The following is a 72089-nucleotide window of genomic DNA, read 5'->3' as shown; positions in this document are numbered from 1 at the left end:
GGAAGGATATTGGTGGCCAACACTTCATGCTGATACAGAAGAGTACGTATGGAATTGTAAAATTTGTCAACAAAGGAAACCCATTCCTCATGTGACTCTATTTTATATTTCAACAACACCCAATTGGAGTTCGTACATTGTGAAGTATTTGACGTAGGGTCATATGGACGATAAGATGCCTAGGCATAGAAAGAGAGCCATAGAGGTAGAAGCAGTGAGTTTTCAGATTATTGAAGGCCAGCTGTACAAAAGGGGCAAAGATGGAAACCTACTACGGACTTGTGTTTGTGAGAGTGACTACCTTAGCGTATTGACTCATGCACATTCAGGAGTTGGGGGTGGACATTTCTGTGGAGAAACAACTGCCAAACTTATACTATGGTCAGGACTATGGTGGCCTACGCTTTTTCATGATGCAACAGAGTATGTCAAACGATATGGGTAGAAGGAAAAGCCACAGTAAAAAACGATGCTAGGACCACTGCAAAGTTTTTATACGAACATGTGTTTACACGCTACGGTTTACCTATTGAGATTGTGAGTGACCAAGGTGTGCATTTTATCAATGAAGTCATTACCTTTCTTTTGGAAGACTTTATGGTCATCCATAAGAGGTCAGTGCCTTATCACCCGCAAACAAATGGTCAAGCTGAGAGCACAAACAAGACTCTTTGCACTGCGCTTACAAAGATTGTTGAGGGACATAGAACAGATTGGGAACAGAAACTTCACTCAGTTCTATGGGCTTACCGAATTGCTTACAAAACGTCCATAGGCACGACACCTTTCAATCTAGTTTTTGGATTGGACACTATCCTTCCAATAGAATTTATTGTACCTACACTTCGAGTTGCAAAACAACTTGAGTGGATGGATCATGAATTCTCTACACGGATCGATGAATTGGAGAGGCTAGATGAAGACAGGCTATTGGCAGTCATTGGCATGTATGCTAAAAAATGACGCCAAAAGCGTTGGCATGATACACATGTAAAGAAAGGTCGCTTCAAGAGAGGAGATCTAGTGTTGCTTTACACATTGAAGAAACAAAAACGCAAGCTGAAAATGCGAGGACTTGGTCCATTTGTGATCAATGAGCTTAGTGCGAGTGGTACAGTAAGGCTGGAAACCTTAGACGGAGAGCCAATGACTAACTTCATCAATGGTAGCCGCTTGAAGCGCTATGAATAACCTCTAACAGATGATATGCTGATACGCATACATGCTAGTCAGACACGTAAAAAGGCTCAAGCTTTGTTACAAAGTCAAGCAAAAGAAGAAGCTAAGGCTAGAGTAGCACTAGCACGAGAGCGCCGCAAGGCAGCTATCATGGCCATCAACTTGAATGATGATGAAGACTTTGTAGATCCCTTTCATATTGAAGTAAGGATCCCTACTCAAAGAGCAATCTTTGCAGCGTCTGCACTTATAGATTCGGGAGTCGACTGCAATGTTTTGTCTTATGAAGCGTGGACATCATTAGGCCAACCTTTGCTCACCAATGCATCATTGAACTTCCAGAATTTCTTTGGTGATGAAACCCCAGCCCTAGGCAAGTGCTGTATTAATATGTCCATTCAGGATCAATCTATGCACGTGACTTTTTATGTTGCTAAAGAGCCAAGCAGTGGTAGATGTTGTTCTAGGCAGATCATGGATTAGAACCACCAGATGCGGTATGGACTGGAACTCACGACAATACGCCTTGTTGGTAAATTCTACTCACCTTACAGGATCAAGTGCTTTGGCACTCCCATCTTTTCAAAAGGTGGAGACCATCACTACTGTGATAGAGACAACCTCAAAAGATCCAATGATTTGGGTGAATAATGACAATGACAATACTCAAGGATGGCATGTGCCAACATCTCTCTTATATGCACAAGGCTACGGAAGGGGAGAAGCACTTAGAATTCAAATCTGGTTACCTAAAGCAGCTTGCAAGCCAAGACCCAATGCTGCCAAGGAACATCCAAGGAATACAAAGCTAAAGAGGAGGTTCACCAGAGCCAACAGTTTCACCTCCAACAAGACCACTCAACAACGGTGGATCCCAAAGAAGATTTTGCAAGCACAAGGCTACTACGAGGGTGCTACTACCTTGTGGCTACCAAATAAGAATGCAGGGACTACTACAGCAAAACATAATTATGTTCCTGAATCTACTCAAGAACAAAAGTAGTCAATACCACCTCACTTACAGAAACCAAATCGATACTGGAAACCACGCCTTACCAAGCCTGAAAGAGTCCAGGTGGAAACACAAGCTGACGCGTCGATCGGACATCATCAGAAGGTCTCGAACAGGAAGGGATACTCCAAACTGACATGGGAAGAAAAAGGCAAGTGGGTACCTTTACTCACTTCTATCTCAGAGGCAACACATCAGAAGGAGGATATTGCAACCGAATCAAGTTCAGAGTCTATTCCTCAAAACACAAGCAATGTCAAAGTTTATCTTACAAAGCCGACAACTTTCAATCAGGCTCCTACACAAGTAGACTTCCTGACTATCAAGGAAAGAGTGTTCTTCCTACAACTCCAACTATTTGGAATGTCGTCGGTATTCTACTCTTTCTCTAATCAAATTACATTACCAGCCACCATAAGTCTACAGGCATAGGTGTTAGAGTTGGGCACTCTGAAGACCCAAGAAAATTTTGAAATCCCAATGGGATGGCAAGATCACAGCTGCCATATGGTTGCCAAAGCTCAAAAGTGTTCAAACATCTCCATTCACACCTCCTCCTATTTGTCCCAATGCATTTCCTATGCCTATCGCTAAAATCTCACCTCCGACTAAACTTCAATCTCTTGCACGTACTCTGAAATGGGTACCAAAAAGAGTCCAACAAAAAGGAACCTGTGCCATACGTCAACACCCCAAAAACAATTTGCATAATGTTACATCCAAAAGCAAACTCATTTTTGAAAGAGCTATCATGCTACAAAAGCTACTTTTTCGCAATTCATCTATCGAATCTATTAGCTCTATTTCCGTCATGCCTGTACATACTAGCATTCTTCGTTCAACTATCATGCTACAAAAGCTACTTTTTGGCAATTCATCTATCGAATCTATTAGCTCTATTTTCGTCATGCCTGTACATACTAGCATTCTTCGTTCAACTTGCATTAAATAAAAAAATTTGAACACTTCCTTATGTGTTGTGTAGAATAACCAAATGGAGACTTGGCTGGACACATGCAATCCATCTTTGGACCTAGATAGCACTCACCCTGACCATCAAGGGGGCTACAGCATTGCACCTTTTCATATGCACTCCCGGTATTTTTATGCCCCAATGGGTGAGGATTGCTGTGGAAGACCATTTGTGGAGTTATACTACCAGCAACATCATCCGTTTCCACACTACGACTGTGCTCGTATGGTATTGGGGAATGCTTCCCATATATGTTGGCAGTGCCGCACATATTTCCGTCGCTATGGCATTGGTATGATGCAGCAGATCATGGGGGTCACACCTCAACGACATAATCTCTGGGCAATTATGATGCCGTAACGTGGACCCAACCAACAAAGACTCCCGGCATTGGTATGATGCAGCAGATCATGGGGGTCACACCTCAACGACATAATCTCTGGGCAATTATGATGCCGTAACGTGGACCCAACCAACAAAGACTCCCGGAAGAGGAAAGAGCTTAAACATAGCGCGAGGACACCCTTTGTTTGCTAACCCCTCCCATTTTGCAGGTTCTTCTTCCCCATGAATCTACATGTCAGTTTTGGCTCAATGTGAGTGAGTCTTTAGAACGGTTTCAAAACCATGGGTGCCTCTTTAGCCTTCGTACTGTGCCCATACCATATGTTAGTGAAGATGCACTTCTTCCCTTGCCATCTTCTCCATGGGTAGGATTACGTTCTGGGTTATCTTTACATCCTGAAGCTATTGATGTCCACCCACCTGAGAATGCAAACATACATCCACCCCCAGTGCACTTGTACTCTCTTAATAAGAACTAGAAGCCAGGGCACTTTTTCCCATTGGGTTTTTCCCCTCGGCCAAATCCGGTGTTTAGCACCAATGTTTCTTATTTTTTATCTTTTTAATTTTCTTTCTCTTTAGTTTGTTTTGTCGGAATAAAACAGATACAAGCACCAAACTACATCTTCCGCTTCAGTACCGCAACAACTGACAGTCATACAATCAAGTGCAAACAATCCTTCACCAACCAGCGCTTTAACATAAACAGGTGAACTCATGCCAATCTCTAATGTTTTCTGTATTTTTCTTGTTGCTTGACTGTTTATAAATTTCACTTTACCAAGCATGGCAATATGCATCTTCTTTGGTCTAGAGTATGGATAGCATTCTAGTGGCTTTAGACTTGATAGTGTAAGTTTGACCGTAATTGTTTTTACCCATTTAGCAATACAAAGTAATTAGTGTTTTGTGCTAAAGGTAGAGTTTCAGACCTAGGACAAAGAGACTAAATTAATCATAGGACGGTCAGTGGATATCTTGCCCTTACTAGGACATTGCTTAGGGACAATCTAATAAACATTCCATAACAAAAATTGGCATGACAAAAATAAAAGAAAAAGGTATATGTTTGTGGCCTATTGCCTTGTTATTCATGGTAGGCGAGGGAGATCTATACCTTTCCCAGACCAATGCCTTGTATAGTAAGGAATAGCCATACCGTGGGTGCGCAAACATACTCTTGAAGAGAGCCCTGACCAAAAAAGAAAAAGAGAGAGAAAAGAAAACAGAAGAAAGGACAGAAAGGCACCAAGAGAAATGCTTGTCTAATCCAGGATGGTCGCCATTGTGCTTAAAATATTAAACCAAAACACTAAGCAATATCAAAAGTCTGCCACTACATAATTATGTTAGATTTATTAGTGTTGAACCGACATCTTTGACTTAGCATAGGCTCAGTATACCACTTAATAGTCCCTCGATTAATTGTTATCTTTTGCCTTCTAGGAAAAGAACAATACAGTTGGCATACAACATTCTTTACTTTAGTTAGCTCTGCAGGTAGTAATTATTAAGGCTTGAACTAACCTATTCAATCTCTACACTGCTTCAATGTTTCCTTCCTCTAGCTAATTGGACGTTTATTGTTGCCATGTCTTATTCAGTAAAATTGCTTGTTTTGTTATTGTCTGTCAGTACTTTTGCTTTCAAAAGAACACACAAACCACCTATCGTTTTGCTTGCAGGTACACACTGGAGATGATACTCTTCCTTGGCATCTACGCGCTCGAGGACGTGCGCAAAATAGGAAGGGGGGAATGTGACGAGTGGTGATCAATGCAAGGATGCAACACAAAGATGGAAGCAGGAAAACAAGAGACTTGACATTCTTATTTAGGGCTCTTGTAGAGAGTTCCAAGTTGTAGGTGAGCGTGGAAGTGGGCTGGAGAATAATCCCACATGGGAAGTTTTGGGAGTTTTAGGAGTTTTAGTATAAATAGTGGCTCATTTGAGAGCTCACAGACACATTGGACTGAACTTATGCTTGAGCTCTCTTGAGACTAGCTCTCCCTCTTGTTCATAGAGGTGCAAGCTCTTCTCTCTCCCCATCTACACTATTTTATGAGCAATGCTCTTCTAATTCAATGCAATGAGATGATGTTTTTCTCTCTTCTCATCTCTATTCTCTAGTGTGCATGCTTCTTTGTTGATGCTTGTGGATTCTCTATTAGGCTTTGTGTGGTAGTGGATTTAAGCTTAAGTTTCTCCATAGCTTGTAGCTTATCCATGGGCAAGGCATTGCTTGAGTAGTGAATGAGAATGCATGTTTATTTCAAGTTCCATTAAGCTTCAAGGTTTGTGTGCATGCTAGGGAAGTAAGCGCTTGAGAATGAAGTGTGCTTTGAGCTTGTGTGCTTATGAGTGAGCTTGTGTGTGCATTAGCTTAGCTTTCTTCTTGTATTGGATGCATGAATGAGTGGGATGATGAGTGAATGAGCTATGGCAAGATTGAGCTTGTGTGTGTAAAGTCTATGTCAAGGTAGTGGTGTGCATAGCATTCTCTCCAGAAAGGGATAAGCTTCCATGCACCTAACCGGGTTGAATCCCCTAGCGATGAAAGGAGTGTTTATCATTCCATTGGTGAGCTAGGAGCGTAGTCTACTTGCCCGTATTGCATACGTAGGGAGACGACCGTCTTTCCAGATGCAAATCAATCTATTGACTTGGACCAAGGCATTTAAAGAATTAGAGAGGTCAAGATTCATAATACCATGTGGGGAATGTGATGCACATGTATTAACAAGAGAGTGCCAAGCATAGTTAGGGGCCAAATGAGTAAGTGCAAGAAACCCATCAAGTAGTCAGGCAAAGGAGTTCCAGCACTAAGCTTCTATAGCTTGTGTGAATGGAATGGAGGACAACAGTAGTAGTTCATGTGGTTTTGTAGTAATAGTAGCATAGGACCACATGTGGAAAATCTACACAATGATACAAAATGCACTAGTGAGGCTGCCTTCCATGTGGCCAGTACAAAAGGAAACTAATATAATGGAGGTAGAGATAAGATAGCCGCACTAGAGAGGGATATAAGAATGAGGTACATCAGAAAGAGATAGCAAGACAAAGCACAATAGACAATGCAATAGATACACAATGGAGAGAATTTAAAATTCTGATTATTCCAAAGCGGTACAAGTGATGGTGCTGTCCACCCATGCGCTCTTAAGTAGAGCTTAGATGGCGATCTAGACAGACTCTGGATGGAGTATGTACGAGGTATAGAAGGGGGTGGATACTCACAAGCATTGGATACCTTAGCTCATGGGCAACCATGTCCATATATAGTATTGTAGACGGTGTGGTAGACACGTATACAACCAGGGCAGTTACACTGTATAGACACAGTCACCGCCCGCGTATCAAGAGTGCAGCCACCGACCACTAATGATGGACCTGGTATCCAAAGGAATATTCTTGGGAATATTCCTCATACCATCGCCTCCAAGGGTAGTAATAATGACCCCATCGGCGTCTAAGCCAGGGTTCCCACTAAGGATATATGCACCATGGCTACTCCTCATAATGGGGACCTAACAAATGTGCATTATACATAAAAGTGAGATACATGTTGTGAGAGGTGGGCATTGAGTGTATACTAACAAAGGGAAACTTTCATGTTAGAGATGGAAGATAGTGCAAGGGAGCAAGATGCTGGATAGGAACAAACATCAAGGTATAGGAGCGGGGTTTAAGAGACTACAACAAAGAGGATTGATCATGCCTTGTCATTATTGTGTACCAATGTGGTTTTATCCTTAGCTAGGAGCTTGGAAAAAAGGTGGAAGAAAAAGAAGAGTAAGAGGAACATGTTTAGATGTACTATTGTATTGTGGATAAATAAGACACCTTACTTCAAGTGTGAGAGAGAGAGAATTGGAGTCTACATACTTAAAGAAACTTGTTGGTTTCGTTTTTTTTTGCCTCATGAAGAGTTGGTTCAAGCATAGATTATGCTCAATGTGAAGAAGGGATGCTATGTGATGGGATGTGTGATTCCCATGGTTCTTTGCATGGGAATCACACATCCCATCACATAGCATCTCATGAAGGTGCAAACTTGTCCAAGCACGGGATAAGTAGTTATGGTCTAAGGATGCATCCCACCTTGAGCACACCAAAAAGAGGGATGTGCTAGTGGTAAGAAGGATGACATCAAAACCAAAAAGAGGGATGTGCTAGTGGTAAGAAGGATGACATCAAAACCGACATGAGAGAGCAGATGCATCTCTCTTTTTGAGCACACCAAAACCGACATGAAAGAAGGATGCAAATTTAAAGGATGAGGGGAACCACACCCCATTGGATGAATGATGCAAGGTTTTTACAAGCCCAAGTGATGGGAAACTTTTGTGTGGAAAAATGGTAGGCAGCAGAAAGGTTATGGTATGCCAAGATAGAAGAGCATGGAGGATTGTGCTACAATAGAGAAGTCCTCTTATCATCTTGCATCGTCATTCATAGCTCAAGCTTCACCACTTGTAGAACAGGCGGAGCATAGAAACATTAACAGGAAGCCCACAAAGCTAGTGGTGAGCGGGATTCTTGAGCATGCGAATCATCTTTGGAGGATGTCTAGATCCTTGCCTTGGTGGAGACCACCGTTGGGAAGGATATGGATGAGAAAATTGCCCTTGAAACAACGATTGTTTTTATGGGGGTGTATTATGGGTGTTTTCCCTATGGGGATTCTTTGGCACATAAACACATTGCTTCAACCTCATGTAGGTGATGCTCTCACCCATATGAGACGCTGCCCCGTCTTCTACGGTACTTCTCCCACATGAACAACAAAAAAAGCAGCTGATTCCAGACATGGTAGATAGTCCATAATGCCCAGAATCTTGTCGAATCCAAGAAGATTGTATAAGCTGGTAAAGGAGGAGAGAGTCAACCAAAAAGCCAAAACTACCTCCCAAAAAGCCTACTTGGAAAATGCGCCCGTAGGCCACGTGACAATCTGTCTAGGAGGGCTTTTTTTCATAGATCACTTTACCAGTCTCTCAGAGATTCTTAAGTTCTTGGAGACCATAGCTTGAGGTGTTTTCCCACTGATTTTGATGTGAGTCCTGGATGTCCCACACTGGGATAGCTATGAGTGTACATTACATTACTTTTATAATGAAGGAGTGGTTTTACTAAATAAAAAAAGTGTGTGTGCTTGGGTGGAATCCTACAAAGGATTATCAAGCCCTTATCAAACATCAACACCGAGTATGAGTTGAGGTAGTTAACTTTCCTGTGAATTTTAGCACAGTGCTGTTCTATGGGAGACTGATAAACCCACCCCTCTGTCTATTACCGTGGAGATAGATGTACACATGGGGAAAAACATGCTTTGACTTAAAATGGGAAGTGCATGCTTCACATGCCATCAGCTTGAGCATCTGGCTTTGAATTGTCCCACTCTCACATTGCAGCCTCCAACTGATTTTGTCCCCCCCCTCCTGCTTCGATGGTGAATGAACCAGTAGTTCAACCCTTGTTGCCAACGTACGTGTGCAAACAAGCAGCAAAACCATGCAACATCCCCAACAACAAGTACGCTAACACTGTTGCAAGAGACAAAAATCTATTGGATTCGGAGGGTTGGTAGACCCCGAATCCAAGAAAAGTAATCAATGTTGAACCACGACCATTGCATTTACGCACTTGGACGTATTCATCTGCATCTACATCTGAGAATAAAGTATACACCCTTGTAAATGTTGATGATGGGTTGATGTGCTTAAGGGCGGAATGATGAAATTGCAAAATATGCAGGCTGATATTGATATAGCCTATACTTGAAATTGCTTCGTTTCTCCTCACAATGAATGCACCAATAAAATGTATGACATATAATGTACAAACCCAAGAACTTGGGGATGAACATAATGTATAGGGATTGAATAAAATGTATGACATATAATGTATAGGAGTTGTATGTACATCAAGGGGTTGTATGACATATATAATGTATAGGGATTGAATAACCCAAGAAATTGGAGATTGATTTGCAACTATATGTATAGAATGAAACCGGATATAGTATGTTTGAAGAAACATAATTAGCACGATGTAGCTGGCCAAACTGGTTTTTTCCACGACTGTAACATATTATGCACGTTTGAATACTTTTTTTGGAGTTTGTATACTGGTTAGATATGTATTACAACCAATAGTGGCCTATAATGATCCATATGGTCGTCCATTGTGCAATGTATGTCCGATGGTCATCTATTGTGCAGTGTATGTTCAATGGCCAAGTTTATGAATTTGCATCAGTTTATGCTTCCTCAGCTTTAGCCCAAAGAGTTATGCTTTAGCACAAACTTTTGCAGTATCTATGGCTGACAAATGCATTTCTATGTGGGGACTTTAATATTTGGCCACTGCGTGAAGACAATACTCACGGCCGCCGGTCACTCACTTTTGATTATAGCTGAAAGTGTATCATGGATAAATGTAATGCTTCATCTGAATGCAATACATCTCTAGAAAGAAACTTGTCTAGACAAAAAAGGCTACACATTGCATCACAATGCCTTTACAGAAGACCGTGCCAGATTGGGCCATGGGTACAATTTTAATGCTAATCGCACTGATCATCTACATATCGTATGTGGATTGATTATTCTCTGGGGCTCTCGAATCATGCTCTTTTATGAATGAGTCTATTTAGATGTTCCAATTGATGATGTACATCACTTCAACAGAAATGCACGAGGACATAAATTGGTATCATATTTTTTAATTCGCATGAAAGGAGCAATAACTCACTACGAAAAATGGTATTTAGGGAAAGAAAGACAGAGTTATTGGAGTGAAAAATAAATTACGGGCTATTGAAGAGCTAAGCCATACTCGTGTCTTATCCCCTCGAGAAAAAATACAAATGCATTATGCCAGGCATGAACTGGACAAAATGATAGAGCGCTACAAAAATAGCAAGTTCGATCATGCTTGAAACCTCTTTTGAACAAGGGTTGTTCTTCGAGATTCTTCTTCAAATGTTTGCATACAACAAGGCAAAAGCAATGCATTTCAAGACTTCAAATGCCAAACGGTGAGTGGACACAAAATCTTATACAATCGAAGAAAGAATGTATTACTCATTTTCAGCATTCTTTTGCAACAACTTCTCAATTGACAGATAGCACTTCTTTTGCTCGTGAGTGATGAGATGCTTCCTCATGTGAAAGAAATCATGGATTCACAAGAAGCGGAAGATCTTAGATCATTTTCTAGAATTAGAACTCAACACTGCAATTCAGTCATTGGGTCAATGGAAATCCCCGAGTTTGGATGGTTTAATTGTGGAAGTCTTTCTTCAATTCTTGGAAATATTGGAACAGTCACTCTTGCTTATAATCAATTAATTATGGTTACAAGACATTATGCCATCCTCTTGGCAAGAGGGGTTAGTCAAACTGGTGCCAAAAAAACAAATGTGTCCAAATATCTCTCTCATTGGCACCCTATTACATTGATGTATGTGATCTATGAATTAATCACTAAAATGATCACCTCAACACGGCTTTGTCCCTAGATGACAAATCACAGATAATATATGTAATGCACATGTGGGAATAGAATACATTCAGTTTTTCTTGCCACCTTTAATATGGCCAAAAACACAAATTGACAATTTATGTCACACAATGAAGTATTGTGGAAGACAGCATCGTAAAAAAGCAATGAGCCATGTAAGTTATGAGAGTCTATTCGCCCAAAATTCATGGTAGACTAAATGTTCTTAATATTCATTATCATGTATTGGCAAGAAAAGCAACGTTGCTACATGCTTTTCTTGCACAAGAACAGCCTTGGACATTCATGGTAGCAAAAATATGTACAAAGTTTTAAACATACTCGTTTAGCAAATGGCAACTACAATATTGGGATTTATTATTTGGATATGTGCATGGCAAGATTCATGGCTATCCATACACAAGCAAATTGGTTGCTGACTAGAAAAAAGTGCTCCAATATTTGCATTGGTCTAGAAAGCCTTCTAAGGTAGGGAATTCATTGAGACACGAAAATATACATTGGAGTAAGACTTTTGCTGCCTCATTAATGATTACGACACCTCGACCTTCTTATTTCTTGTCTATTGAAGGAATATGTACTGCTCAAGATGTCATATCCCCTAAGGGGCATGTGTTATCTTTCCCACGCGCTCAAAGAAGATTGGGTTTAGGTTGCATTACAAAATTTCATGGCAAACAACTAAAACCCAACTGCAACCCTTTGAGAATGTGTTATCTAACCCTCAATACAGTAAATATAGCCTATTCCCAGGCCCTATGTGGCTGCCTTTCCTCTCTATATCAAATCTGCATGTTTTGCTTTCCTCTTCTGGTGGCCTCAAGGTTGGAGGTATAGTCGACATAAGCTTCTGCGTTTTTTGCTACAAGAGGATTTTCGGGTGTTGTCCAGCCTCTTAGGGCTGCGTTTTGGTGGGAGGAAGGGACCTACATCAGCGTTCTCTGATTTGGACAGTTTTTTTATGAGGTTTGGTCCTATTGATTGGATCAATGATGATAGCTTCAGATTTGGCTCCCGTACCACTTTCTTGTTATTTCCTAGGTTAGGCAGACAAGTTGGATGGTGGTAACTTTCAGTCATGGAAGTTGCAGGTTACTTCTATTCTCAAGGAGTATGGTTTGGTGGAGTTTCTCTCGTACAAGAATTGGTGCTTGTCGGACCTTGCCTCTACGGAGGATGTGTGTCGGTTGAGGAAAACTAACAGACAGATCTATGGCTTTCTCCTCCTGAATTGTCACGATTCGGTTCTTCGACACTTCATCTATGCTCCTAATGATGCTTCTACTTTCTATGTGTGGCAGTTGCTTTGTGACCTGTATGGTGATGCTAGTGATCGGCAAATGGTTTCTACTTCTGGGTGCTATGCAGCCAGTGATCTTGTGGATACTTCTTTTGGAGATGTTCCTGCAGCGAAGGATAGTGGGCCAGTTTTGCTCACTGCATCTGAGGAGTTTGTTTCTCCTGTTGCCTTGCCTTCAGTTTCTATGCATACTTCTCCTTGCCAGGATGATTTCTCTGGTAATGTTTTTGAGAAAGACAGTGGGCTATCTTTGCTCACAGCCTCTGAGGGAGATTTGTCTCCTATTGCTTCGCCTCCGACTCTTTCTTCGTCAACTAGTGATCATGATGTATTGCTGGTCCCTTTGCCTTCTATGGAGGAGCCTGCTTCTACACTATGTGATGCTATTGAGGAGGCTACTACTACTTCAGTTACCACTACTGTGAATGTTCCTATTTCCCTTACTCTGTGTGAGGATTCTGGATTGTGGTCACGTGTGTCCGTGATCGTGCCTGGGGCACAATAGTACTTCCAAGGCTTGAAGGATTGGGATTTGGATTTGGTTGGGCTTGTGCAGTCCCAACATCAGTTTTCAGAGGGGGCAGTTGAGTTCTTACATCTGCCGATGCCGACCTTCGAGGAGGGTGCTATTGTACAGCATTTGGCTACTCTTGGGTACAGAGTTGGAGCAGATGGACTCTATTTCTTTTGAAGGTATTATCTGCTAGGGATTTATGTGGCACTGTGTTTTCATTTGGGTTTGGCACCAATATTTGGAGCAGCACGACGCAGCCTACATGGTTGTTTTCTTCTAGAGAGGCAGTGTACCTGGCAGGTTGTTCTGTTGCTTTGCTGTGGAGATTGCTTGTGGAGCTTTCCTGGTACCTGTTGTTGCTGCATTCTTTTGTCTTTGACAGAGGACGACTTTTGGTTTCTCGGAGTTTGTTCAGCATCCGGTGCTGAGAGGGGGTGTTAGCTCATTCATCCCCAGTTTCTGCCCACTTTTGGTGTCCTTTTGGTCCCTTTTGCCTGGCCCTTGATTGTGGGCTGGCCACCCCTATTTTAAATATTTTTCTAGGATTTTTCCCAACCCGTATGGTTTTTTTTCCAGTCGGCCAACTATTCAGCTCCAGTCGGCCAGCTCTCCCCACCTATAAATAGGTGGGCCTGGCCTCTCACTTTTGTAAGTTGTCTTGTACATCTTTTGCTCCCTCACTTATGAGACTACTTGTGTCTCTTGCTTGGGACTGTTTTGCTTCAGTATATTCAGCATAGTTGCTCCATATCTCTCTCTCTCTATTGCACTCTCTATTCAGCACACTCTAGTGCTCCTTTGCTTCCGCTCTATGCACTCTTTCAGTTATGGGATATGAATAAGTTGGCAAAATGGTGGAAACAAACTTTGCAGAAAGTGTGGAAAAATGAATTGCCATTAAAACGACGAGTATGTTCTTCAGGAGATTTATTCCCTCTTGGTACAACTTAAGCAAAAAGAAAGATTATGGCGCTGTGCTAACTTGATTCTGGACTTTCTTATGATTTTCCCTACGGTCTCTTAGAATGGATCCACTCTATCATTGATGAAAGCACCAAAGGACTTGCTTCTACAGCTCCTTGGCAACTGCAGAAAGAATGCTCCCTCATATAAAGACCACAAATAAGCATAATGGAGAGAAAAATCTTTATCAAACCAGCATGGATGATTGAGGTCACGATGCTAGCTTGAAACAAGTGACCACGAGTTGCTGCCTGCAATTGAGAGAGAGAGAGGGGTTCAAGTTTATTCTCAGTTAGACAAAAGTACCATCTGTCTTCATGAAAGTCGTTTTACAGAGCTTCAATACATGGACCTCAGTGCCATGATTAGAGCTAAGTGATAGAAACAAAAGGCGTCCTCCCCCGATTGACATCATTGTCCAGGTTATCTTCCATTTCTTCCACGTCTACATCTTCATCATCACCTTTGTACTGCAATATGAAACACTAAACAATTAGTCTAACAATTGAAATTTGTTGTGATAAAAAGAACAAGAGCAACTGCAGAGAACTTGAAAAGGTAGCACGGCAATTATCATTAGAGAGTGTCTCAACTTCCTATCAAGGGGCTGTCCCGTGGTGGCTGCCTGTCTGCCTTGTGAGTAAAGAAAAACATCAATCGCAGAGAACTTGAAAAGGTAGCACGGCAATTATCATTAGAAAGTGTCTCTAGTTCCTATCAAGAGGCTGGCCCCTGTGGCTGCCTTTCTGGCACTCGCCCGCCACACAGCACTACAAATGTAGTCTCCCAGTTGGCTGTCATCACAAAATGTTTTCACCCTTCTGGCTCTCCATTGCACACCTGGCAACACTGATCTACACAGAATCTATCCCAAAAAAAAAAACCGCATGGCTGTTCAACTGGCTTTTGTGGTACTAAGAGAGAAAGCAGAGTCTCACATCCTCCTTTTTCAAAATGAACTTTGCTCTTGTGAAGTAAAATGGTGTTCATGTGGCAAGGGTCACATGTGGCTCTTCTCTTTAGCACATGAGGTCTCTGTGGAAACGGTCACATGTGGTCTATGTGGTCACACATGGTCTAAGTGGCAAGGGGCCATGTGGCTTTACTCTTGGTGGCTGAGGTCCATGTGGCTCTCCTCTTGGTGGCAATGGAAACCCCATAAAACAAAAGGAATTGCTAATAGTGGGTGCTCTGAGATTGTAAATGTGATACCTGTGCATACTGGTTTGATGAAATGGTTGGCACCACTCGTGGAAGATCACCCATGGATTCCCAACAGCCAACACCACCATTGAGGCTGGCTTTTCCTGGCAGACTTTCTGACCTTTCTGGCTGGGTGTTCACCTCAGGCTTTATGTGAGCCAATCCCTGTTTGTCATCATCGTTCTCCACAATGTCATCCTCAGCATGAGCTGCGAGTCCTGTCGACGGAAGGTTGGCATTCAAGTCCCAGTTCTTTACCTGCATAACAGAGAGAAACGTCACTAGACAAGCATAACCAAGCCTTTCTTCATGATCTTACATTTCAAGCACCCCTGATCTAACATGTGGCGCAAACAAAAGATAAGATTTTGAGGACATCTCCACCTTACTATAATGCCCAACTACTCACTTTGTTTAATATTTCTTCCGAACGTGATGGACCTATTTTTTCCATCTTCTCAATGGTGGCCACCGATGTGCTAAAGGAAGCATTCAACTGATCCTCTTCACCAGCACTAGTGTCATTATTACCCATCCCATTTTCTGTCGGGTCAAGCACGTTTGGTGTCCTTGATTTGCCTCGAAAAGCAGAAGCCTTTGTTTTAGGATTCCCTGATCACCATTATTATGTGAGCTTATTTCCATAATCATCACTGTAACATGGTAATTTAAAGCAAGGAAAGACATCATCAACAAATTGATACTTGGGGTTTACCTTGTGTGTGACTATCATCTTTCACCACAACCGCGGTCATCTGATGGCCATGTATCTCAGTAGCATTATTTACCAGTGGATTACCTTCTCCGTCACTAACAATGTTCATGTCTGAGTCTTCTCCAAGTAAGGGAAACCTTGCGGCATCACATGGTGGCGAGTCGTCCACCAATTTGTGCAACCGTCCCTGCGTCCTGGATGAATACCATTAAGGAGACTGTAACACTGATTACAATGCACTACACACCCCTTTTCACTACCATTAATTTAGCCCTGAACTTTGCAGTCATTGAGATGCCTACATGGTTAGGAAGATTTTTACTTTTTCACCTCCTCCTGGGCCCTCAAACACCGTAGGTAAAGCTTCACAAACTTCTTCAGCTTAGAATTGAGCCTGTACAAGTAAAGGAAAAGGCATGCTTTTACACACAGGATTTCATATGCCAAATTCAAGGCAAACATCACAACCACATACAATACAATGTTGTCTGGAGGCATGAGTAACAGTCTGAAAGAACATGATTGAAATGGCACCTATGAGAGTGCCCAACAAAATCATGCTTTTTCAGCATCCATGGGTATCCCTGAGATTGGAAAAGAGTGGAAAATGTAACCCTTATAAGAGGTCCCTAGTCTGCATGTTTTTGGTCCATATCAATGCAAAGAACATAGTTTCTATCATGTTTTTCTACTTCACGCCCCATGCCGCCTCCAGCCTTTTGCGCTAGACTCCCCACCTTCTCCTACTGCTTACACTGCCCAACTGCACCCCCCTTTTCTGCCTGCGTCACCCCCCCCCCTTTCCACAATACCAAAAAAAAAACTGTTTTTGCAGCCTGTTTTTGCGTGCCCTTCGAGTCTCCTAGCCCTTGTAGCCCTTGCTTCTTTTCCTCTGTATCCATTCTAGGCTTAAGCCCCCCCTCCTTTTTTTCCTCTTTCCCGGTACTGTCTCTGGCTCTTTGTTTCTTCTCCTTCAATCCAGACCGCCTTCCTCCCTGTACTCCCCATCTGCATGCTGCTCTTCTAGAGTTAGTTCGAGAGCTCTCTAGTGTTTCTCCTTTCAAAGGACTCCTATGTTTATGCATAAAAAATCATTTATGATGAAAATCACACTTTTAATATAAAAAAATGTATCTTTTATGCATATGTTTATGCATAAAAATCATTTATGATGAAAATCATACTTTTAATATAAGAAATTACCTTTTATACATATGTTTATGCATAAAAATCATTTATGATAAAAATCACACTTTTAATATTTAAAAAAAAATATCTTTTATGCATATATTTATGCATAAAAATCATTTATGGTGAAAATCACACTTTTAATATAAAAAAATATCTTTTATGCATATGTTTATGCATAAAAATCATTTATGATGAAAATCACACTTTTAAAAAAAATATCTTTTATGCATATATTTATGCATAAAAATCATTTATGATGAAAATTACACTTTTAATATAAAAAAATATATCTTTTATGTATATGTTTATGCATAAAAATCATTTATGATAAAAATCACACTTTTAATATAAAAAAATATATCTTTTATGCATATGTTTATGCATAAAAATCATTTATGATAAAAGTAACACTTTTATAATTAAAATATTCTTTTATGCATACTTTTATGCATAGAAATCAATAATGATAAAAATAACACTTTTATAATTAAAAAAAATATTCTTTTATGCATACTTTGGGAGGAGCCGCTCCTCCTTCCCCGACCAAGGCCGCCTTCAACTGTCAATGACAGAAGCAGACCCCCCATGCCTCCAGTTTAAAAAAAGCCTTCAAAGAAACGCCAGTTTCAAACATGAAACGTTTCAAAAGCGTTTCCCCAAGATCTTTCATGGTAGAAACGCGTTTCTTGGCAACTATGCGCCCTATGCTTACTTCCACATGTCAAACTCAAGACTCTGACCCATTGGCAAGGGCAACCGGCATAGTCACAGGGAATGGGCATTTTTAGGCTTGGGAATGTTGGGGATGGCATCATCTTCCCGTTCGCATTCCCGTCCCATGTCACTCTATAGTCACACGGAATGGCCATTCTCAATCTTTTCCGTCCTCGTTCCCGGTCCCTATTTCGCGTCCCATGTGACTATGGCAACCGGTTTCCCAGTCACAATGTATTTCCCATGTCTGTCCAAGGATTGGGTGCTCCATCAGCCAAGTTCTTGAGGCCTCTTGGATATCATCGGCGACCTTCACTTGGAAGCCTCCTATTATGGTCCCAAAGATCATAATAACATGGTTAGTGTGTATTTTGAGGCTAGGGTTATACCTAGGGCGGCCCAAGATGTCCCACATAGGGAATAAGTGACTTGTGGGCGCTTATTGATGACAAGGGTTAATGTAAAAAGCTATAATTAGCTATATTTATTAATAACTGTACTTTCCCGCCTATACAAGTGAGTTATTGCCTCATAAGTGCACATCCCCACTTGGGAAGAAGGGGATCAAGACCCAAGCGAGGCCTTGCCCATGGCCATGGCTCTAGCCACACACCTGAATGGGTAAGCTCTAGTACTATGGGACGCCGGGGTTTGGACGTTGAATATGGTCACAACGTTGGTCTAGCCTTGTAGCTCGGGGTTTCTCCAGATGGAGCTATGGTTGGCTGGTGAATCGCTGGCACCAAACTATGTTTGTTTGTGTGAGTGTTTGTCTTGCAATGGCAGATTAAGGGGCTGTTTCAATTGGAATCAAAGCCACTCAGGCAGTTTATGCATAGAAACTTCACCTTTAGGTAATGTGCTGCTCTTTAGCTAGAAGAACATTGTTTGTCTCATGCATTAAGTTTGGTGCACTTTGGTCTCGTATAAACCCCTTCTTTGTCATGGGGAACAAAGTGCGCGCTGTGATCAGTTGCATTTGTACATGAGCTATACCTCTTGATACATGAGCTGCCATAATTTGTTGCCATGTGCTGTGTATCCGTTTGTACCTTTTTACACAGGCTGTTGTTGGTGCTATGTACCATGGCCATACTTTCCAGGCACGGGAATCGAAGCTGCTGCTATCATTTGTATGTGTCAGAGGAGCCTACTACCCTGCAAGAGTCCCAACGTGAAGACCTGTTGTAAAGAAGATCAATACTCACACATGTAGAAGTTCTAAGCCAAGTGATATTTTGGCAATTTTCATTTGAAGTACGAGTATTGTATTTGGATAATCCAGCTTGTCCTGTCAAGGAAAGCCCTCGTAGTTTGTATTGGAAAATACTCCTTGGATAATAAAATATCCCAAGGGGAGGGGGATTGGCTCATTCCAGACAAGTCTTTTGGAGCAACCAGACAAGCGAGAGAAGATCGAGGATAGAAAGTAGCATATTCAGCCTAAACAGCAACAATTACACAAATCAGCCTAAACTTCCTATTGCAGTAAATTTTGGCAATTTGGAGAGCTATACAAGAGGGTTTTGCTTTGTTAATGATTAGCTCAGTATGCAGTTGAGTTATCAGCAGATCTAGCAGGATTCTTTGTGAATATTTCAGCTTTATTTGGTTAGATAATATACAATAGGTAAGGTTGAAAGAATCAAGACTTCCATCACCATCTCTTCCTCTTCTGTGTCTATTTCAGTTTTAAGCTTCAATGTAATTGAAGAACCACCTTCCTTTAGTGCCACCTTGACAGCAATATATATACCTAGATGAATCCAGGAACATGCCCAAATTCACCTTTTAGGAACGTGCATGTTATATACTCATGGTAGTCAACCCACAAGACTATATAACTATTAACTCCATTATGCATAGTATGGACTAGATACTACGACATCCCCACTAACGTCATACCCTATGTCTAGGCATGCGATGTCCTTATCACCCCTCCATTGTGAGTCAATCCTGTGAGGCTTTTACCAACATAAGTGATGCCGTACTATTTAATCCTCCATCCCTGCCTTTCAGTGATTCACCCATGGTTTGCTAGGTGAACATGCTCAAGAGTCAAAACACCAACTAGAAAGCTTATGTGTGCCCTATTGTAACACAAGAAAATCAAGCTCCCACAACTTTCTATGCATAGTTTTATCCACCAATGAAGAATTGTCTTACACAAGCAAGTCAACCTCTAATGGCTATCAGAATACCTTCGTTGAGAGATGAAGATATTACAATCCCCAAGAACAGTACATGAGCCCAAGATTTACCATCTCAAACTCATAGCTAAGTATATGTTGTTCTCAGTGGGATCTTCTTCTATTGATCACCTGTTCAAATGAGATCGTCCACATCAAGGACAATGATCACATGCTTGCCTTTATTACAAAAAGTACATGAATTTTCATCTTAGGTCTTGAAAGGATAATGAGTACTAATCATTCCTTGGTACCATGCTTGTGGGGCATATTTTAGCCTATGGAGCAGTACAACCTGCACACCTCCCTTTCTAAACTGCAGACTGCAAAACCCGACAGTTACTCTAAGGTATACCTTCTCCCAAGGTTTCCTCGAGGAAGGCCAACTTCACATACATCCGTTGTATAGAACTGCCTTCCTATCCTGCCAATGCTAAGATGAGGTGGATTGTGGTCATCTCAGCCTGAAAGTCAAATCTTCAAGACTACGGCAACAAACCTAGCCTTTTATTTCTCGAAGTACCATTGGATATGTACTTGACTTAATATAACAAAATGGTGCCAAAACCTTGCATTTTTTAGGGAGATCGATGCAGCTGCAATTGTGGTACATTAGGACACAATCATACTTTGTCTGCATGGCTTCCAACCAATTGTGGTTCTTCGGCGCCTCCGCAAGAGTAGTGAGCTTCTCAATCTTCAACGTTTTTGGCATAAGTGCATAATTCACATCTTCTGCTCCTCTATCCTCCTTGACCTGCGAACAATAGTTAAGGGTGCATCCTTGATTTCCTCTTCAGAGTTCAACTCATGCCGACACGGTGCATGTTGCCCACTTGTGAGTCTGAGAGGCACCCTGTGTTGCAATCGCTATTGGTGGTTGAGTTTCTTAGGTAAAGATATCCTCCGTATGTGGGAGGCTCCTCCATACCATGTCATTGCACTTGAAATACCACAAAACAATACACAATGACTTCTTTGTCTAAAAGTCCTAAAGTGAATTTGTGGCTCTTTGGATCTAACTGGTTTCTTTTTTTATGCACAGTCAATGGCCAAGGTAATAAGAACACTTGCAACTCGATTCTTTGAGCATCTCACATATGTACATAACATTCACCCTCAAGGACTTTCAAGCGTGCAATTGAAGGTTTCTTAGACAAGTAGGACTGTTATGGAGTCATGCCTTCTGCTGCTCTTGTCCAACTCCTAAACGATGTGCATTAGTACTCCACAAGATAACAAAGCCAACATGTCTACATAGCAAAAAGACCTCAGATTCAAGTGCTGAATGAGAAAACGCTCGAAGACATGGAAAAGAAGCCATTATGATGCCTTCTCGTTGATTGTCACTCAATGTACAATAGCCACTTGGTGTGCTCACTGCAGTGAGGCCATAGAGGGCACTACCACGCCACCCGTCAAGTACATCCAGAGCATATGGATGGATACCATACACACCCTCCGTGGCCAGTGGGAGAAGATATGAGGCGGCTCTGAGCAATGCAGAAATGCCAAGAGGCTTTTCTGCGGATATGGAGCAGCGGTTCTTTTTCTCAAGGTCAGAGACAGCGAGGTTACTTGGCAACAGGCCACCTGTTTGGCTATTCACAACACCCCCCCCCCATTGTATGAGATAGCCTTCCTCTAAGAGCAGCCAGCCAGCGAGGAAGAGCCCCTCTCTGTCCCTATATGTTTTTTCTTCTAGTCTCCCTTGATTGAGACCGAGTCATGTATAGAGCCCTTTCGGCTGCATTTTGGCAACTAATGGGAGGATTTTTTCTCGGGAAAAAAAAAGGTACAATAGCCACTCCAGCAAGGGCCTGCCACCAACTATTAGTGCTGTTGCAAATGCAACCACCCTAATTATTTTACTAATACAAAAGATATGCATCAAATTGGATTAGAAACCACATACCGTTTGTAGTCTTCATGTTCCTTACGCAGCTTGAAACCAAGCTCCAAATTCTTAGAAGACAAATCACTGATATCTTTTGTCTTTTCTTCAAGGAGAGACTGGAAATATGGTGAGAGAGAGGGAAAAAAAAAGAGCTCATTAAAAACACAAGAAAGCATATAATCTTTAACCGCTACCTACTATCATCCAATAAAGAAACCAAAGACAAATACAAGGACCCTTGCCCAAGTGGCTATCACACCACCCTACACAGAAGGGGCTGTGAATTCCAACCCTAACATCTAAATATATGATACATAACCACAATTTAAATTTTAAAAAACAGGCCTTAATTCACCTCAAATCGGAGTAAATGGTCTCTCAAGGATTCAATCTCCGCATCAACATCATGAAGCTGCGACAAAGCAATCTAAAATATGCTCATAATAAAGAAATATATGTAAGCTTCGCCTAATCTTGGCCTAAGTGCAAGAAGAAGAGGACAAAGAGTAGAGATTTTGAAAGTCATAAACACTTAAAGTTTTGTTAATATTGTTGTCACTTAATTATGCTCCCCCCCAAACCCCCACCCCTTTGTACACACAAGGCCCACGTAGTCAGTGGGCCCTGTTTCTTTAGATAGACTTGAATGTTTTATTTCCATGTTCTATGATTCTAGTTTATACGTGGATAATATGTACTTCCATGTTCTATGATTCTAGTTTATACATGGATAATATGTGCTACATTTTGGTCTCATAGACCCTTTGGGGCTTCAGTACACATCAATACAATCTCTCTCTCTCGCTCTCTCTCTCTCTCTTTTGGGTCCTTCATCGACATTAATATTTCTTTCTTTCTTTCTCTCTCCCCCCCCCCCCCCCCCCCCCCCCCCCCCCCCCCGCAATGACACACTCCGCCCAGTGGAATGAGCTGAGTGGGAAGCTGAATGAAGTAAATATGACCTTACAAATTGAAAAAGGCCATAAAGAGATCTGGCTAGCAGCTCACCTCCTAAATGGAACCATCCCCAAGCCTGAGGTCTAGATTGCCTGAGCGAGTCCTGCCTGATATTAGAAGCCTGCATCTCATACCACAGACCCACACCCTAAGGGTGTCCTTGCCCGCTCGAGGGGTTCCACTTCCTTGGGAGACATTGGCTAATCCAGAACCCATGCTTCTAGGTTAGCTTTTAGTCCTAACACTCAGCCCAGATGACCTTGGGTTAGCTTCTCATCCCAACCTTAGGTCATCAAACCTCAAGTTAGCACTAGAGCAAGCCTAGTTCGGGACAATACATTATCTCCCCCTTCATGTCCACACCTAGACATTACCTCATTGATCCAATCATTCATCGTAGCATCTACTAATTCCCCTAGTCATCCTATGTTTAGTCCATGACCTAATCAAGACTAGCTTTCTAGGAATTTCCAAACAAGCTAGTGAATGTCTGCTATGTAATCCAAATCCATGGATTGTCCCAAGTACGTCTAGAAAAAGTGAATGATTACTAAGGTAGCCCATAAACCCAATTTCCTTTGTCTATACACTCGAAATCAGATCCAACATTTTCCAAGTCCCTGCTCAACTTAGATGACTAGGAACCACTCGGAAACGTAAGTACACAAGTTGTTACCATCAAGGACACTCTTCTGAAGTTTACAATCCCTTAACTCTACCTCCGACATAGTTCAACACACCCTACTAAACATCCTGTGGCTTTCAGAAAACCCATGCTGAATCAACCTGGAGTCTTTAGGATTACCACAAACCTTCAAAATTGTGTCATCCAGCTTGAGACTTTGAGTTCTCTTTGTCCTTTAAAACCCTATTTAGAACTTGAATACGAAGAATGTGATTCTTCTAAGTTCTAACAGTATCCTGACCATGCTGAATCAACCTGGAGTCTTTAGGATTACCACAAACCTTCAAAAATTGTGTCATCCAGCTTGAGACTTTGAGTTCCCTTTGTCCTTTAATAACCTCTTTAGAACTTGAATATGAAGAATGTGATTCTTCTAAGTTCTAACAATATCCTGACCGTTAAGGTCTGACAAGGGTCCGCCGACAGGCTTCACTGTATACTATGGCCTTCTCATATTTTCACAAAACAATGAGGGTATAACCTTCAGTTTGGAGCTACCTACATTCATAATGCCTTTCTTTCGTGTGAATCTATTGAGAAAGTATGTGAGGCCTAAGCCTCATGGACCACTACTTCAAAACCCACCATTGGAGGAACATCAGCACACGTGAAATCTTCTCTCCCAGGAATCATGTTATTCAGGATGAGGACTTGACCAAGAGTTTCTAGTTCAAGGACAATAAATTCCCACGACAAATCGAAAATGCGTAAACCCCTGTAGCTCCCCCGTTAGCTAGAACTTTTACTAGCCTATGAAGAAGTGCTTTAGCTGAGGTCAACTAGTTAGAAAGGAGGGGCGAAGGGGATATGATATTGTGAGAACATTACCTCCTCTTCAAGCAGCCCTTTTGGATCAGGAGAAGGTGACTTTGTGGCCTTTTTAGGACTTCCATCAACCCACGTAGTTCTATCTTCTGGCTCTCCGGAAACGTCACTAAGATTAGCATCAAGTTCATCAAGGTGCAGTCTCTTTTTATCCCTGCGGTCAAAGCATAATCATCATGAAGAAGGTACAAGAGTAGACAAAAGTTAACAAGATTCAATTTGCATCCCAGAATGTAGGATAAATAGGGAAACACCACATCAGCAACGATGGCACAAGCAAGGGGGATGAGAGGAGAAGGAGGGAGAGAGAATGGAAAGGAAGTGTTAGAGCAAAGGAAAAGAGAGACAGGAGAGCAGATGGGAGGGAAGATTTAAGCCTGAAACAAGCTACTTTATCTAAATTGAACTTAAAATCTACAGTGAAAAAGCGGGAATGGCTAGTGTTGTAACTTGTTGGGGGAAACGGCTGAAACTGCAGGCGGGAAGAAGCAGCCCAAACGCAGGGAAGCACCGTTTTGGAAATGAGAAAAGGGGGAACAGCTGAAACACGTTTTGGACAAAAGGATCCCCCAAAACACATGTTTCAACTTGGACCACCCCCCTTTCGATTCATTTCCGATAACTATGCAGTGAACAAAGCGAAGACATAAATGCTCATTAAACACATCTACACTACATTGTCAATCTCTTAACATCTTAGCAAGATAATAACCGCCCTATGGTTCAAGGGTACAGAGGTCCAGCCATTTCAGTTACGGAATCACAACCATACCAACTTCATAAGGAAAACAGATGTGGCAAAACCTTTTATGTTGCCCTGAATTGGGAGGAGAAACAGATGTACTAGATCGACCTCTTATTGGAGATCTTGAATGACCGCGACCACCTACAATGTAGACCAATAAATGCTATCAAACCATCAGTGTTTAACCATTTTGCTAGCTATCAAAAGAACAAATTGGAATGCAATAGAGGCATCAAACCGCTAAATATGCATGCAAATAATGTATATGTCAATACTAGAACATATCATACCAAATAGTTCCACCATTTCTTTCTTCTTTTTCTTAAGAGTGTTATACATACATACATATATAGATATATATATATATACACTTATCCTTGAATTTAGACTTATTTATTTACAGGTCGCGGGTTAGGAGTTGCTTTAGGAATGCTTAACTGGCCATTGATAAGCTGGAAGACAGGAGCAGCTGAAGAACCAGGGTTAGGGCAGGTATGGAGCTGTGGGGCACAGGCATGTGAGGGAGCCCAAGTGGGTAGTAACCTGGTCAACTCCATCTAGAAGTTTCTGAGTTCATAGACGACAACAGTGTCACATGGAACATTGACATCAGATGAAACCTTTTAACAAATCATTTTCCACTGAAGAAGAGTCTATAGGAGCGCTCCTTCATGTCCTCCTATGGTGGAAGCTGTCTCTTTTATGTAGTCTCTGAGGAGGGGTAATCTTGCTGATCCAGCTTTCTCACAGAGCAGTGTCATCGTCTGTTACTAAAACCAATGTGCGTCAGACTAAGGGCAGTAAGTCGACACATGCATAATGCTAAGGATTAGAAGGATCACATTTCACATCTGCAAGACTGCCCCATACATGATGATGAGTAGTCCGGACATGGAGGAGATCATTCTAGTTGACAAGTGGTTGAGCATGCTACATCAAGGGCACACTCAAGAAGACATGCTGTATAAGTGATGTGTCGGCCTAATGAAGGGGTTCTTTCTTTTAGATTTGCAATTACTTTTTTATAAGAGTCTCATAGTAAGTTCTAATCTTTTGTGCCGAAACCCCTGCTTCTGATTTTTTTATTACAAATTGGTCACCAAGATGCTCGTTAATAGAATAAAGGGTGTCCTACATGCAGATTTACATCCAGTGCAGTATGGATTTACCCCTAGAAGACAAATAACTAACAATATAGCATACATAGGCATTGAATATGCCAAGTATACACAGCATGATGTTCTCATCATGCGGGTAGACATAGCCAAGGCCTTTGACAGAGTGCATTGGGACTTTATAGCTCAGGTAATGGACAGAATGGGCTTCAGGCCTAGAATGAAAAATGCCATTTTTTGGCTTTACCAAGAGGGAACAACTAAATGCATTTTGAGCGGAGAACTTTCAGCCTCTTGGTGTCTTGGGAAATCTATTCGGCAGGGTTGTCCACTTAGTGTGCTACTATATGCCATCGCGACTCACCCAATGCTCCTCACAAGATGGGCAGCTTCATGGTCTTTCCATGGTAGATGGTGCACAATTTGTGGCGCAGGCATGTGCTGATGACTCTTTCTTTTTTCCCAAGAATACGGGGGCTAATGTAAGGGCTCTCATGAAAGCATTGTCCCTCTATGGTTTGGTTGTAGGATCGCATGTGAATTTTGAAAAATCCAAGTTGCTCCCTTATGATTGGCATTAGATTTTGTGGCCGGGTTAGATCCTACCACCTTTTTTTTCTTTTCTTTCCCCCCCCCCCCCCCCCCCGAGAAAAGATCCTTTCATTAGTTATAGAAAAACGCCCGTAGGGCTACAAAAGATCCTCTCTTGCTCATAAGGAAACAGAGCAAAGATCCAAGCTAGGCAGCTAGGGAGACTCTCCCTAGGTGCAAAAAAGTACAAATATTCGTACACAGACGGAGAGGCTATATCATACAATAGGAGGGGGGGAAAGCCAAACAGGTGGCCTGTAGTGCCAGCGGGGGGAGCCCGCGTGTAGGGTATAGAAGGGGCAGCTGCGCCAAGTGGTGTGAAAGGCCTGGCGCCGCAAGATCGCCTCATCCGAGTCGCCCCGGATGTGGTCATACTGTCCTCGCAGGGTGTGGATCAACTCCTGCCAAATCCCCCGAACAGTCTCTGCTAGTGGCTCCAGTCTCCCCTCACAAGCCCTGAAACACCGGGCTCTCCGGGTGAACCATATGGTGAGGCTGCTGAGGAGCTCCCATCGTAGATCCCTCTCCTGTGTCCAGCCGGCGGACGAGAAATCCGATGAAGGAACCAGGCGAGGCTGGCCCCTAATGAATCTGATGGCCTGGCTGTCCTGCTCCGTCTCATAGCCCATAGCAGGCCCTGACGAAATTGACCAAGCAGCGGCACCCCACGTATACATACCCTCTGGAGAGAGGGGGGCCAGAATGCGCAGCATCCGCAACCAAATCTGCTGCGCTTGGGGACAATCCCATAGGCAATGTCTCTGTGTCTCCATAAGGTGGCCGCATCGGACGCAGGCCGCCGGAAGACCGCTGTAGACAAGCCAGGTGCCAACTGCAGAGCGCCTGTGGGCGACCAGCCACCACTGGAAAGTCAAGATCTTGCGTGCTTGTCGACTAGCCCAGAGCCTGGTCCAAAAATCCTCCAGGAACTCCTGTGAGAGTCCCTGTAGCCGCCAATGCTCCGATGCAGCTGGAGAGACCATCCTCCTCGCCGTCAAAAAACGTCGCCCCAACCGAACAGTATACTGGAAAAAGGTGATCTCTGTGGCCTCGGGGGATGCATAAGGATCATGCCACTCGTACTCACCAGGGTCCCACTCGAGCCGGGCCAAGGGGCGCGCTGCAACACTTCCGAGAAGCGGCGGCCACTACCCGTATCCTTTGAAAAATGCACTCTGCAACCAAAGGCAACTCCACCTCCACTCTCTGAAGTCTGCCCTCATCCTGGATCATAGTAGAGGCATCTGCCATCCTCAGTGCAAGCTCTCACAGCAATCAGGATCTCCAACTGTGTAAAGGCTCCATCCACCGTGGGGCCACTGGCTCGAGAGGCGTGAACCACTCCTCTGTGAGTGCCTCCTGAATGTCATCCCTCATAATCAGCCCCCCTCTGAAGTGACTCAACCTCTCGACCTGGATCGCCTCTAGGAGACTGCAGAAGGCCTGCCAGTCTCCAAAACTATGTGCTGGGCCTGCCGCCAATGGTCCCCAGGCTAGACGAGGCCGAGAACCCAACATATGACCCTGCTCTGTGCGAACCGCTGGGCTCCAGATGAGCGGCTGTCTGGCCCACTCCTCATCACAAGAAGGAGGTCTCTGAGAAAGTCCCGGTCTCAGCAATTCCCAAGCTCGCAGGATGCTCAAGGCAAATCTGTCCTCCCATCCTCTACTGAGGCCTGTCCTCCTCATCTTTATGAAGATCCATCGTATCTCCGGTGCCCAAGTGCCCCCTGCTGGGGGAGCCCGAGCCTGCAGCCGCTGCAAAAGAAGCTCTTTCCAAGGCTCAGCTCCGCCTGGAAGCAGCCCCCGAACAATAAGCTTCCCCAATAAGGCTCTACTCTGATCAACTGGATCTATAATGCCCAAGCCCCGGTGCTGGCATCTCCTGGTCCTCAGTCGGCGCTGGGGTCTCCTCCTGTAGGGGAGCAAAGCTGTTCCTCACGAGAACCCAGTGATGCTGAGACTGGGGCTGCTGCTGCATCGGTCTCTGCACCGCGTGCTGCTGGGGCTGTCTCCCTCGACGGCGCCCCTGCCCCAGGCTGCCACTCCGAGGTCTCTGTGGGCTAAGCAGGTGTCACAGAGGCTGCCTGGGGGGGGGGGGGGGGGGGGGGGGGGGGCGAAGCAGCGTGAAAAAAAAAAGGGGGGGGGGGGGGGGAGAGGGGGGCGACGGCTGGCGGAGGGGGGGCGGGGCGCTGAAGAAAGGAGGGGGGGCGCGAAAGAGAAGAGCAGGGGGCGGGCGCTACAGCGCAGGGGCGCGCAAGAAAAAAAACACAGGCGGAGGAGGGGGAGCAAACGGAGGGCAGGGGGGGGGGGGGGGAGAGTAGACGCGTGGGCGGGAAGGGGAGGGAGGGTGCGTAGGCAGCAGCGCGAGCAGGGGGAGCGTGAGCTTCAGCGAGCGCTTCTCCAAAATGCGTCTTCTTCTAGATAAGCAGCATAGATCCTACCACCTATGAGATAGAAAGGAATTTGGGTTACCCCATTGGTTGGGAGAGGTCTTTCAAGGATGAGACTCAACGGGTGATGGGCAAATTTCACTGTAAAATTGAATATTGGAAATTATTTACGTGGCCTCTACATGTGCGATTGCGGATAGTGCAATAAATTATAATGGCATATGTGCAGTTTTTCTTCCGCTACTACCTTGGTCGCATAAACAAATGACAGTTTCATGTCTAAAGCAATGGAATGCCTATTGGAAAACCAAAGCGGATAGAAAAGGGCTACATTTGTTAAGGCAAGAGCTCGTATGTTCGCCCAAAATGCATGGTGGGCTCAATGTCCTTAATATTCATTATCATATACTGGCAAGGAAGGTCACTCTTCTACTTGATTTTATAGAGCAAGTCGGCCATGGACACGTATGTTGTATGTGCACTAACATGCATATAGATGCATATGGGCATTGGATTATCAATTATGATATAGTCTTTGGGCGTTTCACTAGCCATATTCTCGGCTCTTCATATGCAATTGTTCTTATTCAAGATTGGCAAACTATCCTATGCCATTTACAATGGTTCGTCAGGCCTCCGAATCGGGGTAACTCAATGTTGCTGCAAAGTATTCATTGGAGTTACGACAAGCATTAGGGAGATGGGACGCCAATCCGATATAGTTTCACTGAGCTGTTTTTGGGCAACAATTTCAGCAAACCTTCTTTCCATTAGCATGGCAACTGTCCAACAATCGTATAGTGATTTTACCATAAGTAAGATTGGCGATTTCAAGATATTCCAAAACATTTGAAAGAACTCCACAATCAGCCATCCCAGCCTGAAGACTTCGCTCTACCCAGACCTTTTATAGCATCATCCAATTCTCCATCTATGAAGGGCTCATCTATGTTGTTAGCCTCTTGCCGTGTGATGATAGGCATAAGAAAAGTTCTCGCGCATCAAGAGCCTCTCTCAAAGTGGTAAAGAGGGAGCAAAACATGCGAGAAAAAGTATTCATGGCAAGCATCTGCAAGCTAAGCTTTAGTGCATGTCCAAGTACCATCTGTTCGTTTGACCCTTGCAATGCATTGTTTTTGTCTGAAACTATGCAGCCTTTGAAAAAAGATTTTGACGAGCAGCCTTTATCAAGAAATGGCTTTTCTCTCACCCTAGTTTGTCCATTTATTAAGCTTGTGTTTATCATATGGCGAAGGTAATTTTCAGCTTGTGTTAACAGCTGTTGTTCATCATCATTCAGCTCTGCTGGCTAATTTCAGTGTAATCTTGCACTGCATTTTGGCTTGTTCTACTTGTCTTCTATTCTCTCCCATATACCATCTACCATAGTCTTGTATCACAACCTGCATTCGTTGTACAAAACTAAATCAAGCAATATCTATATCCTCTTGCATATGCATGACAAAGGGATATGCAGCTATACATACTGAATCAACAAAATGAGCGTGTGACAAGTATCTGTTGTTAATCATAAGTAGCCTTCTATCAGGTTTGCATACAAAGATGGTCATTGTCAGCCATGCGAAAGTACATGCCAAGCCATACCGGTGAATGATCAGAGAGGCACAATGTGTGATCAATCCACATTTTACAAGTGTATGCATCACTGAGCAGCATTGAGAAGATACCCAGCTGTCTAAGCGTGCCCAGTAATGTGTAACAGCATTATGATGAAAAGTATAACCCTTTTGTTGTGGCATCAGCCGTCTCCACAAATCACATGCATCTAAAGAAGTCATTGTCTGAGCCTAGTCTTTGCTTTTCAGAAAGCATCATGTGAGAGCAATGAGAGGTGTTATCATGAAAGTCATGCGAATTATTGAAATCCCCTATATAAAAGCATTTGAAATCCATGGATATGTTCATAAGGTGCGCCACATCACAACTCTATATGCAGAAGTTTGCGATGCATAAACACTTGCAAATTCATACAGCTCTCCTGCAACATACATTGAGCCAATATAGGCTGCAGCTCATGCTTAACCATTATAAAAGTGCCAGAAAAAGCTTGGGTTTCCACGTAGAAAATATCATATCCAGAGAAGACCCCCCGTCTTCCAGCAAAACTGAGCTGCTTATGTACAAACACATGGGGATGCATAGTATTTACATATGACCAAAAAAAGCCTCCGCTTATTGTCACAGAGGCCTTGTATATTGTTAAGTAAAGCACTTGATTGGTATGAACATATTTACAATACGAGTGAAAAGAGAGGCTACACTTTAACTTGCATGGCAGCCCGACTACCTATGTCACCATGTAAAGAGCGTTCCTCAGCTTGAACATCAATCGTATTTGTATGCAATGAGGTCTCTAGCCCATGAGAAAACAAAGAATCACCTCTCACTAGTATTGCAAGCCCACACCCTACCTACTCCTGTAATATTGCCTAAAGCGTCAGACACGAGAGTAGTCAATCTCCAATTGCGAGACACCCGAGGCCTTTGTTTAGGGGTTATTGTTATTTTGGGAGTCCGCCAAGTCTGTCTTATCTTTCCCATTTACCACATGAGAGCTTGTTGTGGCAACTTTTGCTTTCCCTTTATCCATGCCTTTATGCTATAATTGAGTAACATTCTTCCCCTTTTGCGTTTACACTTGAAGCCACCGCACGAACAGCTTGAGGAGGGGGCATGGCTGCAAACAAGCGGCTGCAATAAAAGCGAGGGACATTCTGATTGCATATGCCCAAACATTTTGCAAGTGGAAACAGGAACCCAAACCTTGCATTCAACATCATTGCTATCCCTGTCAAGGGTTAGTTTGCCTATGTCCCAAAGGATACAGAATCGATCTTACACCGCCAAACCATCTGGGAGGGCATACAAAACTTACCCACTGATTCAACCAAAAAGGGCAATGCACGGCGCATATACACCGGGAGATCCACCACTTCTACCCACACAGGGCATCTATTCTTGATAAAATTATGATAATCTTTGGTGGGCGAGCAGCATTTGTTTATACTTGATTCAGTGAGAATCACCTCATAAAAACCTCGCGTTGCAAAGTAAATCCCTTCCATGAAGCATCCCCCAAGCATGGCTTTTATCCATTGACCAACATCTACTGCAGCTATAATTATTTGGCCCTCCTAGCTCTATTTCACACGATGGAACCCTTGCCCGAACACCAGACATGTGTAAGAAGGCATGGGAATAGGGACAAGGACAGGGACAGGGACCATAAGAAAAAGCACGAGTCTTGGTAAAAAAGCAGAGAAAAGCAATAAGTCAAACTGGGTTGATCGCGAGCCAAGGGCACCACTAGCAAGGGGAGACTGAGCGGGACAAGAAAGCCAAAAAGCCGCTTTCTCAAAAAGCAACTCTAGGGCCAAAAGCAAGGCCCTCAAGCCCAAAAAAGCAAAGCTAAAGAACTTTGACAAAATATGAGTATTATTTTATTATTAAAAGTCAAAAAGAGAAAAGCAAAGAATAAAAAGGCAAAAGCAAAAGCATGATAAGCTTTTGGCAAAAAAGCAAGGCCCTCTTAAAGTATAAAAAGGCTTGAACCTCTCTTCTAGCACCAGAACAAGATCATTGAACTATCATCAACGCCGCCACCATCGGAGCCACTGCCTGTGGTCAGCTCAGAGTATCATCCCACCGCCTCTGAGTAGAGGTTGGGAGAGCCGAGAACATCCCACTAGAGGAGCGGATATGCAAAGTAATCAATCACCATAGGGGAGGCAGAGGATGAGGCCCACTATATGTTCAGATACCCTGCATATTATGATATACGGGAGGGATGTCACTGCCTTTTCCAAGAGGGGGTGGGGCCATTGGCATGGGTGATGCAGTATGAGGACCAGAGTCCCCAGCTCCCTAAGACACAAAACAACCAGGCAATAATCTGACTTGGTGGTGCCAAGAATGATAGCAATGGTCCTCAAATGCAACTCTCTGCTGAAGGCCGGGATCGTCACATGACCTCCAAATGTCGCTGACCTCATGTGAAATCTCTGCATCTAGATAGAGAGAGTCGAGGATACGGATACGGAGGGGTGCCATCTGAGTCCCCAGCTCCCTAAGGCACAAAACCATCAGGCAACAATCTAACTTGGTGGTGCCAAGCATGATAGCAATGGTGCCTACCCTATCTAGGCCTCAATCATCCACATAGAACCTATCCAATCGTGCAAAGATACATCCATTCCCAATTATGAGATTATGCCAGGAGTAAGATAAGAGTAGGCCTCCTCGGGAAGTCATCCTCTATCCAGCAGTCCCTGCCATGAAAGGAGAGGGTGAATCTCTCCCATGAGGCTCTCTCCAAGGGGTGTGTTCTACCCTCACGGTCACCCTTGTTGTCGGAGGGCTGCTCAACCATGTTGAAATCCCCTCCAACAATCCAATGATCTACAAGGGGGGGGGGGGGGGGGGGGGAGCTCTATGATGGTGTCCCAAAAGACCACCCTCTCACCTCTCACATTAGGTGCATAAAGATAGAAGACGTCCAACTTCTAATCCTCATGCATGACCACAATCCACTGCGCTCTAGCAGGTATGATAAAACCATATCCAATAGCATAAGGCATAAGTGACGTTGCAACTGAAATGCATACACCCCCTTTGGTCCCATCTACCGAGGACCAATAAGTGTAGCCAGAAAGAATCTTCTTGGGTTTACCACACTGCTGCCTATCCGATTTGTGCACCTGCAACAAGAGTACATCCATAATTCCAACTATAACAGCAGGATGGAGCTGGTCCCTCACAAGGCGCTACCTACTATGGGTGGGAAGCCACCTCAGGCCATGCACATTCCATGAGACAATCCTCATGGTAAAGATGTGGTTTTGATTTTGACCCCGGATCTAAGCAAACGCTTAGCCGGTGTCTGTGCCCACCTCTCATAATGTTGAAGGAGGGGGTAATCCTTGGAACAGTTTTCCCCATATCCAGGACTATGCACAGTCTGCATACGTGCACAATACATGAGCACCTTGCAAGGCATCATGACCATGTACATCCTACAAAGCCTCATGAGAGGGCGACATGTCCTGGTGTGCATCTATATGATCTCCCATGCCATGTACATACATCCTGCATACAGTCCAACACCCAAGCAGGGAGGACTCAACAAGTCATTCGAGCCTAATGCATCATCCTTTTGCGAAGGTGACTCAGAAACCTCATCACTCTAACCCAATACATCACATTCTGCAGTATATTGTGTGTGGGTGATGCATGATCTTGTGCCACAACATTCTCACCAGGAGGGCGGCCATGAGAGACTACTCGCCACTCCTGGCGGAAACGCTGGTCGAGATGGAGCCTTAAGGCCATCTCCTATGACCCTAGCCCTAGGGAAATCTCTGACAAAGTGTCCCTATGTTGGTGACAGAGCCAACGTTGGTCAGTACCTGCAATCTCCCTATGTTGCTTCAGACCTTTAGGTCCTGGAAGTCCTCAATAAGCTCACTGTCAGAAGCAAGCACCGTAACCCTGGGGGCTGCATCTGCCTAGGCAGTGAGACAACCTGGGAGGCAGAAGTCGGCAAGGCAAGGATAGGGGGCACCTGGAGGGGACTAGCCCAAAAGCTGACCCAATGGCCTCCAGCATCAGCCAATATGCATGTGGAAGACCTAGGAATCTGAATGTAAGAGAAAGCGGTTCTTCCGGTTTTCTTCAACAATGACGAAATAGCTAGTGTATGGTAGGGGGCAAAGGATAAGCCTCATGCATAAACCTGATGTAGAAGGCAAAATGCTCGCTGAAGCTCCCGCCTCCCCTCTCCCTGCTCGCGATTCTGCATAGCGCCTGTCGCCCCCCCCCCTGCCTGCTCGCCCCCCGCCTTCCCATCGCTCCTTCCCCCCTCCGCCTTCCCTGCATTGCCCGCCGCCTGTTTTTAGCCCAGCCCCCCCCCCCCCCCCCCCCCCCCCCCCCCCCGCCTGCTTCCGCTGCTGCGCCCCCCTCCCCTCTGCTGCGCCTCATCCCCCCCCTTCTGCCTGCTCGCTTCCTCCCCTTCCCTCTTGCGCGCAGCCCCCGCCTTCCCCTTTTTTAGGGTTTTTTTTCTTTTTTCTCCTTCGCCTTCTCCACCCCCCCCCCTCCTTCTTGCTTCCGCCCCCCCTTGGGGGTTTTGTTTTCCTTTTTCGCTCCGTATCCCGCCTCTTTGTGTGCAGTTCGGTTCCAACAGGATCCACCTTCGCCTCGCCTTCGCCGCAGCTTCAGACTCTGATGGAGGCTCCTCCCGCCCCGCCTCAGAGGGACTCATCCGCAGCCCCCTCGCCCGCCCCTGAGGTCACCCCCATCAGGCTTTTCGCCGGAAGAGGAAGCGAGCCTCACCGCAGAGGTGGAACGCCTCCAGGGTTCCACCATCTGCCGTATAGTCGGCACTCGCCCCAGCAGAGGGGAGATCAGGGATCTTCTTCAGGCCCGCCTTCTTGCAGATGTGGGCAAGATCCCTGGATGTACAGCTTCTGGGCCGGGGACATTATCAGATCGAGTTCGAGGCCGCCCAGAGCGTTGCCAAGGTCCTTGCCATGAGTCCCCTAGACATCAGGGGTGCTCGGGCTTTCTTCAGACCTTGGCAGCATGGATTTGACCCAGCAGCGGCAGAGCAGGGAGAGCGCCTCTTCCATGTTACAGTTTGTTTCCCTGGTCTCCGCCGGGAGTATCTTCCGCTCCTCTCCAGGCTCGGAGCATGGTGGGCTCGGTACTAGAGACGGGCCCCTCAGCAGCTTCAGTGGTGGCCAGAGCAGCTGGGCTACCTTCGGTCAGAGTGTTGGTGTCTGACATCTCCTCCCTTCCTAAGGTCATTCAGCTACCTAGGATAGGGGGGGGTGGATAGATCAGAGAGTGGAGTTCTCGGGGCTCCCGAACCAGTGCTTCATTTGCAGGCAGGTAGGTCATCTGGCCAAGGCCTGCCCTCGCAGGAGACCTCGACCCTCACCACAGCAGCAGGCTACTGATGGCCCGCCCACAGATTCGGCTCGGCAGGCTGCCTCTGGGACACCTGCTCAGGCCACAGAGATCTCGGAGTGGCAGCCTGGACAGGGGCGCCGCCGAGGGAGACAGCCACAGCAGCACGCCCAGAGACCGCTGCAGCAGCAGCCACAGTCTCAGCCTCACTGGGTTCCCGTGAGGAACAGCTTTGCTCCCCTTCAGGAGGAGACCCCTGCAGCGACTGAGGACCAGGAGATGCCAGCTCCCCCCTCCTTCACCCCCCCCACCCCCGTCCCCTCCCACCGCCTCGCTTCCACCATCGCCTCCTCCCGTCCCCGCTCCGGTTTCGGCAGCGGCTCCCTCTCCACCTCCCTCGCCTCCCCCTCCTCCCCCTCCGCCCGCCTCACCTTCCCGCGAGGCCCTGGCAGTTCCCTGGCGCTCACCTGCAGTCCGGAGAGCGCTCAGCACTGACCTCGCTCGAGCATCACAGAGGAGACCTATGCCGATTAGGGCCTCACGGATTTCATCTATCCGCAGTCGGCTGAGTCGCCTTGGCATTAGACAGCGCTCGGAGGCTTTTGATTATACCTTCACACGGCTTTTTGGAGCAGAGGGCCCCCATGAGCCAGCACCCATCCGAGTTCATGTAGTGATACCTCCGGCCCGCGGGGAGGAGGCACTAGACTCAGCGGTGGCCTTCTCGTTCCCTCTATGTGGACCTTGTGACCGGGAGTGGACTCTAGAGCTCGCTCTCAGCACTTTGAAGACTCAGGCAGTTGAGTTTTCTCATCACATGAGCGATCTGGAGGTGACAGATGTGATAGGCCGACTTTGGGAGTTGGCTCATTTTTTCTTGGATCCCGGGAGTGTGGATACCTCAGGGATTCGGCATTTGGTCGTGCGCATAGTGGCAGACTTGGCACGCGACCCTGGATATGTGAGTATACACGAGGTTGCTCTGTCAGAGCAGGAGGCAGTCGCCATGGGCCACAGCCACTGGCGCCTGATCCGGGATTCTTGCAGTACACCGGGTGGGCAGATTCGCAGCCGTTCGGATGGGACTACTCTCCATCCAAGCCGCTTGCGAAGGCCCGCCGTACGGCTGAGACAGCATCCACCTCAGCAGGGCATCCATGAGGATCATCTCATGGAATGTACAGGGCCTTGGCGGAGCACACTTTATACGCTATCGAGGTTGCTTGAGGCAAGAGCTTCAGAGATGCCTGGTTGGTGGCAGCATTGATATTTTGATGATGCAGGAGCACCACTTGGGTGAGAGCAGGATCCGGAGATATGGTTCGTGATGCCTGGTAGATGGGACACTTTTTGTTCTGCAGGGTTTGGTCCTTTGGGTGGACAGGGAGGAGTATGCATGGTTATTGCAGATGTATGGCGGCAGGGCCATTGTGGATCGAGGGATCATTGTGCCTGGTAGAGCACAGTATGTCATTCTGAGGATGCATGATGAGCTATTGGGTGTGCTCAACATCTATGCGCCCAATCATGCTAGTGCCAGAGCAGAGTTCTGGACCCAGGTTACAGATGCATTGCCAGAGGCCGCACATTGGTGTGTTGGGGGAGACTTCAACATGCTTGAGGACCCGGCAGATAGGGTGGGAGGCAGTCATGTAACAGTGCACGGCACGGAGCTTGCAGCTTGGGACCGGTTTGCATGTCACTGAGGATCACTGATGCATGGCAGCATGGGGCTTTCTTCCGGTCTCAGGACAGTCTTAGTTTCTCTCGGTCGGACCGCCGGCAGGGAGGGACTAATCTATCACGGATTGATTGCTTTTATGTGGGCGACTGGCTAGGGGAGCGAGGGGCTCCGGTCGGCATTCTCGCTGGCACCTCATTTTCAGATCATGCGCCAGTTATATTGACATTGGAGGAGGGGACACGGGAGCCCAGCTTGCAGTTGAGGATCCCAGAGAGGGTACTTACAGATCCCAGTCTCGCTGAGGACATTGAGAGGATCTGGCATGATAGTCAGTGCTCTGACCAGGATGCAGCGGGCCAGTGTGCCCAGGGACTCATTGATCTCAGCTCTTTTCTACACGCTGCAGCTTTGACACGACTGGAAGAGGATTCGCGAGCGGGAGCAACGGCTGAGACGCAGCCTTGCTTCGCTACAGCGCCTTCAGGAGCAGCAGCCTGCATGTGAGTGGGTGGCGTCCCAGCTGAGCCAGGCACGCCAGGAGGTTAGAGAGGTAGAGGAGCAGAGACATGAGTTTTACTATCGTCGTCAGGCCTCTCAGTGGACGCAGCTTGGTGATAGAGTGACTGGAGAGTTTTTTGAGATCACTGGACCCCGTCATGCGCGAGCAGGAGTCCGCCAGCTTGGTAGACCAGATGGATCGGTAGCTACTGAGCTCGGGGAGATCAGAGCCATTGCTACTGCATTTTATAGTGACCTGCTTTCAGCGGAGCCAGCCACTGAGGATCGAGATGTTTGCAGACAGACTGTGTGGCCCATGTGCAGAGGAGGGTCACAGACCATATGCGTACAGTTCTAGGTGCGCCTCTGTCAGAGATTCAGCTTGGCGAGGCCTTGAGGGTCCTGCCATGACATAGTTGCCCAGGGGAGGACGGACTGACGCCGGCCTTTTTTATGCGCTATTGGGACCTTTTGGGGCCAGGCCTCCGCAGGGGCTTTCAGCATGTTTTGGACACTGGGGTGATGCCGCAGAGCTTTTCAGAGGGCTTGATCCATCTTATCCCCAAGGGGGAGGGAGTATCAGATGACATTCGGCATTGGAGGCCTATTACGATCCTCAATACTGTCTACAAGGTCTTAGCAAAGGCCTTGAGTTTGAGGATCCAGCCCTTCCTGGGGGAGTTGATTCATGCTACTCAGACAGGATTTGTCAAGGAGCGCAGTATCCTTGACAACATCTTTACTTTCTGGGAGGCGACGGCCCGAGCTAGATTTCTTGGCGAGGACTTGGTCGTGATGCTTCTCGATTTTGAGAAGGCATACGATAGGAGTTGATTGGGGTTTTCTTAGAGGGCACTATGCTTCGCCTGGGCTTTGAGCCAGGGATGGATCAGAGGGGTGGCAGCTCTGTATTCCACAGCTCGCAGCCAGGTGCTGATTGCAGGAGGACGGGGGCCGAGTTTTGAGCTGACCAGATCAGTCCGTCATTCAGGGGTGTCCTCTCGCCCCTTTCCTTTTTCTCTTCTTTGCGGAGGCTATGAGTATGTATTTGACGGCAGAAGAGGTTGGTTTGAGAGGACTGCAGCTCCCAGTCCGGGGGGAGGACCTGCTTGATGCTGAGTTTGCAGACGACACGGGCTTATTTTTGCATGGCCATGAGGCCAATCTTATTCGGGCTGAGCAGTCACTCCAGGTTTTTAGTGGAGCTTTGGGAGCATTGATCAATTGGCGCAAGACAGTGGCCTTTTGGATCAGTAGTGCTCCCACTCCGGCATGGGAGCCCGGACCCCGGTTTTAGATGGATTCCTCCAGGCACAGCAGTGCGGGTATTTGGGATGCCAGATTGGCCTAGATTTGTCACCTGAGCAGCAGATTGCCCCGCTTCTTCTGAGCATTCGGAAGAAGCTATTGTATTCGAGTACAGCTCGACTATCCTTGGCTAGGAGGGTGGTGGTGGCAAATCAGGTGCTATTAGCGACCATGTGGTACATTACGTCTTGCTGGATTTTCTCGAGCTCTTGCATCAGCCAGGTACAGAGGCTGATGAGGAACTTTCTGTGGTCTGGGAGGGACGGTCAGCCAGCTCGGGCAAAGGTTGCATGGGCAGTTATTACACTTCCGCTGGCTCAGGGCGGTTTGGGCATTATAGATCCAGTCGATCAGAGTAGAGCCTTATTGGGGAAGCTTATTGTTCGGGGGTTGCTTCCAGGCGCGCTGAGCCTTGGAAAGAGCTCCTCTTGCAGCAACTACAGGCTCGGGCGCCCCCAGCAGGGGGTACTTGGGCACCAGAGATTCGCTGGATCTTCATAGAGATGAGGAGGACAGGCCTCAATAGAGGATGGGAGGACAGATTTGCTTTGAGTATCCTGAGAGCTTGGGAGCTGCTGAGACCGGGGCTCTCTCAGCGGCCTCCTTCTTGTGTTGAGGAGCGGGCCAGACAGCCGCTCATCTGGAGCCCAGCGGTTCGCACGGAGCAGGGTCATATGCTGGGTTCTCGGCCTCGTCTAGCCTGGGGACCTTTAGCGGCAGGCCCAGCTCGTAGTTTTGGAGACTGGCAGGCTTTCTGCAGTCTACCAGAGGAGATCCAGGTGGAGAGGCTGAGTCACTTCAGAGGGGGGTTGATTATGAGGGATGATATTCAGGAGGCACTCACAGAGGAGTGGTTCACGCCTCTCGAGCCAGTGGCCCCACGGTGGATGGGAGCCTTTACACAGTTGGAGATCCTGATTGCTGTCAGAGCTAGCACGGAGGATGGCAGATGCCTCTACTATGAGATTCAGGATGAGGGCAGACTCCAGAGAGTGGAGGTGGTGTCGCCTTTGGTTGCAGAGTGCACCTTTCAGAGGATTCGGGTAGTGGCCGCCGCTTCTCGGAAGTGGCATATTGACCCCGACCCTACTGATGTGCTCCCGGATTGGCGCATATGGGCATATGCAGCGCGCCCCTTGGACCGGCTACAGTGGGACCCCGGGGAGTACGAGTGGCATGATCCTTATGCATCCCTTGAGGCCACAGAGATCACCTTTTTCCAGTATACTGTTCGGCTGGGGGGGGGGGGGGGGCGGCATATTTTGACGGCGAGGAGGACGGTTTCTCCAGCGGCAGCGGGGCATTGGCGCCTACAGGGACTCTCACAGGAGTTCCTGGAGGATTTCTGGGCTCGGCTCTGGGCTAGTCGGCAGGCCCGCAAGATCTCGGCTTTTCAGTGGATGGTCGCCCACAGGGGCTCAGCAGTTGGCACTTGGCTTGTTTACAGCGGTCTTCCGGCGGCCTGCGTCCGATGCGGCCACCCTATGGAGACACAGAGACATTGCCTTTGGGACTGCCCTCAGGCACAGCAGATTTGGCTGCGGATGCTGCGTATTCTGGCCCCCCTCTCTCCAGAGGGTATGTTTACGTGGGGTGCCGCTGCTTGGTCGACTTCGTCAGGGCCTGCTTATGGGCTATGAGATGGAGCAGGGCAGTCAGGCCATCAGATTTATTAGGGGCCAGCCTCGCCTGGTTCCGGCACCGGATTTCTCGTCCGCCAGCTGGACACAGGAGAGGGATTTACGATGGGAGCTCCTCAGCAGCCTCACCATCTGGTTCACCTGGAGGGCCCGGTGCTTTACGGCCTTTGAGGGGAGACTGGAGCCACCAGCAGAGACTGTACGGGGGATCTGGCAGGAGTTGATCCACACCCTGCGAGGACAGAACGACCGCATCCGGGGAGACTCGGATGAGGCGATCTTACGGCGCCAGGCCTTTCACACCACTTGGCGCTGTGGCCCTTTCTACACCTTACACACGGGATCCCCCCGTTGGCACTACAGGCCACCTGTTTGGCTCTTCCCCCCCCTATTGTATGATTTAGCCGCTCAGTTCTTTGTACTGATGCTTGTATTTTGCAGCACCTAGGGAGAGTCTCCCGGGCTGCCATGATGTATTCGCTGCTCTCTCTCTCTTAGGAGCAGGAGAGATCTTTTGTAGCCCTACGGGCGTTTTTATATGACTAATGAAAGGATCTTTTCTCGGAAAAAAAAAAAAAAAAAAAAAACTAGTGTATGGTAGGAAGAACATCTTCCTCTTGCCCAATGGCAATGGATTACCCTTCAGCACCTCTGAGGCTACTTCCTCTCAGCATCGAAGTCCACTTGGAAGCAACTCTCCCAAGAAACCTTAACATCTTTGAAGTGGAGAGCGAAGTCGGAGGCCAACACCGCATCACAAGCTTCGAGACAGGACGGATGTGACCCGACGATTTTGGCAGTGAGGGTCGTCTTGGTGTCTTTTTCAATCTCGGTAAAGAGGGTCCCAAGCTCGGCTTCTGTAAAATTAATAGTTCGCCTGGCCCATGGGGGATTTTGGCCCCGCGGGGGGGGGGGGTGGGGGCAGATGGGCCATGACACTAACCGGAGTGAAAAAAGGCTGACTTGAACACTAGGAAAAATTTTCCAACTCTAACCTAAACGGGCAAAGGAGGGGGGGAAGGAATGGTGGGCAGAAGGGCGAGATGCAGGGGGCAGGCAGAGAAGGGCAAAGCAGGGGGTGCACAAAAGAGGGCGAAGCAGGGGTACACCAAGGAGGAGAAGGAAGGGGGACGCAGCACTCAGCAGCCGGGGGGAGCTCACGATCCTGCCACTACACTTATTATTTCAAAATCTACATTTTTCAAAGAGAGTGTTTTAAACCCCAATGTATTTGTTACTATTACTTTTCTATGTATGTTCTTTAGTCAATAAAACCATCATATCACATAACTATGATACAGAGTAGAGCCTTCATTAAAATTGAAGCCAGCAGCACCCACACTCTTGGAATGTAAAAAATGGCATTCAAAACAAGACAATAAGAGTTAACCACAAGCGTAGAGAAACCTTTAGCTTTGCAATCCAAAAGCAAATCAAAATAAAAAGGCACCTTGTTTAGAGGTTCATAAAAACATTTAAACTAAAGACAATTACAAGCTAAAAACAAAACATACCTCGATCTTGACGTCCTCTAGAATCTCTTCCAGGTGAAAACCTCTTGCTTCGAGGAGAATGCCTTCGTTGAAGCCTTTCTCTTAAATCCCCTCCTCGGGAATCTCGCCTACCTGTGCAAGCATCACGTTCAAACTGGCTTCCTGGAGTAAATCTTGTAAGACATGTTTGTCTTTATTGCAAGTGCTTTGATTGAGATTAACAGAACAGTGGACGACTTTGACAAGAAATACAAACAAGAAAAATACCGAAAGTATTGTGCTATATCTGAGTAAAAGTTTTATTCACAAAGCTTGCCAAGATAGCTCAAGGCTAGCTCGGAGCTGAACTAAAGAGAAAAACATATTCTCTTCTTACATTTTATGCGGAATAATTAATGTTGATTAAGATGCACAAACTGAATACACAAAGAAAGAAAAAAGGAGAAGATTCACCTAATCTACTAAATGTATTAAAATTTACAATGATGACTCAGATCTGGACTCCTAATTGACTTGTGTCTACAAAAGCATAAGACTGATTGTACTTGCTCCTCCAGTGCTGCAATCATTTGTCAAAATGTTACTTCCTTAGCTTAATCTTCTCTCTCTTGGCTGCTCCAGAGAAAGTCTTGAAGAAGATGTTTGAAATGAGAAGGCAAGGGTTCTAGACAAATTCCTTGTCCAAATAACTCCAGTTTGTGGGCCCAAAGATAATGTCACGAAAATCACTAAATGCGTTTATAGTAGGCTAAAAAGGTGCCCAACCCTTGGCCCCTAGGCCATGCTGGTTTACACGTTCTTGGGCGGCCAAAAACTGGTCCAAACTTGTTCCTAAACTGCCAGATAATGTCTACATGACACAATTAATTGATGCATGAGGCATCTCTACTGTAGACTATTTCTTGGACAACCCAAGCTGCACTAGAACCTCTGACTCAAGTGCACATCATCGCTGAGAAGGGAAGAAGAAACTTGCTGATGAGGAGTAGTGAGTGGGCTTGGGGACCCTTGAAAAGGTAGCATCAGGCCTCTATTGCGATAAGACCAGCCCAACCTACTGTCAATTGCTGGCCAAGTAGCCGACTAGTGCCCAATGGCTGCCTATTTTTCCCAGAGACCTGCCCAATGCCTGTTTGCAGCAGTCCGCCCACTTCTTGCTACACCAAATGTCCTCCATATAAAAACGTGCTCAGTCCCGACTCCCACTCTTTAACAACCTTTAGCTACTTACACACACATTTTCACAGCCTCGCCTTCAGAAGCTTGAACAATTTTCATGTGAATGAAATACCTTTTTGCCTCCTTGTTGCCACTACCAATAAAAGAAGACATCCACAAACTCATTATGTGAAGCTTAAATTATTCCATGTGTCACCAATTTGGTCCTCTCACCAGTCTTGAACAATGTTTCACACACTGTGTGGAACCAAGGTGTGAATGGGGATTTTCCAAAAAAGAAAGCTAAAGCATTCACTGGCATATTTTGGCCTGAAGTGTTGGCTACAGAGAATGAGCAACATGGGTATTATTTGCTGATGTGACTTATAAGGTTTATAAGTCAACAGGTTCATACATCATTTAAGTTTGGCTAGACACATTATTATTTGGGCATGGATTTATGGACATGCGGGTCAGCTTGTGGTCCAAAAAGTCCATAAAAGCCAGGCACCCACCTTTATGAGATATTTTTATAGTCTGGACACTAAAGATGGTAAGTCTAGTCATTTATAGAGTTTTTGGCTAAAGAAAGCTAAAGCTTGGATATTTTTAGCAAGCAAAGCTACTTTTGCAAAAAAGGAAAAGCATCAGGCATATTTTTAGAGCTAGCCGACTCAACTAAAAGGGGAAGGGGCTGCTCTTTGGAGGGGGATGCGCACAGGACATAGGCAGGCTGCAGCAAGTTCTCTCTCTCACTTCTCTCGCCTTCGAACAGGTCAACAACAATACGGTTTCCCTTCTTTTTGCTGATCGCCCTCTGGCTGGCCAACAATAGGCTCCCTCTCTTGACCGGTGCTCTCAGGCTGGTCGTATAACTGCGAGTTCATTCTCTACTGGCTGCTCTCCAAAACCGGTCGTACAGCTGCGTTCTCTCTCTCAATATTGGCCGTACAGCAGCGAGCTGTGTTCTGGGCTCTTTTGTACGGAACATACCGTACAGCAGCTGATACACCTGCACTCTAGTCGGGTTTCTCTCTCTTTGGTGGTTTGTACCGGCTGGCTACAGAGTGTTTCTGGTTGTTATGGTTGTGTATGGGACTTTCATAGAGCTGTTTTCCATGGACTGACTTGGCTTGGTGACATAGCTATCCTGGAGATTTCATGGACTGCTTTATGGTGCAGATTCAGGACATGCGGTACGACTGTTTTACACGGACCAGATCTGACCTGAGCACATAGCAAAAGACCGGGGCTTTTAGCTTTGTGGAGAAAACTTGGACATAGTCTCATGTGTGCTTTGTGGAAAGCTGCACAGGATATATACATGGAAAAATCCGGTGTTGATTGCACCGGCACCTTGGTTTGTCTGTAGGGGGGGCCGGTGTTGATTGCACCGGAATTGAATAGTTCCTAGGGGGGCCCGGCTGTTCCGGCTCAATGTTGTGTTTCGATATTGTTTATGGTTATTTCCGTTGTGTTTTCATATCTTTGTTTGGCATCTGAAGTGCTTCGGGTCCCCATCTGGTTTCATTGGTATCAGAGCACAGTTTCTTGCCTATTCTATCTAGGCAGACGATCCTATGGCTATGGACAGGACCCAGAGTTGTGAGGAACACAAGGAGAGGATTAGAACTCTCGAGCACATGGTGCAACAATACATCGATGCACAATTTGACCATCATAACTCTTTGACAAGACAACTTCGTCAAGAATGCAAATTTGAAGATGTACCGTGAAGATCCTCATGTGAGGACAGTTATGGAAAGCAAAAGCGTTATGGAGACCAATGCTACAGATGTTTTCCTATACCTGGCATCAATGCTGGAAATAAATCCCAAGAAGTTGTCTTTTCACTATCTTCTTTAGGAAGGGGATATTGTCCTTGATGCACGGGGCAAGTATCAAGTAAAGCCGGATCTGGGGTTGGCTGAACCTCATCAGTCATTGGTGGCAAAGGAAGCTTCCAGATATTCTTCCTGAAAGACAAAGATGGCTCCTCTTCCGGAACTACCTATTGATCGAGGTAGAGAAAAGCATTCTTTCAGGGAGGCGATGGCTCGGAAGATGTCTCGAAAGGAGCACAACGAACAGAAGATGCAAGTTTCTCTGGTGGAGGATGGACCAACGGGTTGTTCCAATCCTGATTGTTTTGGGAGCCAATGTTCTTGCCACAAAAAGAAGACACTATTTTGGGTGTTGTGGCTTTGGTTTTCTCCTCGATATTTATGAGATTTTGTCCGAGAAATGTTGATTGTATATAAATATATTGGCGACAAGCTTTTTATCAAGATAAGTATTTATGTTTAATGCTTTTCTTTTGCCAAAATTTGGGATTTTGTATGCATGTTGAATTCCCTTGCTAATGCAAGTGGAGAGTGTTTCTCGTATCTATTTTGAGATGTGTTTCAGGAAAATTTCTTTTTCTGAAAGACGTTTTCGTTGAAAAACATTCTGATTCTGGAAAAGGCTTCTCTATGGTTTTGATGAATAGTTTATGGTTTTGGTCTTGTGTATTGGAGGCCCCTAGGAGTATGGGATGCTAGAATTGTCACCTACACAAGGATCTCTTATGGGGTGTATTCTAGTGGTATGGGACACTAGAATATGTCGCATATGCGGTTACAAAACTATGAATTATTTATCAGTACCATGGATTGGCTGATTCTAGTCTATGAGCTGTTTTGAAGCCAACATGGCAAGTATTCTGCGCTCGTATGTTTGGTGGAAGATATGCAAGGTTGTCCTGGACAATAGGGTGCCGGTTGAGCTTCCCTGACTTTTTGGTGTGAACATGTGCCTATCTATTTTGGCGGGGAAGGATTTCTCGCATCGATCATGCTATGGCACATTCCTTTTGCATGTATGTGGATGGATCCCCGGAAGGACTCCCGTGTGAGCCCACTGACATGTCAGCAAGAGTTTATGTCTTTTGCATGTATGTGGATGGATCCCCAGGAAGGACTCTGGTGTGAGCCCACTGACATGGCAAGAGAACATGTGTGGCTTCTGAGGCTTGACATGACAGAACATGTATGGCTTGTGAGGCTTGAGGCTTCTGAGGCTTGACATGACAGAACCTGTATGGCTTCTGAGGCTTGACATGACAAAACATGTGTGGCTTGTGAGGCTTGACATGACAGAAACATGTATGGCTTATGAAGCCTGACATGATAGAACATGTGTGGCTTATGGAGCCTGACATGACACTACATGTATGGCAATACAGCCTGACATGGTGTGCTTTTCTTACAGTACATGTATAGCAAAAGCAACCTGACATGGTGTGATTTTTCTCAAGACTAGCAGCCCTGGTGCTCACTTCGTATATATGTTTTGGGAAGGATTCAGCATCCCTTAACATTCAGAAAAGCGGCTTATGGATTTATGAATATTTGGGACACAATTGGCTCTTGTGCCTGTGTTTGGTTATTATCAAAGTTATTGACTCAAGATATGGATACAATTTCTTGATACGGTTGGCTCTTGTGCCCGTATATGACTTCGGGTCGTGGATCTAGAATCATGTAATACTACATATGGACAGTGGATCTGCTATATTTGAAGGATATTTCAGTGGTATGAGGTTTATACAGTTGCAGATAACTGTCTTATAAGGCTGAGGGGATGTCACCAATTTGGTCCTCTCATCAGTCTTGAACAGTGTTTCACACACTGTCTAGAACCAAGGTGTGAACGGGGATTTTCCACAAAAGAAAGCTAAAGCATTCACTGGCATATTTTGGCCTGAAGTGTTGGCTACAGAGCATGAGCAACATGGGGTATTATTTGTTGATGTGACTTATAAGGTTTATAAGTCAACAGGTTTATACATCATTAAAGTTTGGCTAGACGTATTATTATTTGGGCGTGGATTTATGGACATGTGGGTCAGCTTGTGGTCCAAAAAGTCAATAAAAGCCAAGCGCCCACCTTTTATAAGATATTTTTATAGTCTGGACACTAAAGATGGCAAGTCTGGTCATTTATAGAGTTTTTGGCTAAAGAAAGCTAAAGCTTGGATATTTTTAGCAAGCAAAGCTACTTTTGCAAAAAAGGAAAAGCATTAGCCATATTTTTAGAGCTAGCCGACTCAGCTAAAAGGGAAATCTCAGCCCCATTGTATACATTCAGCTTTTTGCTCTTTAATACAAACACTTGTTCATAGTGTAGTCGTGCTATCCTGAACTACTCTCCCTCTCTCTTCCATGGCTCAGTATATCCATGGTACGATTGTATTACTTATGATCTCATAGACCCTTGGGGTCTTTCGTAGACCTTAATAGAACTTTCTTTCTCATGGTGCGCACTCTTTAAAGAGCCGTCTCCTTGTTTCCCAACATGGTATCAAAGCTATCCCTTCTCTAGGCTTCTCCTTCCTCTTGGAGCCTTCATTCTTTAGCCTTGCTCTTAGTTTTTCTCAACCTATCCTTGCCTTACCTTTTGGGTGGTGAGTGATCCCTAGGTGCTGATTATTGACTGCAAAGCTTGGACAGCCAAGTATAGAGTCATTTGCAATGGCTGGTGCATCATCACTCTTCTTCCCCGCGGCTTCAAAGTTGGATTGAAGCAACTACCCTTTGTGGAAGTTCAAGATGAAGAACTATCACCATTTGGCCACCCAAAAGGTTCTCTCCAGTTTCTTGTGCCCATGTGTGGCCAGTTTGTGGATCCGTGTGTCGGGATCATAGTTTTTCGCACTTGTTTATGGCAAGTTTGTGGATTCAAGTGTCCGGGATCCTAGTTTCTCACGCTTGTTTATGGCCAATGTGTGGATCCGAGTGCCCAGGATCCCAATTCCGCGCTTTTTAATGTGCCAAGTCTATGCCTGGAAATGCCAGTGCTATACTTGTTCCATATCCGGGAGATTTGCTCATAACCAAGTGCACATGCACACATGTTTGCATGCTTGAAACACTTTTCGCGTGAACTGTTTTTGTGTGTTTGCCTGCTATGAATGTCTAGTTCATGGGCTTGGGACGCCTACCCGTGAACCGTGCGTTGCCCTATATTCTAGCATGTTGTCACATGCACTCTGTGCTCAGTGCATGGTGACAAGATGGCTCATCATCAGCAGTGCAACATTTGTACATTATTAGAACCCAGTAGGATGATATTTGTCATACGCCGTGACCCCATTGTATATCCTCAGTCCAGGATAAGTCAGGCACGAGCTACGTAGGTCATTCCTCAGCCTTAGCGGGTCAGTCCGTCAGTCAAGTCCCTTAACCCACTTGGAGAGAATCATTCATGCATGTAGAGTCAATAGAAGCCTTAGTGTTTGCATCAGAAAGCACTCTGCATTTTGCATGACATGCATTCATATGCCTGTGCATCACTTAGAACATCACAAAAGCCTTAGGAAATTAAGTAGGATTTATCTGGTATTTTTTTCAATATTTTATAGTATTTTATTAGCATTTAATGCCATTTTATAACATAAAGTTTAATAACTTTATGTCCAGTCAGCCAACTTTGACCAACTCCCAACTAGTACAAATAGGCAAGCCTTGTGCTTAGTATCCCATTCAGCATTCAGAATCCAGGCGCCTCATTCCTCAGCCCTAGGAGCATACCCACCTGCAGCCAGTAGTCCCTTCTTCTCCTCAGGCTTGCGTTTGCCTCTTCAGCACCTCTAGGCATCTGCGTTTTGCCTACAGCAGTCCACCGTCTTCAGCGCAACAGTACAGCCATCCACAGTCTTCAACGCAGCCATACAGCCATCCACAGGCCAGTTCCCAGCAAGTGCACTTGCGTTTTCAGCATATCCAGCAGCCGGCCTGTGCACAGTACCCCCTACAATCCTGCGTTTCAGTCCTACAGCAGGTCTCAGCCTTCCATTCATCATCCACATCTGCCCCAGCCATCTGGTGAAGGTAACACAGCATTCATAAGCATTTTCAGCATACTTTCATAGCTTAGAACAGTCCACTACAGTCCTTTCTCAGCCTCAGGTGTGCAGCCCTTCCTCATACCCTTGGGAAGAGTGCATAGGCTCGAGATCAATTCATTGTGGTGTTTCTACAGCCGTGTACAGTTCAGCCAGGCTGTCATATCCCCACCGGATCTCCTCGTAGAACGCTCCTGGTACGAGACTCAAAACCTACAAACAAACCAAACAAACAAGAAGGGGGTGCAGGCTTGACTTACCTCCCAACCATGACAGCCGTGGGCAAGCCCACAGTCTTGGCTGTCCCCACCGAGCCACGAGCTGAGCTAACTAGGATGACGTATTGACCAATCTCCACCTCGCGACATCCCATACCGCCACGAAGCTACCCTCGCGGGCCTCGAGATTACTGCCGGCCTCGGCTACGTAAAGCAGGTGCACGTCTGCACTAGATCCAATCTCCAGACCATAGAGCTCTCACAAATCACATGAGACTCTATATAATAATGACTAACCTTGGCCTCCCTTTTATAGGCTCTTGGCCGGTCATCGGGCGTCCACACTTGGGCGCCCGCCCGTTAGTCTATCCCTAACTCAGCTCGCCAATCAGCCTGCCTAGCTCCAAGCTTCCCCAAACCTCGAAGCTAGTCTTGTGTGCGTGTAGCACACGGTAGATACACACTGTGCACATGACATACTCCCCTTCCTCTAAGAGCTCACTCCTGAGCTCACTAAAAAGCCAGGGTAATCTCTCTGAAGAGTAGCCAATGTCTCCCATGTAGCGTTCTCCTCAACACGATCCTTCCACTTGATCTTGTATTCCGTGATAAGCGTATTACACAATCTTCTTTCACAAAATCCAAGAATCTTTTCAGGTTTGTGTGAAACAAATGTCATGTCGTCGACATCTATGATTTCTTGAGGAGTAACTAACTGATCTGTTCCACCTAAGTCTACTAACATGAAATACAAGATGAACTTTCACATGAGAAGGCAAATCCAATTCATATGCAACTGAACCAATCCTTTGTGTAATACGAAATGGTCCACAGTATCTAGGGGATAATTCGGAGATCGACCTGTCCGTAAAGTCTCTGAATCTTTCGGAACTCGCGAATACGCCATCGTTCCTTCGGAGAACTCTCTGGGTGAACGATGTCTATTAGAATAAAATCTGTCTCGGTCTTGAGCACTTCTAATAGATTCCTTCGCAACTTGTAACATTTCTTGCATATCTTGCAAAAAATTACGTGTTGCATCATGCGATCTAGGTTGAAAACCATACATAAGCATGAAAGGACTAAAACCTGTACTCGTATGCTTAGTACTGTTATAAGCAAATTCTAACATAGGAAGATAATCCTCCCACGAACTCTGTCTTTTGGATACATATGCTCGAAGCATATCCTCCAAAATCTGATTCACTCTTTCAGTCTGGCCATCAGATTGAGGATGATCTGAGGAACTCAAATGCAAAGTTGTTTCCAACTTCTCAAAAACAAGTTTCCAAAAATCACTCGTAAACTTACAGTCCCTATCACTGACTATGTCCTGCGGTAACCCGTACAGTCTAAACAATTGCTTGATAAACTGCCGTGCTAATTGCGTAGCTGTAATAGTCTTCCGGATCGGTAAAAATCTAGCCATTTTTGTCAAGCGATCTACCACAACCCAAATTGAATCGTGGCCTTGATGTGTTCTTGGCAATCCGGTAATAAAATCCATGGAAATACTTTCCCATTTATTACCTGGGATTTGCAAAGGATGCAACAACCCAGCCTGTCTAAAGCGTTCAGCTTTATTTGCCTGACAAATTTAACACTTGAGAACATAATCTTCTACATACCCTTTCATCTTTGACCAATAAAAAGTGTGTTTCACTAACGATAGCGTCCTGTGTACCCCTGGGTGTCAAGCAGAAGGGACGTCGTGACACTCCTTAAGAATCTTGGACCTAATGTCCGGGATCTGTGGTACACAAATTTTCTCATTACGGAATAGTAAACCATTCTCGAGGTAGACCTCATAAGTGAGGTGCTGCGAGGTCATGGTCAAAGCTGTAAACCGGGCAACAACATCATAATCATCCTCTTTCTTGAGGAATTCCTTCTTGAAGACGTCTTCAAATTGTGCCCAAGTTGTTGGCTTAGGGTTGAGTTCCTTCCACCAAAGCAAAGCTTTGCCTGAGAGGAAACCTGCTGCTAACTGGATCTTTTTTCCATTATCATATGGATGAAACTGAAAATGGACCTGCCACTTATGTAGCCAAGTGTCCACGATCTCCTTGGTACGCTACTTTTGCTCGTCCCCGAACGGTTCCGGAGTAATATTGGGGCCTAAAGCAGAGGCCAAGGTATCCATACCCAAAAGAGTAGATAGGGTAGTGGTCAAGAGAGAGATGGAGTTCTGCAAAGCTTGCATCTGGGCAGCAATTTGTGCCTAACGTTCCGAAGAAGAAGCTTCGAGAGCTATTTTGAACTCTTGGAAATCAGATTTCGACACATAATCGTCAAAAAGATCGGCATCGGTATCTTCTGTAGGTTAGCCGGCAAGCCTTCGCGTTCGACAAGAGGCTCCAACTCCGATTCTTGGGTCAACATCTTAAAGAGGGCAAGCGAAGAGAAATTTCGATCTTTGCACAATAAAAGTGCGAGGGAACTTGAGAGCTTGAGAGCTTGAAAACTTGAGAGATGTGTGGCAAGAAGCCCACTTAAGGGGTTTATATAACCTTCCCCAAAAGCAACTTGAGCTTTTGCTTTTGTATATTATATATATATATATATATATATATATATATATATGATACCAAGTGTTGTGGGCCCGGCGGAAACGAGCCCACAACGCCTTTGCCGCACGCGGCCTTCCATGGTCCATGCTTCATGACGCGGCTCCATCGGCCCGTCGAGCGCATCTCGTGCGTTTTCCTTGCGGGTCTCACCGGTCACTTGCGTTCATGCCCGGCTCGGCTCCCTCGGCCTCGTCTCGGGTCTTGCCTTCCATCCATGATCCGCCGGCCCGGCCTCATCTCGGCCCGTCGGAACGGCACGGCTCGCCAGTTCGCCGGTCGGCCGTTTTTCCACCGTTTTCGGTCCCGTCGACGTTTTCGGTCCCGACTCCGTCAAGGTGGGGAGGGCATCCCCCGGGGCACCCGGCACCCACGGAACACCTCCTGCACCCGGGAAAGGCCTATATATATATATATATATATATATATATATATATATTCTGCTTTCTTTTTAAAAAAAACACACCTTTATATATATATATATATATATATATATATATATATATATATATATATATATATATATATATATATATATTCTGCTTTCTTTTAAAAAAAAACACACCTTTAAACCTTAGATGGGTCTTGAAACTCTTTTTTAAAAAAAAGTTTAATCCATTAAAAAAAACAAAAGCAAGCATATGTTTTGTTTTTTTTTTTTTGTTTCTTTAACAAAAACAAAAGCTCAATTCGGCGCTTGAATGCTTTTTCTGGTTTTCTTGTTTTTTTTTCTTCTGAAAATAGTGCCGCCGGCTTTGCCTTGCTACCGTCACCTGCGCTGCTGCCGGGTGTCCATAGCCGCCTACGCCAGCCTTCGCCTAGGCTTGGCCAGCTGCCAGCCTGGCCAAGGCGCCTGCGTAGGCCTGGGTGCCAACCTACATAGGCCTAGGCGCCTGCATAGCCAGCCTTGTTGTAGATAAAGCTTCTGAATTTGCTGAGAATCTGCTGCTGGTGATGACGTGTCAGCTGACCAAAGTTTGAAAAAAGAAAACGCTGATTGTCTGCACATGGGCAGAGCTGCTGAACGTTGGTGTGGGCTACAGGAGAAGTAGATGGGCAACGATGGACTGCTGCTGGGAGGCGCACAGGCATTCGAAGCCTTTTAATAAGGTTTTGATAAGCCTTAGAATAAGGCTTAAAGCCTAAAGCCTTAAGGCTTTAATACTTCCACGTGGCAGCAACCAAACGAAGGGAAAAAACAGCGAAGCGGGAGGCGGAGCTGAGAGATGCACGAAGGCGGCTGCAAGTGGGATAAAGCTAAAAGCCTACAATTTCCAGTGCTGCTGAGGGTGCAGTGGACGCACATAGAGGGCCAGAAGGAGGAGAGAAGCAGCGGAAACAAAAACGCAATCCTTGAGGGGGAAAAAAAACTATGAAAATCTGAGGAGCCCTAATCGCTAGCTCTGATACCAAATGAAGGAGAGCTATGGGGGCTTCTGGATCACAGCCATGGTGATGGTGATGAAGAGAGAGAAATGTGAACTGTAGAGAGAGAAAGAGACAGTACTGGAAACGCTAGAGACGACCACGTACAAATGATGAGGATTTGATTAATCGATGTGAAGTACAAGCCTTTCTCTATGTAGGCCTTTCCTTGTACCAAACCCTTTGACCCTTATTAAATGCACATTTATCCACCCATAAGAGGTGGTTCACACACTAGTACACACTTACACACATAAGTCTTTGGAGGGGCTGTTCACACACACGCAGGCTCCAATATATCCCAACAAAGAAGAGCGAGGAGGGCGAGCACAAGGGTTGATGCGGTGAACAGGAAAGGTAAGGAGGGGGTGAGCAGAGAAGGAGATGAGGGGCGAGTAGAAGTTACAAGCAGGGCGTGCAGAAGAAGATGATACAACTAGAAGGGGCAGATGGCTAAGTAGGAGGTGGTGTGAAGGGCCAAGGATGAAAGAAGGGGGGATGGTTTTCTTTTTTTTTGTTTTGGAGGAGCCTGCCGATGAGCCTCCGCTAGACTCTCCTTGGGGCAACAAGCAGATTTAGCATGGGAGGATGTTTGGGTGGGAGTTGGGGAGAGCCATGGAAGTGGAGGGAACAGCCTTAGACACGCCCACTGAAATCAAGTGAGAGATAGGAAATGTGAAATCCGATGGGGGTGGCTGGCTTTTTGTCTTGGACAATCCCTGGTATAGTGATCTTTCACCTCTCGGTAGAATTTACATGGAGGGGAGCCTTCTAGCGAGGGACACCGGCTCTGGAAGTGTCCATACTCCTCACCTGCAGCACATGATTGGACGTTTGTGGGGTGGGGGGGGGCGAGTGGGATGGTTCTAAGTAGGAGTATAGTGACAGGGGTTGCCAGAGGAGAGGGAGCAAGAGGGATTTGTGGAGAGTAGGTGGAGGGGGCTGCACCATAAGGGGTAGTATAATGATAAAGGGGGTGGCAGGAGAAGTTCAAGGTAGCAAAATGTTGTTGCTAGTGCAGCTAGCGGAATCCGTTGAGATAATTGTTATCCTCATGCCCATTCTTCTCACAAGAGCAATATTTCCGCTTGGAACATTCTGAGATGGCATGCCCAGGAGACTGACCATTTTATCATGTGTCATCCTTTGCTGCAACTGGATACATAGAGGAGATGTACACCTCCCATCCGTGTTGCTCTCTATGATCTATCACTGGAGTGTGTCCCTGATCTGAAACTGATGAGAAGAGGGGAACTGTACCCTCTCTCTGAGGACTCCGCATATGCACGGGGCCAGTACGACTCAAGTTCTGGGTGTACTCTCTAGATGAGATGAGGAAGAGGGGGGGAGGGGGGGCAGAGAGAGAGAGAGAGAGAGAGAGAGAGAGAGAGAGAGAGAGAAAAAACTTTTATTAACATCTTCAAAAGACCACTAGGGTCTATGAGACAAAAAGGTGTTACAAAGTATCCAAGTGTTACACTGATCCTAGTAAAACAGAAAAATAACACACTGGAAAAAGACTACTAACTACAAATACAAGTAGCATCCTCAGGAATACAATAGCGCAATGACCCAAGGTCCAAGGAACATCAAGCTAGGGTGGCTGGTGGAGAGGTCTCATCATCATCCTCGGGAACTATGTAAAGGACATCAATTTCCACATGTCCTATGTGGGCATCTCTGTATCGCCAGAGCATCTCCTGGACTTGGAGCTGATGGGCGGAGCGCCTATGCAGCCCAGTAGGTCTTGGGCGCCTAGCTCGTTGCAATTGAACCGCCTGGTCTATGGTAACCCCCGGGGAAACGGAGAGGCTCTTGTGTGCACTGTCTGACTCATCTGAGAGGCGGGGGGTCCTGGGTGGGTTCCTCTCTTAGGCGGCGGCAAGAGGCTTCTTGGATGTGGGAGAAAAAGCTCAAGGTCCGAGGCTGCGAGGTATCTGTGCCCGGACAATGTCGGTGCAACCCACGCAGTTGGTCCCTGTGTCTACGCACCTCCAGAAGGTAGAGCCCAAGACAACGCTGATCCGGATAGTCAATGACTCTGGATAATGACCCAAAACCCTCTCTGAACAGACAGTGGAATCTCCCACATATCTCATAATACACCGGCATCTGCAAACATAGTGCTCCTCAGTCTCCACCTCTGATGAACAAAGTGTGCATATGTGGTCCACTCTATAAATACCCTCAACTCTCCCCGTCTCCACTCTAAGCCTGTGTGAAGAGACCCAGATCTACCAATAGCTATCCTCATGGCATGTGACATATATCGGAATAGGTCCCCCGGCTTCTAAATGAAGTCATCAGTTGTGAGCCGTAGGAAAACCTCTTGGTCCCAAGATGCTCGGGTGCCTGCCATGTGATATGGGTCTCCAGTCGTGAGAGGTCAACTCTAGGTACACGTATGATGTCACCACCTCCACCTGGCGTCCTGCGAGAGTGAATGTCAGCTGACTCCTTCCCTGTCTCGATGTATGAAAGACCTAACCTTGGTTTTCCCAAGGTTCACAGTAAGACCCCTCTGTGTGCAGAAATCATGGAGTGAATGTAGATGCTGCTGTAGACCTCCTGGAGACTCAGACACTAATACAATATCATCAGCATAAAGCATAATATGTACTGAGGTACCTGCTAAATCAACTCCATCTCCGCCTCCCCGTGTAATGAAGTCAGCCACAACATCAATGTATAACCCAAATAGCGTGGGGGAAAGTGGGCATCCTTGCTTCACACCAATGGTGCTAGCAATAGTCTCGGACATACCTCTTGGACATCTGACTCGCCCAAAAACCTGCTCATATAATGCATAGATGCCCCATGTTATATCTCCTGGTATGCCAAGAGACTGCAAGCGCTGAAAGAGCCTCTCTCGTGGTACTGTGTCAAATGCCTTGCGAAAATCCACAAAGCAGCAATAGAGCTTTCTCTTCCTCACTCTGGCCTAATCAATCATACATCTCAAAGTGAATACATGGTCAGTGGTAGAGAAAGCTCTCCTGAAGCCTGCCAAACCTACTCGCTCAGCATATATGCTAAGCTCTTACTCCCTCCAACACTGCACCATAGAGTTTGGCCAACACGTGGCCAACCATAACCGTCCTGTAGTTGCTCGGATCGAGCATATCCCCTGTTTTGTGAATCGGCACAATGGTGTGCATCGTCCACTCCGCAGGCAAACCCTCTACTAGTGCCCTGTTAAACAGGTGTGCTAGAAAAGGAGCCAAAGAATCTACTACATATATGAGATGCTCACCCTGCAGGCCCATATGGTCGGCGGCCCATCCATGCTGTAGGCGGCGGATAGCTTCCTTTACCATCGAGTGGGTAAAGAAGCAAGCTGTGGTAGGTCGAGGCTCATGTGGCTGGGGTATAGGTGGCTGCTGTGGGGCGTGGTATAGGCCCTCTGCATATGTGTGCCATGTCTGTGGGTCTGCAATAGGTGTCGGTGTCCGGGGCTCTCTGAAGTGCCGCCATGAGATAGGGCTATCTCTACTCATGAAGAAATTAAAGATCTCGAGCTCCTGTATCTCTGCGAAGGCCCGCCTTTTGCGGCAAGTAAGTCTCCTCATCTCTCTCCTCGACTCCTGCTCTGCGATGGCTCCCAAGGCTCTCTGTATGCGGAGCCGTGAGTATAGGGCTCTGCACTCGTCATCATACCATCTGTTCTGGGGCATAGTCGCATATCTCGTAGGCTCTCCTGAGTGGACACGATGTGGGAAGCTCTGTAATGCAGTCGTGTGTAGGAGTGATGCCAGCTGGGCTGTAATGGTATCCATAGGTGCCAGGGGATCCATGAGTAGGAGCCTATCCTCTACTCTGCCAGTGTATATGTTTGCCATGTCATGTGTGAAGTAGATGGTAGTGTGTGGCGTCGGTATGTGGGGGGCTGGTGATACTGGTGATCCAGCTAGTGAAAATGCCAAGTATGTATGATCTGCCCCAATAGGACGAGATGGAATGGAGAATGAGGTGACAAGCTGTGATACCTCCAAAGACCCCATAATGTAGTCTACCACCGTGCCTCCAGTCCGTGTATGACCCCCATGTGGGAAGCATGATAGCCCTCCTAATCCCGGCCACTGTAGCATCCCATTATAAATAACGAGACGATGCCTGGCTCCCAACTCTAGTAAGTGGTCCCCATAATGTCCTGTGTCTGGTCCAGTGTCCTCTGATGCCCGACTAGCCCCTATCTCCTCTAGATCCACAAGGTGGAGGATCTCCATGTCATCATAGTCATACACCTCACACTGTCTGCTCTTTGTGTGGGCATTGAAGTTGCCCGTAAGAAATACTTCCCCTAGTGTAGAATAATGCACAATCTCCTCTCACAAACAAGTGTATGGCGAGGCTCCTGTCTCCTCCTCCTGTGGCATGTCCTCTGTAATGACATAGGAGGATCCTGAGAGAGAGAGAGTCTAGATAGTAGAGACTCGAGAGTAGGGCCTTGTGTGAGAGGCTTGGAACTTGGAACTTGGAAGTTGGAAGTTAGAAGAAGCTTGAGGGAGAGAGAGTAGATACACTCATAGAGTGTGGCTTGAGGCTTGAAAGTTGTGAGAGAGAGTTGCTTGAACTTTGAAGCCTTGAAAGTTGAAGGGGTGTGTGTGTGCTTGTAGCCTGGTAGCCTTGTTCTTATATAGATATTAGATAGGCAAGAGAGAGAGGCAAGGGCAAGAGAGAGAGAGAGAGGCAAGGACCAAGGCAAGAGAGAGGCCCAAGCCTCAAGGCTCAAGGCATCCCCAAACGGCCACCCAAACAGCCATAAACGGCTAGAAACGGCCAAAAAACAGTCGGGACAGCGCGCAACGGCTCCTTGACATCCCCCACAGCCGTCCCCGCTCCTACAGCTGTCCCCGTCTCTGTCCCTTGTGAGGGACGCCTCCAGGAGGACGTCCAACCGTCCCCTGCCATCCCCGTTCTTGATCTGTCCCGACTCGGCGTCCCACCATTCCAAGCATCCGTCCCTGCCGTTCCCTGTGACTATGTGACCAGCCCATGTGCTGATCCCATCTCTAAGAAGAACCTCCCAAAAGTTGTGACGGGACGGACATCCTGTGACACTCTCTGGAAGCCCATCTCTTGCATATCCACATCTCGTAAGAGAAAGTCATCTCCCAAAACTCAAAGAAACTAGTTAGCATACATGTCTAGAAATGGATTGCCATCAGTGGGTGAAAATCTGGAAGTGTCAGGTGGAAAGTAGCAAATGGCTATGAAGATGGGGTTGCCTCCTGACCGGTGAAGCTTGAGCCACATGTAGCGTGCCTGCTCGTCTTTGTTGTGAGCCACTGAAATGATGCTGCAGAGGTGTAGCTTAAAGAGGACAGCCACCCCTCCCCAACCTCAAACTCCTCCACATGTCTGTGTCTCCCCACACTAAGTTGACTCCCACACATATCCGGAGATCTCTGGTAGCCCCACATGTCCGTGTCTCCCCACAGTAAGTTGACTCCCACACATATCCGGAGATCTCTGGTAGCCCCCTCTCAGGACTCTTGGGAGTCTCGGTGAAGAAGACCATATCCCTGCCTGTGTAAGTGTCTGAGAAACCTCCGGGGTTTAATATAGCATGCCATTGCAATTCCATACAGCCGCCATATGTATGCCATGTGTGGTCCCATAGGCCCCGCGTCCCTATTTGGGCTGCGAGTCTAAGATGATAGAGCGGCCATCTTTCCATATTGCCCACCTTGCGAGCTTCTAGAATGGTTCACAAAGCCCTAAAAGATCTCACTCAGTACATCAAAAGATTAAGATAAAAAATCTTGTGGGCTTACACTCTCCTCAGGGCCCGGTATAAATGAACCACTTCATGTGTACCACCTTGAGGGTAATGTTCCACTAGCTTAGGTCTCACTCTGTATATCAAAAGATTAAGATAAAAAATCCTGTGGGCTTACACTCTCATCAGGGCCCAGTATAAATGAACCACCTCATGTGTACCACCTTGAGGTTAATGTTCCACTAGATTTAACTAAATTCTTAAATAAGGCCTTGCCACTCTCAAAGTACTGCCCTCTTAACCTTCTCTAATTCTGCACCTAATGTGAACTCCTCTACTGTCTAGAGGGTACCGCCCTTCACATTTTAGATTGTTTAGGCATTGCCACTCTCTCGTCTCTCATGTCAAAATTGATGACTGCATGGCCATGGTGAAGATTGCTAAAACTGATGGCATCCTTATCGCATGTGATGGCTGGTGTCACTTCTGTCAATGCATGTAAGTCTCATCTAGTAATCCTGAATGGAACCATCAGTCCAGCAGTCGTCCTACCCCTACGTTCAGTCCTCCTACCCCTACGTTCAGTGTTAAAACCTAAAAAGAGACACACACACACACAGAGAAATTGGTCTATGCCACCAACTTACCTCCTATGTTAATATATGTAGACAGAAACAAACATCCTCTAATCTTGCTTTGATTGTTTTCTTTGAGTTCTTGGCATAGTCATTCTAACCCAGAGTGTTTCTATTTGCTGCAGCAATTTGGCCTTCCCAGATATACGTTGTGAGTTTAAGGAATTACGTGAATGCATGTAAAGTATATGGGATTATGCAAGTGCATGTAAATGGCACTGTGGATTACGTAGATATGAGACGGATCTAAGGCTAACGTTGAGAGATAAAACCGAGGCTGCCTAGTCCATTCTACATGCAAAAAGAATGAGAAAGACGCTCGTACCATTGAAGGCCGCGTTGGCATATCGCCGCAGCTCTGCCTCGCCGTGAGCGAAAGAGCAGCTTTGGCGGAGGCAATTACCTCTCTGGTACAGAATGCAAAGCTTGGTCTTGTACAGATCGCGTCCGAACGACATATTAGCCCCCCTGCAAGTTTCACGTCCACGGGGAGCTCGGAAGGCTGATCACAGCAGGGTTCGGTATTTACATCACACATCTTTTTTTTTAGAATGCTTTTATGTGAGAATTTTACTTTAAATTTAAACATATGAAACCTGGTGGTTTTTTTAAGTGAAGTAAATAGAATATTTCCGTTTTTTGGGGAATGGTTAGAACCTTAAGTTTTAATTCAAAAGTTATAAAATCCGATCGAATTATCCTTTTCGGGCAGCTTTGACCGTGTCACATGTTGCTCTCTCTCTTTCGTGCATGTTCAAGCATTCTCTCTCTCTCTATGTCTCTGGGCAGCAAGCATCATCTCCTACCTCTCTCTAGACATTCGTGTCTATGCGCCATCTCTCTTTGTACGCTCTCCAAAAAGAAGATGCTTCCCCCTTACAATTAGAGCCGTTGCATTAGCTTACAAGAGGGTACGAAAGAGGGCGGAGGCGCTAGAGGGAACCTCTCTCTTGATGGGCTCATGAAGGGAAACCCTATTTTTATCACTAGTCTGCTCGTGAAGGGAAACCCTGCTAGTAGCAAGCAGAAATTTGTGACAAAGGGTGAAGTATGTTAAAATAGCAAGTGATGTGGGGTAAATGTTTGGAGCAAGGGGGAGTGATATGGAACCCTCAAACATTGTATGAGTTGCATAATAGCCTATGGTTCAAAGGATCAAAGGGAGCCCAAAGGATAAAGAATATTAGCCCATGTGGAGGTCAAAAGAAGGCACCTAGAAGAAGTGGGAAAAGAATATTAGCCCATGTGGAGGTCAAAAGAAGGCACCTAGAAGAAGTGGGAAAGGATGCCAAATGGTTGCTCACTTCAAGGAAGATGGTGCTCAAATCTAGAAAAGATAGGGGATAAGCTTATGGGACCATGATTAATGGCTACTAGAGATGTACTCAAGCCTATAAAAATGGCTACTGGAGATGTACTCAAGCCTATAAAAAGGCACCCTATCTAATGGATCAAATATATGAGCTTTTGAGCCAAACCTCTTGCCTTGTCATTATGCTTCAGTCTTAATCTCTTTTTTGCTTTCTAGCATGCTAAGATGTTGATTCTAATCTATTTCTACACACCCTAATCAACTCTAGATGCAAATCTCAAGTTAGTATCAGAGCCACCCATTATCCCTTTAGTAGCTATGCACCTTAGGATATGTTAGATTTAGCAGTTTTGCTAATCATTTTACTTATTAGTTTTCTTAATTAACTTCCAAACGGTTTTTCCCTCTTTTGCCAAGCTCCAAAATCATTCAAGAAGGCATACCTTGGAGCTAGTAAAGCAACTCAAAGGGCTACAACTCATCAAAGGGGAGTAAATAATCAAGTACATCAAAAGTGCCCATCAGTAGAGCTGGCAAAGATTTCCAACCAACAGGGGATAATTTTTTCAATTTTCTCATCATACTCTCAAGCAAGGAGGGGATTTCCAACCAAGAGGGAAAATTTGTCCATCATACTCTCAAGCAAATGATTCATGGGTTTAACATATATGCTCTAGAGAATGTGTACATTGATTTGTTGAGCACAAACAACAATCGTTGAAGTTTTAATTGACAAATCGTTCTCTACTCTGTTAGCAAAAATTACCTTTATTAATAGGATAATTAGTGCCAATTCTAGTTAATTTTCAGAGCCATTAAGGGTTCTTCTTTATCATTGGGGTGTTGCTAAACACTATGCATCATCAAAATCAAATTGCCCCTTGGTTTAGTACTCTAAATCACTCTCCCATGGTGTTTTTTGGTTTTACAGTTTTTGAAGTTGGCAAGTGTTAATCACTTCAAATGCGTATCTCCACTTTTGTAAGGATCTAGACACTAGCTTTGGGTAACCCCATTGCAAAGACCTTCCCATCCCCATAAGAAACCCTGTCAAATCCACTCATAGTAGATAAATTTAATGGCGAAGGTTTCCACATGGCAAGTAAAACTCAAGTTTGTTCTCGTAAAAGATAGGCTTTGGGGGATAGTAAGTGGAAGGGAGAAAATTTCATGGTTTAGAAGGGAAAGATAAAAGATTTTGGTTGGGAAGAGCTAAGAGAGCTCTAGTCCTCATTGGATTAGGATTAGGTGATAGTTTCATCACATTGCATCAGAAGAAAACTCTAAAGGAGCATGTGATGAATTAAAGAAACTATTTGGTAAAGAACTCCAAAATAAGTCCAAAAAATGAATTTTTGGGTTAAAAATCAAAGAGTGAGTCACTCCAAGCACGTCTAAATAAAATAAAAAGTGTTATGCAACAACTTGCATGTGTTGGGTCTCTAGTGGAAGAGGAAGATGCCATAGCAACCCTTCTCAAGAGCATGACCTTGGAAGTATTCATCCCGTTGGTGTGGCTACCTTGAAGAACCTACATGACCCAACCTTCACTAGCATTGAAGGAGCCTTGATCGAGGAAGAAAAGGGACTCAAATTTAAAGTAGGCGGATCCTCATCACACTACGAGGAGAAGGCATCTTCACCAAAGGACCAAGAGCCTGAGTGAAGTGCAACATTTATGGCAAGCCATGCCACATAGAGAAAGATTGTTGGAGCAAGAAAAAGACTCCAAACAACAATCGAGCAAACATCATAATGAAAGAAGAGTCAAATAAAGGGGTTTCCCAAGAGGGAGGCCAATCATCAGAAAGACTCTTCTATTTGATGGAAGAGGGCACCCTTCTCACTTTGTGTTGTATTCCTACCCTTGTGTAAAACTACACGCTCTAAGCCAACATTGTAGCCTATGCGGCACCTATGATAGACCACTCTAGCAACAACAAATGACTAAAAGTGTAGGTCCCATTGTATGTGTGGTGATAGTAGTTCATCACTTGAGGGGGAGTGTTGAAATAGCAAGTGATGTGGGTAAATGTTTGGAGCAAGGGGGCGTGGTATGTGACCCTCACACATGTGTATGAGTTACATAAGTCGTAGACTATGGTTCAAAGGATCAAAGGGAGCCTAAAGGATGAAGAATATGTGGAATGGCCAACCCATGTGGAGGCCAAAAGTAGACACCTAGAAGAAGTAGCAAAGGATGCCAAATGGGTGCTCACTTGAAGGGAGATGGTGCTCAAATCTAGAAAAGATTAGGGGATGCTTAACTTAGCTTATGGTCCATGATTAATGGCTAATGGAGATGTACTCAAGCCTTCAAAACGGCACTCTATCTAATTGATCAAATATATGAGCTTTTGAGGTGAACCTCTTGCCTTATCATTATGCTTCATTTTTGTCATTAGTATTATCATTAGTGTTAATCTCTTTCTTACTTTCTAGCATGCTAAGATGTTGATTCTAATCCATTTCTACATACCCTAATCAACTCTAGATGCAAATCTCAAGTACATAGACCTACAACTTATGTGTCAACTTATCAGGTCTAACCTCTCATTAAAAATCGACACTTCAACATCAATTTTTTATGGATAGGCATGTATGGACTTTTAATTAGCTACTTGATTTTAACTCTGAATTATTTTGAAAATAAACCTTCTAAGTGCAATAAGGTCACGTTGAGTGTCATATGCATTTCATGCATCCTTTGTTTTATGGTAAATGTGTCATATGGTATAACATGTCACGTAAATATATAATAGATAGCATAACAACATACTATTTTAAAACACATATTAAACTATTATAATTTAATATCATCATTACTAATCACATAAGGGTGGAGATCTCTCTAGTACTCATACTTTCTCAAAGAGCTTTAAATTCCAAGAAAGGGCCCTTCCCTTCCTTGTCATATAAAGTATCTCATATGTCATGTTAATATCTTTTGTGTTCTACTTATTATGTAACTTATTTCATTGGTAACATCATGTGCATGCTATTAGTTGTATCTTTGTTATTTATAATTTATCATATGTCATGTTAATGTGTCCTATGCTATGTATGTCATGTATCATATTTCATTAAGTGTATAAAAAATGTGACTATATATGACCAATAAAAGATACATATGTTACCTAACTTTGAAAAAAATGTTGACCATATAAAAGATATATATGTTACATAAATTTTAAAAAATGTCAACTGTATACATGGATAACAATTTGTGCATTATCTCTTGCAACATTCCCTTCCTTTAGCAGAGAAGCTATGGCCATTTATATATGGTAGTGATGTGTAAATGTAGGCTAATAATGGGCCGGGGCACTTTTTTCCTCTTTAGGAGGTTTGTTGCTCCAAGCGTATATATGCGCTCTTATAAGTTATAAGTGTGTGTGTGAGTGCACTTATCATTTCACTTGTACTTCACTCATTCTCATCAATCTACTTTGAGTGCTATAATTCTATCTATTTGTTGTATCTATGTGTGTATTGCTACTTTGATCTCCACTCCAATAATTGGTATCAGAGCAGGTTCTCTTGGTTCACACCCCTTGTCATCTTCTCCTGGAGTTGCTCTTTTGATTATCTCAGATTAAGCTATCCTCTTAGATGGAGAATGTATACCCTATTGTGTTGTGTTAACTACGAGCGTTTTGGGCATGTTTTAAGTCTACATAGCCGCAACAACATCTGGTGTACAGACAAGGCCGTCGTCATCTTTGACACGTCCCATCTTCGAGTTCATCTTCAATATCTTCAACAGCATGTCAACATTATCATTGACTTCTACGTTCATGCTAAGTATCATTCCCACACTCTATACTCTATAATTTTTCATGCACTTTGTAGGTTTCCATCGTCATCTCAGTGATCTACTAGAAGCTATTTCGATTTCATTTAGTGGGCATTGAAAGTACGTACTTGCATTATGTATCAGAGAGTAGTCATTTACAGGTAGATTGGTAGGCAATGATGTATTTGTTGGTATGCTTTTTGCCATTGAGGATAAGCTTGACAGGACCAAATACCTTTTTGTGGTCCTATATGATGTGCTATGTATTGGTCGCCAAAGGGCTTTGAAATGTTATTTTTGGTATTGAGGCATTCCATGTCTCGCTAGTACAATATCATAGTACATGTACAATATTAAGTTTTAATGTAACTGTGGTATCCGCCTCCACACCTCCCATAATGAAACAAGTCAGGTGAGATGGCACGGATACACAAGTCCATGCATTAGTGGCCTTTTAATGAAAAGGAGCGTTATTCCTCATATTAGTTCATGATGTAAAACTGTGAAGCATGATTGCTGCACTTTACCAGGTGTGTAATGAGGCATGACGAGTGGCCTGCTTGTGTTAGCAATTAGAATTCGAGCATAGGAATTAGGGAGATTTAATGGATGAGTTCCTCACAAGGATGAGGCCTATCTACCGAATAGTTCTGTGGTGTCTATTGTTCTCACGAATTCATACCAGGGTTTTGCATCTACAAATTCCTTTACTTTTGATGTGTTGGTTATAAGAGTTAGTTGCAGTACTCTTGCAAGAAGAGCAATCTTAGCAAAAATGATCTAGTATAGGTGTGGGAGATCACGCATTTGTTGCCAGTCAAAAAGGTAAAGGTAAAACCTTTTCTCAAGGGTGTCTATAAGCCAAAGGTAGAATCAACCCAATCTTATGGAAATGATACCGAGAAGGGGTGAAGCCAAGCCATTACATCAATGAATGTAGAAAAAAGCTCAAGAAGGAGAAGAAGGAAGCGTCAAACATGGCCATGGGCTGATCCATCGGCACCAAGTAATACTGAAAAGAAGGATTCAGCGATGAACTATGCACAGGATGGTTCATTATGCATCGCAGTTTTATGATCCTTTGGTCCATGATGTATACATGTCAGTGAGATAGATCTACATGTCTAGTACTTTGATAGTGGTGCTAGAAAGCAAATTACTTCTCAACGTGATTTATTTTCCTCAATTAAGTTTGCTCCTTAAGGAGAAATAGTCACATGTGCAAACAACTCCTTGTATCTGATAAAATGAGTTCATAAGGTTGTTGTCATTATTGTAAATGGTGGGACAATGACTCTCTCAGAAGTCTTGTTTGTGGTAGGCATCAAAAAGACTTATTGTCAGTTCTCTACTATTGCTAGCACAAGTCTAGTGGTTAGATTTATTTGATGAAAGGTGTACAATTCATGACCGGAGTGATGGAGAAATCACTTTGGTATCCGGTACTCTAAGCCATGGGCTTTATAGGGGTTGGATAGGTATGAGAGATTGGCACATAATACTGCCACATGTTATGAGATTGCCACATAATACTGCCACATGTTATGAGTGACACAGAGCTATGGCATGCCCGCTTTGGTTACTTCAATTTTGGCAAGTTGATATGCCTAAAAAGGTAAGAGATGATATTAGAGTTGCCAAAGTTTGAGGCCCATGTCAAACATGTATGTGAGGGGTGCATTTTAGTCAAGATGCGATAAGCATCATTCCCGAAACATGGATTAGTTAGGGCTACCCAAAAATTATATATAGTCCCATGAGGACACCATAGATCAGGGGATATCTCTACTTTGTAACTTTTATTGATGACTACTCTAGGCACACGTAGGCGTATCTGTTGAAGACAAAGTCATAGGTTTTTACATGATTTAGACACTTTGTTTCTATGGCTAAAAATGTGTATGCATGTAAAAAGTTGGCACCCGTCTCATAGATCGAGGGGGGGATTTTTTCATGTATATATGGCTCAAAGAGGCATAAAACGTCAATGCATAATACCTTATATACCTCAACAAAATTGTGTGGCTAAGACGAAGAATAGATCTCTCATGGAGATTGCACTCATATGGAGATGGCATGTTGTAGGCATGTCATAGCCTCATGTTTTTTGGTTAGAGACAATTATGTGTGCCACTTATGTGCTGAACTGATGCCCTACCAAGGCCTTACCCCTTGTGAAGGTTGGAATGGCAAGAAACCCTATGTGGCTCATTTGCATTTTTTTGGCTGTCTTTCTTATGCTCTTGTACCTGAGCAACAGCACAATAAGCTAGATGATAAGGTAGTAAAATACATTTTTATGGAATATAACTCAATAAAAAGCAAAGGGTGTAGACTATACTATCCAACCACAAAGCAGATTTTGGTGAGTAGAGATGTTGTCTTTGTTGAGACTTAGTTTAGCCCATGCTTTTATGGAAAAAAACAGCAAAATGTATGCTCACATGACATCTTTGATACACTCCTACCTTTGTACATTGTTGGGAAGCTATATGTGGAGCAAATGAATGCTTAAAAAGGTGTTATAAATCAGCCCATATTGGGTGAAAATCAGCTCAAATTTCAGCACACATATCATCCTATTGATGAGGCAATTATGGATGATGCAAGACAGCCATACATGCATCCAAAACTATGCCTAAATGGTTGGTGTAGACATTGCGGGATAGCAAATTAGCTACTTCTTTACCTAGTAGGACACATGCAAGTTCTTATCATGCATCTTTTTTGATTGTGGATCATTCTCTCATTTCTAGTATAATATGCAAAGAAGAGGTACTTGTTTCCTTTGAGGATGCACAGAAAAATGATCATTGGATGTAGGCCATGCAAGATGAGTACGACTCAATCCTCAAAAATAACACTTGGTATTTAGTAGATTTCCCTTATAGGAAAAAGGCCATTGGTACAAAGTGGGTTTATAAGCTTAAGTGTAAAGTTGATGGTAGTGTTGTGACTACTATAATCCAAGGCTTATTACAAAGGGTTATGCTTAGGAGAAGAGCATAGATTATGATGAGACGTTTGTATCCACATCTTGTATGACTATGATTAGGTGTATTACTACATTAACAATATATATATATTATGGTTGGAGTATACAAGACTACCTTCTTAAACGGTGACTTGCTTGAGCAGGTTTATGTATCTCAGCCTCATGGTTTTGTTGAGAATGGCCAAGAATTATGGTATGAGAAGATAAACGCATACTTGATTGCAAATGGTATGAGAAGATAAACGCATACTTAATTGCAAATGCTTTTTGCAACAGTTCAACTAAGAGTACCCTCTATGTAAAGAGGAGTAAAGATTGTTTATTTATACGTTGATGACATGTTGCTCATAGGCCCTAATGAGGAGAAGATTTTAGCTTGCAAGGTTGAATTTACATATGTCATTTGGGATGACAAATTTGGACTCGCTACATTATTATTTGGGCATACAATTTATTATGCAATGTGATGATGTTATTACGATTTTACAGTCAAAGTACATACATAGGCTACTACATGGTTTGGTCTTGATGAAGACTGTATTTCTATAGCAGTAGAGACAGGTGCTAGGCTTAATCTCCAGGATACAGGCGAACTATTTGATGCATCAGCTATTGGGTGCCTCATCTATCTATGTAATACGAGGCCAAAAATTCAGTTTGGGGTCTCCCAATCAAGTAGGTTTATGCACAATCTTGGCTAACTCACTTGGCAGGTTACCAGACGAGTCAGTCCCTTGGCTTATTCTATGCTAAGGGGGGTGATTTTTAACTATGCTTTCAGTGATTCTGATTGGGTTGGATGTTATGACATGCGAATGTCCCCACTAGTGGATTTTGCTTTCACCTTAGCGAAACTCATATATATTATGGCTCAGTAAAAGTAGTAGCTGACAGTGGCCACTTTGAGGTGTGAAGGTGAGTACATGGCAGTTTTTACAGAGTCTATATGGATGGCAGATCTTGGTATTGGGTCGGAGTACTTTTTCCCTCTTTAGGAGGTTTTTTTCCCCGAGTGTACGTATGTACTCTTATGAGTGTGTGTGTGAGTGACCTTATCACGTCACTTTGCTTGTACTTCACTTAGGAGGTTTTTTTCCTGGAGCGTACGTAGGTACTCTTATGAGTGTGTGTGAGTGGACTTATTACATCACTTTGCTTGTACTTCACTAATCAATGTTGTTCCATCTATCTCTCCTTACTTCCTGGTTGGAGCGTACATAGGTACTCTTATGAGTGTGTGTGAGTGGACTTATTACATCACTTCACTTGTACTTCACTAATCAATGTTGTTCCATCTATCTCTCCTTACTTGCTGCATCTATGTGTGTGGTGCTACTCTGATCTCTACTCCAACAAAGGTTAGAGATTGAATTTCTCAAAATAACTTCTTCATGTCTATCATCACCTTACTTTTGCAGCAAAGTAGTAGATAACAAGTGTCTATGTTATTACTACAATATGATAATTTAGTGCATATTGTAGTAATTACTACAATGTGCTAATTCATAAGTAATCATATGCTAATTCAATGTTGCTTGTGATAGGAATAGAGTTACATTAAAAGAGTATTGCTTGAAAGTTTATAATTTAATGTTGTAATACGAACTTGTAATAGAAATGGAGTTACTAGATTAGAAGAGTATTGCTTGCAATTGATAGAGATAATGTCATACATGATATTAACACATATGTTTGCATCACCTTTTTTCATAAATTCCTCACTATGATTTGATTGAAGTGATAGGCAATTCTAAGTCTTTGCAATTTCCTAAAATGCTAGGATTGTATTTTTATGTGAGGTTGTAACATATAAAGCTTCATGATTATCTATAAGTATTGAGCAAATGGTATGAGTTTCACAAACCAAAGCTTCATGATTGTTTACAAATCTTAAGCAAATATTATGAGTTTCATAGACCAAAGCAATCAAACCTACACTTGATAAGTCTTATTAACAACTAGTGAAATAGTAATTTCTTCCTCTCCACCTTATTAATTAGGTTGTCATATATGCACGTTAGAGCATTAATATTTTGACAATGAGGGTGATACTTTATTTCACAACTCATATAAACATTGGGAGAGAAGTTGCGGTAAAATGCAAACTTCTTCTTTTATGGTTTTACAAAAATATTAGGTCATTAGAAATTGGAGATAAAAATATTCATTAAAAAATTAAGTGTAGTGCACAATGGACATTGTAGATTACCACAACGGAGGCTATATATTGCCATAGAAAAGTGAAGTGTTAGTCTCCATACTACACAATGGAGACTAAAAAAGGTAGTTATCTTAACCAAAGGTGCTATCATATTTTGTGTAAGAAAGCTATTTAAGTAAATGAAGATAAGAGCATATGAAAAATCTTAAGATTATAACTTCCATATGTTCTTGTAGTTTTAAGATGAGAGGAATTAATTATTTGGAATAAAAATCAAAATGCTAGCCTAGTATTTTTTAACTTGAGCTGAATTGAAAGCAAATACTTTTTAGCAGTTATACAAAATTTTTGAAGAATGAAGAGTACGAGAGAGAGAGAGAGAGAGAGAGAGAGAGAGAGAGAGAGAGAGAGAGAGAGAGAGAGAGAGAGAGAGAGAGAGAATCATATAAACATTTGCAAATGGCCAAAATGACCAATGAGATACAATACATATCATAAAGACAAAATGACCTTTGAGACACAATACATATCATGAAGACAATATCAGTTTTGAGGCAAATTTGTGATCTAACACAAAAGGAAAAAAGAAACACATCCAACTAGTCAACTAGTAGATCTTTATCGCCAAAAACATAAAAAAACAAACATTTGAGGAAGAGAGACATTTTACCAATTATTTAATTTTTGCCAAAAAAGATAACTCCCGATACTAATCATTTGAGGGAGAGAGACATTAACTTTGTCAAAAAAGATAACACCCTATATTGAATATCGAAAGTTATATACATTGGTCCACCTAACAAAAGGTTAAAAAAACACATCCAACTAATCAACTAATAGATCTAATTGCCACAAACATTTAAAAAAATCATTTAAGGGAGAGAGACATTGCCAAATTTTAACAAAGATAACACCCTATATTGAATATCAAAGGTTGTATACATCAGTCCACTTAAGCTCTCATATAAACAAACATACAAATGAAAAGGAAACTACATTCTTGTAACAAACTTTATGATAATGATTAGAGCATCTGCCCAGTTTTAGATGAAAAGGTAAAATTTGGCCTAACATCTTGCTTAAAAAAATGTTATAGGCCTAATCTCATACTAATGAATGCTTTAAAGAAGGTTATAGGCCTAATCTTATACTAATGAATGCTTGAAGTAAACTAACAAACCCTAGAAGTAAACTATCTTCACTACTACCTTCATTCTCACCATAAATGTATCCATCTCAAAATCCAATTTTATTTTTTTATGAGGGGAGGGCGATTTTTTGATTCAGGCACGTGCTTGTTGACGCCCGTGGGTGCATACATGTGTGTTGGCACACTTGGTTGCATACATTTTTTTGCATTCGCATGTGAGTGGGAGGGTGTGCGTATGTGAGGGTTCTGACATTTTTTACAGGGTGTACATGCATGTGGGTGCACGATGTGGAAGTGTGGGTGCATGTGCATGGGGTGCACAATGTGTGTAATTGTTGCAGGGCATGATGTGCAAGTGGGTATGTGTAGATGCATGATTAGAAGTGTGGGTACACATGCATGGGGTGCACGCTTGCAAGTGTGGGTGTACGTGCATGGGGTGTGCACTTGCATGTTTTAGCTTTTTTGACATTTCTAGTT

General features: G+C 44.6%; 1 protein-coding gene across 3 annotated transcripts; it reads right to left on the bottom strand.

Annotated features, from left to right (window-relative positions):
• Positions 1 to 13732: 13732 nt before the first annotated feature.
• Positions 13733 to 60734, bottom strand: LOC147635211 (zinc finger CCCH domain-containing protein 13-like). 3 transcript variants are annotated; one of them, XM_086802421.1, is made up of 11 exons: positions 60521 to 60734; positions 42605 to 42715; positions 24997 to 25078; positions 24196 to 24346; positions 22081 to 22152; positions 21744 to 21841; positions 16057 to 16128; positions 15735 to 15928; positions 15429 to 15631; positions 15029 to 15277; positions 13733 to 14286 (listed from the first exon to the last, which is right to left on the bottom strand). In XM_086802421.1, exons 1-11 carry the CDS (start codon positions 60651 to 60653, stop codon positions 14188 to 14190), a joined length of 1464 nt encoding a protein of 487 aa, XP_086658547.1. In that variant the 5' UTR covers positions 60654 to 60734; the 3' UTR covers positions 13733 to 14187. The 3 variants fall into 3 exon arrangements, with proteins under 3 accessions (XP_086658547.1, XP_086658548.1, XP_086658549.1); XM_086802422.1 differs by having other exon boundaries at positions 22081 to 22137; XM_086802423.1 differs by lacking the exon at positions 22081 to 22152.
• Positions 60735 to 72089: the final 11355 nt, after the last annotated feature.

Source organism: Cibotium barometz, chromosome 9 (assembly GCF_041138505.1).
Source record: "Cibotium barometz isolate CiBa-2024 chromosome 9, ASM4113850v1, whole genome shotgun sequence".
Taxonomy (NCBI): Eukaryota; Viridiplantae; Streptophyta; class Polypodiopsida; order Cyatheales; family Cibotiaceae; genus Cibotium; species Cibotium barometz.
The sequence above is the reverse complement of the archived record's forward strand: the minus strand, read 5'-3'. Positions and strand labels throughout refer to the sequence as shown.

Excerpts from the sequence above, each read along its gene's own strand:
- LOC147635211 (XM_086802421.1), bottom strand. The coding sequence starts at position 60,653 with ATGTCGTTCGGACGCGATCTGTACAAGACCAAGCTTTGCATTCTGTAC. Across the intron at positions 15,278-15,428 it reads CGGAAGAAATATTAAACAAA|GTAAAGAACTGGGACTTGAA; the intron begins GTGAGTAGTTGG and ends TCTGTTATGCAG. Across the intron at positions 14,287-15,028 it reads CATCAAACCAGTATGCACAG|TACAAAGGTGATGATGAAGA; the intron begins GTATCACATTTA and ends TTCATATTGCAG.